Source organism: Ammospiza caudacuta, chromosome 13 (assembly GCF_027887145.1).
Source record: "Ammospiza caudacuta isolate bAmmCau1 chromosome 13, bAmmCau1.pri, whole genome shotgun sequence".
NCBI classification, from domain to species: Eukaryota; Metazoa; Chordata; class Aves; order Passeriformes; family Passerellidae; genus Ammospiza; species Ammospiza caudacuta.
The window spans coordinates 8,259,053-8,331,141 of NC_080605.1; the positions used below are offsets into that span (position 1 = coordinate 8,259,053).

General features: G+C 40.8%; 1 protein-coding gene across 1 annotated transcript; it reads left to right on the forward strand.

Annotated features, from left to right (window-relative positions):
• Positions 1–51,889: 51,889 nt before the first annotated feature.
• LOC131563481 (cytochrome b-c1 complex subunit Rieske, mitochondrial) lies at positions 51,890–54,899 on the forward strand. Its single transcript, XM_058813550.1, has 2 exons — positions 51,890–52,129; positions 54,115–54,899. The coding sequence occupies exons 1-2, from the start codon at positions 51,919–51,921 to the stop codon at positions 54,723–54,725; spliced, it is 822 nt and encodes a 273-aa protein (XP_058669533.1). The 5' UTR covers positions 51,890–51,918; the 3' UTR covers positions 54,726–54,899.
• The last annotated feature ends 17,190 nt before the right edge of the window (positions 54,900–72,089 follow it).

The window sequence follows — 72,089 nt, forward strand, 5'->3', positions numbered from 1 at the left end:
CTGACAAAATGTTCTGTGCATTGGTAGCAAGGAAGAAAAAACTAATACCATGCCAACCAATGTTCTGATTTGAAATCACCAGTCACAGGAAAGACTATCTTGGAATACTAATTATCCAAGAGAAGAGCAGACGTTGTCCTATTCCATCCTATAGTGTATGTTCAGTGCTATACCCTGAACAAATGTGAGCAGAGCTCATTTAGGACTGTGCCAAAGGAGCAGACAACAAAATCCCTTGGGCACTGCTGAAGATTAACGTGGTCAGCAGAGTCAGAAAATGTCCTGAACAGAAATGAAATGGAAGAGAAGGAGAAATAGATAAGTTATTAAAGAACACTGATGAGGAACATGTTGCCCTGGATCCCACAGAAAAACCCCACTAAGCTTCACTTGTAATGAGAATGTTTTTAATCACTTACACAGGTAAATAATCACCAGCTATTCCAGAACATTGGCTAGAGTAAAACATGCTGGAAGCAGGCCAGATGAAGTTCCTGGAAAGCACTGCATAGCTTTTATTGCACACACAATATAAATATTAAATGAAGAAAGGAGAGAGCAGGTCAGACACCATTTGCAAAATCTCCTTTTGAAATTACATTTCACACATGGATTTTAAGGGTTTTACAAAAAATGCCTAATTTCAATTTGAATTCAAAAATAATTAATATACACAGTGTACATATAATAAGGCTGATTGCTGTAGGAAAATTCACTCAAAAAACCTGGCTCTGGAGACCTCCATGATCTACGATTGCACTGCTGTAGTACTCAGATGTTCCCTTTTTCCAATACACAGTGATCCACACTGGATACCTAAAAATCCAGAATACCAACCCTAACAAAGAAGAACAGCCCTTGGCTGAAGGATCTTAACTCCTTTCTTACAAAGGTCAAGGAAATAAAAAATTTAAAGAGCAAATCCCTATGAAATCTGCCCTATTTCCAAACTTGTATTTTGTTTTCAATTATACTGATTTTATGATATTCTGTTATTTATGATATTAAGAAAGCTCAGAAATCCCATTTTCAGGATTTCATCATTTCTTAAACTGTTCTATTTTCCATATCTATATAACACACTGATTTTTTAAAGCTTTGGAACCCCAGAAAACTTGAATAAAACAATACTTCTGCCATTCCAACTAACATCTGGGAACTTCAAGTAATACATCTGATGCCATCAGGAAAAAAAACATCCACCAGATATGACATTCCTGAAGCTAATGTTAAACAAGATAAAATGCTGCAACCTGACAAAGACAAATGAAAACCAAAGCTTGCCCTCCAAGGCAGCAAACAAAAAGGCAAAAGTCTCCTGCAATTGACCTTAACAAAGTTACAGTGCTGGTGTATTAAACCAGACAAATCTATCTGAATAGAGTTTCATGGTTCAGAGTTACATGTGCAAAAGTCATGAAAATAAGAGTTATTCCCACAATTGTTTAGCATGGTTCAGTGGCTTGCTCACACTGGGGGCATCTTTTCCTCTCCTTCAGCCAGGGCTGCATCAGCTGCACCCACACGTGTGGGAGCAATGATAAGCAATTATGGAGACTTTACAGGGAAAACTATTAAATGAGAATTGTGACTGCAGTTCAGCAAAGTAATATGGCTTTGCTAATTAACAGTACAACAGGCTTAGAGATATCTTCTGAAGGGAAGGCTGAGAAATTAAGCACATGCTGTTGTCATTGTAGTATTTAACACTGCTCTTTGTCTTAACCAAGGACATGCAAGTTTATTTTATCTGTGTTAATTACTATAAAGCTAAAAAAATCAACCTGAGACCCTGCAGTTATGCAAGATAGTCTATATTATAAATAGGACATTTACATCAGCCTACATATTTTATGGCCCTTTTCTAACCCCAATTATCTATAACATACTAGTTTGAGAAAATATCAGGACCAAGGGCATTGCACTGTTCCTTAATGATCAGAAATTATGAGAATTTTCCTTAATTATGAAATTTTAGGGTCCACATTTACTACAGAGTTCTCCTATATAATAAGGGCTAGAGCTTTTCTCGTCCATAAATTAAACCATTTCAGCCCAACAATGACTCTTAAAATCCAAACAGCATTTTGATTGGGACTTTCACTAAAACTATAGGATATGTGCAGGCCAACATGTGGAGTGAAAAGAGGACCAAGAATAAACATTTCTACCCCAATGTCTCCCAAAGATCTTCTTAATTTTTCACCTATGAATTTTACACTCACATTGACACAGACTTAAAAGAACCTGAGTCACAAAAACCTGCAGCTACCAACATCCCAAAGCTGAACCAAGCTTTTGAGACACCTCAGGACAAAAAGGCTAAGAAAAAGCAGCAGCAAAACAAGGAATCTCATGCACTTGTCAGCTAATGTAGCATTAAAGCTGTATATTTATTCACCCACAGGAACTGTAGGGATGGGAAAGGCTATTTGCTAATCTCAATTAGGCCAACATGAACCTGGCAGCATAGATATTTGTGATTTACATCAATGAAAGTGCTATCAATAAGTGATAAAAGATATATTACTGGATGTTCAGATAATTCCCCAAATACCAACGAATAAAAATAAATCTATTTGTGAGGCTTCCATTAGCAGTGTTTCACTGTACTTTAAATGTATTAGATTAAAAGACTCCTCCTCAAACCTTTCCTGAGAAAATGCTTTCTTTCCCTCCATCACAAGTAATAGACAAAAAAAATAAAATCCTGAAAGAACTAGACAAAGTTCCCAGAGCCTGTCTGGAGGTACAAAAACAAACAGACAAAAGATCTACCTCACTATTGTATTTACAGTTTCTCTGTAGAGAAACTCTGTATACACTCAATATAGAGTGGTTATAAACTAGAAAACAAACAAACACCCCAAACCCAATATGTTCATTTCACAGATCTATATTCAAGTGTCTTATCTCACACCACGGTCAGAGCTGGCAGAATTTAGAGTGCTTCATGCTCAGGTTTGCTTTGGTGTCCCATCCCTGCAGACACAGGAGCACAAACCCCACTCTGGAGCACTCAGCTCCTTTGGGGAATTCAGTGACACGTGGCTGCCTCTTTAGAATCCTGAGTCTGCCGACTGCAAGCCAGAAAAATTGATTACTTTGATCACAAAAGGTGCATTTGCATGAATGAATTTTTGATTGTAGCAAAAACTGTTAAGTTAGGATCCACGAAGCAAAGCAAGGAAATGGATTTGTCACCACAGCTTCAATTAATGGTTTCAGTTCCCAGTGGCAAATCAATGTCCACCAACTCTGACTTTCTCATCAAACACAGGCAGGCAACGCCATCTATAGCACTTAAATTACAGATCTTGTAAAATCTGGGGAGCAACAGATCAACAGGAACATCAAATTTTACCTCAGTACAACTTCTAAATTGTTCTGCTCTTCTGCTCCATCCTGAAAAGGCTTTGGCTAGAAGGGTAGAATAATTCAGTATTGCTGAATGCAGAAATAGGCTGGGTAATTATTATCTTCAATTATGTTTATGAGCTCCAAAATAAATACACCAGCTTCTGCTTTGATGCTGACAAACATCTACTAAATATTTTCAGTCCAGTAAAATTAGGATACATATGGCCTAAACCAAGGTTTGAATGAAAGAACCCAGGGGCTGCAGAGAGCACTGCCTGCAGAACCTGCAGAGATGGCCACTTGTTTTAAAGAGCTTCTCAAGTAAAAACTACCAGAGAACAAGAGGAAATAAGGCACAAACTCACACATCACATTTTATTTCCACATTGGGAACAGAAGACCAGTGATATAACAAAGGCCAGAGGAAGCTTTAGGGAAAAATGTTAAGAAGTAGATGTGGTGTCATATAATGTAATTGAGCAACTTGTTCCTTGGTAATAGCACTTGGAGTGAGTCATCCTACTCCAGGCTTTTCTGCATAGCAACTCATTTCTGTGCTGTAACAGTGGCCCAGGAACCAGGAAATTATCAAAGACTGATTTCTCTTTGTCTGTTAACTGTAAAAGCACCCAAAGAGCTCACATAAATTTTGTGGAAACAGTAATGGAGCTCAGCACTGAAGAGCAGGTAGTGAACATCCTGAAGGAGACACCTTAAAACTCTGGAGCTTCCCAGATGGGACAATGCACAATTCCCAGCGCTGCAGCTCTCAGTCTAAATGTGCTTCCAAACACTTGAAAAACCCGATCACCTCATCAACATGAGAGAAAAGCAGCTCAGCTTTTAAAGCACGCATGCATTTAGCAAAAGCATCTCCTCAATGGGTGATGCGAGTTTCTGGTTGAAGAAAGATGCCAGGGAAATTTTCTTCAACCAAAAACTGACACACAGTGGGTCTGTCTGCTCCCCAAGGGCACAGTCTGCACAGAGCCCTGCAGGGTGGCTTTGCTGGCTTTGGAAAATCCCTGTTTCCTGAGTAACTTGCTGTGGGAGCTGATCATGCCCATCCACAGCACCCAGCAATTACCCAAGTGCCTAACTGGTGTTCTTGCAGAATGTTTGCTGCTACTTTGACACTTGTTTCCTCTCTTCTGTTTTCACCCATTGCTGTCTGTAGTGTCTGCTCTGTGTACTGCACATAATTTCATTTCACTAATTGCTCTCAGATACGCCCTGGGCTATTGGCACGCTGTGCACTCCCTCATCTCCTGGGCTGTACTAATTCTGTTCCTTTGATAATACAGTGGCACCCATGATTCACTGCTCTCTACCTTCCAATCAAAGCCCCTTCTCACAGCATCTCACTTCAAGCCTCTTTAACAGAGCCACTCCAAACTTGACTATGAAGACATAATAAAATTCTGAAAAAAATCCTATTTGTGCTAGAAAGGCTCACAGGGTACAGGCAGAATTCCTGCAATCCATGGGTGATCTCATTTGGGTTCTCTGTGACAATCAACCCCTTTTTAGTTGTTGAAAACAATGAACTCCGGAAGAGTTGAAAAAAGACTGACAACAAGAAGCTGTTTTGGTACATGACAGTGTCATTATTCAGGCCCTGAGTCTGAAAACTTGACATGACTCCTGCAAAGACCTCAGGACTGGAACATTTATTAAATGTACTTTGAGAATGCTTGTGAAATAAATAAGGAATTAGTAGAGGAATTGTCTTTTGATCTTTGCATATTAAATCAATTGCAATATTTATCTCCATTCTTCAGTGCTTAAATTTGGTTTATAATGTATGTAAGATTTGAGCACATGCTTAAATACCCTGTTAAGTCAGAATTATCATGAATTATTTTTAATTGTATTAGAAATCACCCATTAGTCTGAGGCAGGGTGCATGGTGTTAAGTTTTACAACTGCAGAAAAATGTGCTCCTAGTTCCTTATGCAATAAGAGATAAACAGCTGATTAAAAAAATACATATAAAAGCCCAAGAAAATAATATAAAATTTCATAATTATTGTATCCTATTAAAGTCTCCTAAAAAGGGATAAAATTATCTATTGGGAGGTTTTTATGAACTTTCCTCCTACATAGCCATCAGTAGGGACTGTTCCAATAACTTGTTTCTTAGTCTCTATAGCAAACATTTTCTAATTAAAGAGAAATATATTATCATCAGGATGAAAGCTGCCATTTATCCACAGGTGAAATATGTTAAATATGAAGTGCTCACAAAAAGTTGAAGTTGCCTGTTCACAGAGTTCAAATGATGTGGAAATGCACTTTAGGAAAACCTAAAACAAGGCTTTAGAAAAATTATCTATTCCATCAAAAAAATGAATTAAAGCAATTATTAAACTGTTACATTTGCAAACTTGATCATATATTTCTTAACATGAAACGTTTCCTTCCCAGCAACCTGCACTCTGGTAAATACTCAAAATGTGCTCAGAAAGCAAGAGAATTGCACAAATGGAATAAAGTTGTTAAAGACAGAGAAGAGCCAATATCTCACTGGTGTAAATAAATGGCTCAGTAAGAATGTGTGCCTATCCACAGGAGCACACACAGCACCTCAGGTGGCACGGGAAGATGTGCTGGCTCTTGAATACAAACATGAGTCTGTGGCATCACCAGAAACATGTCTGGCACCAGTATTGATACTGCTAATAAATTAAAGCACATCAAGGTCAGATGAGATAATTGGGATAATCTAACAGGAGACTTTTAACCTAAAAAAAAAAAGTTTGGAAATGTCTTTGAATGTCAGGTTTTTGCATTTAAAACTGAATTGGGGTTGTTTTGCTGCTAGCTTTGTCTCCTCTGCCTCTCTCCCTTTCTGGAGTAGACAGAACAAGCTGAAATGGCAAAAGTACTTTTACACTGTTATAAAAAGAAATACATTCAGGCTGGACTTCTAAGGGAAAAAAAAAACACCAAAAAAACACAAACCAAAAACAACAACAACAAAAAAGCAGTAGAGCCTGACAAACCAGCAAGTGTGGAAAACACCACTTTGGGAGAACTCCCAAACTCATAATGCCATTATTACCAGACGCAATAGCCCCTGTTCTGAGATGTACAACACCTGCTCTATGGCACATAAAATGAATTTCCTGCAATATCCACCCCATTTCTCATTGTGAGATCTTATTACAGCTCGTGGAAGAGTTCTGTTGAACTATTTCAATTTGGTATTATAGCAATCAAAATACAGTAAAAATGAGAGGCTACAGTCTATGGCAGGAACATACAAATAGTCTGACAAAAATCTCCATAAATCATCTGCTCCATCTCCTGTGCTATTGAAAATCAAGAATACCCAAGACAACCCCTGACAGATGTTTTCTTAATAGTTCCTTATGAAAAACTCTCTAAGGATGCCCTACCACACATTCAGGTGCCTGTTTCTCCTGCTCCACTCTTTTTACAGTGGCAAAGTTTGGGATTTTCAAACACCTCTGTTGTATCTTCTTTCCTACAATTAAAGCTGATTACTTGTTCTGGCCTCAGAGAATACAGAAACAAAGAAATCAGTTATTTGTAGCATCTTTTACAGATTAGATATTTGTTACTGTGGTTTTCTTCAGCCTTTTTTTCCTAGAGCCAAATAATCTAATTTCCTCAACCTTCCCCTCAGAGGTTAGATCTGCTGAACTTGTCATTTCTATTTTTTTCCTTCCATATTTCTCTCATGTTTGTATGTCTTTCTTAAAGGGTGAAACTCAGGGTGGCATCCATGCCCCAGCTGAAGGCTCAAAAATCCCAGGAAAAACAAAGCAATGTCCCTTCCTCATGTTAGATGCAAACTTCCATTTACAATATCCCAAACTAAAATTAGCTTATTTTTTCTCATTTTGTTAACAGCACTGCATTTTGTTCACGTTTCCCATATTCAGTTTACAATATGCTACAATCACCAGATCTGGTTTTGCTGTCCAGCTGTCAGGCCAAATATTCTTTATTATCTGAAAGTTTCCTTTGCCTGTCTGATGCTTGAGTCCAGTTCTTTGCTTTGAGATCATGTTGAGCTCAACAGTATAAAAAAATTACTGATGACAGAAGACAATTTAATAGGTTTTGTGATTTCCTGTGGGGAAGGTGATCCAAAAAAATATTAGCAGAGACAACAGCATCTGAAAGTACTTAGGGAAAAACAAATGGCTGATCATGGTGGAAAAGACACAAGGGGAAACTGCATCAACAGGTCTGTCAGTGGAACATGGGTTAAGATGCAGCAGATGTTAAACAAGCTTCTATTTGGGGTAGGATCAGAGCAGAATAAGGAACAAACCTCAAGGAGCTCCTCAGCCTGCTGAACAGGGGGACCAAGTGTGGATCTCAGCAAAAGGGGCAGGCACAGCTCTGGTGAGGAAATGGCAGATCTGAACAGAGAGAAGGTCTCCAAGCAACATATATGAAATGAGGTTGTTGCTGCAGGCAAAAGCCTGCTCACTGGACACCCAGGTAAATAAAAAAGGGATTGAACATGAAGGAGTCACAGGAGCTGAGCTAACACAGCCCAGGAAAGCATCCCAGCTGTGCAGAGGGTGCTGCCCATCCCTCAGCAGGGAGGGCACTGAGCTCGGGGATGAGCAGCTCCCAGACACAGCCTGTCCCAAGCAAGGATATGGCAATTACAAGTTAAACCCATCCCCACTCACTTTTTTGCCTTTACCTGTGTGCTCGCAGCAAGACTGATGCTGTAAAAGCCACCTGCACTCAGATTAATAACTCCTGTACTGAAAGAAGTAAGAACCTCCACATTATTATCTGAGCATCCTTCCAAAGATGACAAACACATGCTTTTGACCTGTAAGGTTTGCTGAGAGTCACTCTGCAGAGCCCCAGCTCTCCACAAACAGGCTTTTCATTGCAGCTGTACTGCAGGACAACTGGAGAGGAGAACATGGAAACAACCAGGGGCTCTTAAGGGCACTGCAACTGTTATGTAAAAGAAAAACTGTAAATGGATTTCCTTGCTGCAGCACATTTTTAGAGGCAGGGATGTGTACTGAGGTATAAAACTATTTGTCTCTGCCTGCAAGAGCTCTGTATTATTTTTCTCCTCTATGCCAGGGTGGTGATCCCTTGGATACAGACTAAAAGAAAGCACTTTCTATAGAAACAGACTGCGTGAGTCTGGAAAATTCTTAGTGTGTTACTCATATTATTGATGTCATAGAGGACAAAGAGAAATTGATTATTGTTTAGAAAGACTCTCAAAGCTTATTCATCAGAAGTGAATGCATATATAGGTGCCTCTCTATAGACACATGCATACTCGTACACAGTGCATGTCATTTTTAAATTAGTCTTACATTTTCCATGTCTCAGCTTCATTTCTCGACACGGGTATTTCATGTTGTGACTATAACTGAAAAGAAAAACATTCTTTTGCACAAGAATTTACATCAAGTAAATTACAAGAATTTACATTCTGGCAAGCAAAAATCCTGTCAAAATCTCTACCATCACTTAAAGTGACATGCAAAGAATTTTCCTCCTTTTTTTCAGAATTGAATTGAATCATCATTATATTATAATACCTTTTTAGGTCTTGGCAATGCCCATGATCTATCTTTAGCCCAAGCCATTGTTCCAGCTCTTTGTAAAAGGAAACTCTCTAAAAGCTCATCCTGGTACTGTAAATGCACTTCACTACACAAATAAAATAGAACTTCATCTCACACAAACACTCTCTTGAGGTCAGATGTCATGCACTCTAACACAAATTTAATACAAGAAATAGATATCACAGTTAAGGTGCAGCCAATTTCCCTGTGCCCCTTTTTCTGCTGGGCATGGCAAGGCAGCAGGACTGGTGGGGTTGGTGTTTTATGGAAGATCTCAAAGGAACTGCTGCCTCTGAGACACGCAGGCCTCAAATACTGAGTGTTCAAGGTTGAATTTTGCCCCTGGGAGAGAGAAGGGTGAACATAACTGGTTTTCATCATCAAGTGCAGTGTAAGAATGATACTAGGCACTTTCTCAGACTCTTCTATTCACTGGAATTTGGTCTAAATTAAATGTTTCTGGTAGCAAACATGCTCCAGCAGCATACTGAAAAGACAACTTCTGGATAGGAACCTGAGCCTAAGCAATCCTCCCTCCCCAGTGCCTGGCACATGATGTTACTGTTCTATCCAAATTCTGTCCTAATTAATTATGTTTTGATTTCCAAACGTTTTCTCCACTGCTCCCTCACTGGACACTGCTCTGCTGCCCATCTCAGAGGGCTCTGTAATGTCACTGCATTTCTGGACAGACCTTGCATTCCTTCCAGAATCAGCCCCCTCAAAAAGTTACTCACACCCTGGGCTACAGTAAAACTAAGAACTACAGAAATGTGAAATACCACTGTTCTGTAGGATTATGAGTTTGGAAGGGAAGTCAGAAAAACCAAAAATCAAAATACCCAATCAGGCACAATTGAGTGGCAAGTCATAGACTAAATAAACCAAGATTAAACACAGACACTGAATCTGCACAATCTCCATGTATCTGTATCTCAGCACAGGATTGCAAAGTTTCCTTTGCTCATTGCACGTGAGAGTCAAATAGTCCCTTAAGAAGTAAATTTGATGCATTAAATTTGGTTATAGTAAAAGGATTCATCTGTGCAACCCCTGCTGATCATTAAATCCAATTTATCACAGCAGATACAAATCTATGAAAGAATTAGTTTTCCAAAGCAAATGTGATTTTTCATAAGAAAAATCCCTGCCCTGTGAGGACAGAGTACATGTTTCTAGACATTACAAAGTTCTCAGATCACTGTGATCAAAGCAGGTCAATAATTGACTCTAACCAGCACTCCTTTGACCTGCTAGGAATTCTTCCTGCATCTAAGTGAGTCTCAAGGTAAATGATTTTTTTCTCACCCCAAGAGGGTTTTTCACTTCATTCAGATGACAACACAACAGGAAAAAAAAAAACCCCAAACCCAGCCAGAACAACTGAAGGAAAAGCCTCATAACTACAAGGCAGCAAGGACTGAGCTGAGTGAGCAGCGAGCAGGGCTGGAGCTGTGATGGAGATGGAAATGGGCAGGGAAAGGCCATGGAGGGAGGGGCTGCTCACACAAACCAGCCCCACTGCCCTGGCACCACAGGAGCTCAGCCCTGGCACAGTGAAGGGAAATGAAGGCAGCTCCTCACATCTCAGCTCAGCAAGAGCCAGTCCTGCTCTCCCTTTCCTCCACTGCCTGGCACTCTGCTATGTGATCAGCCATGATAGTGAAAATCAGGGGAAGGGCTAATTTCACAAAGGCAACTGCTAAATTTAGCTAACTTCTGTTCACATGCCACATGCTCACAGAGATTGACAATATGGTGATGGCAGGTGGAAATAACTACAGCAAAGAGTAAATAAACCCAGCAGCAGGCACAGTCCTCCCCCTTGGCTTCACCTCTAAAATCTGCATCTACAAGGAGGAAAATAAGGCAAAAATGCACCAGTTTTAGAAAACTTAATGATTTATAGCTTAAAAAATGTTGAGAATTATGCAGCACAAATTATTAAAAGGAAGCAATTTCATCATATTGTTTTGCTTCTTTAGCTTAACTTTGCCTGTGGAAGGAGACTCAGTAATTTGATATATTTTTCTCTCTTTCCTGGCCAAGACCCACTCTAAATAATAGAACTCACCTTTAAAAATTAGGGGAGTTAATTTCAGCCTTGATAACTGGCAAGATAAATGTAAAAAAATAAGAGATGTTGGTCCTGGCTGAGCCACCCCTTTAGCATATCTGATGTGTGAATTCCTCTACTCATCTCAAGAGTGAGTTAACTCCAGGCTCTGATGTTCGGACAGTTTCCAAATGCATTTAGCACACATGCAAGTGGATGTCCATTCCACTTTTCTCCCATTTATACAAAAAGTTACTGTAACTGTACAGGCAAATAATCCTCTTAATTAGCAGAACAGCCAAACAAGGGAGGAATGCAAACAGCAGCTCACCAGCTCTGCACTCAGGCACCTTTTCTCTCCCTGCAATGTCTCTTACCCTCAGAGCCCCTGTGATGCAGCTCAAGGGGAAGCCATGCTCCAAGGGGTCCAGCTCATTCCCTTCATAAATCCAGCTGACACTCAGGAGGATAAAATGACAGTTTAAGGCAGTTTTTGTCCCTGTCTGGTGGCTTGCACCCTCCCTGGGGCCCTGGTGGCTCTGACAGTGGGAGAAGTGGGAACCTCTCTGCTCCAAACACAGAGGAATCCTTGCAGGGCCACACTGGACACCAGCCCTTGCCATCAGCAGAAACACATCTGGACCAGGGCTGCAGCCCTGCCTGCAGGTCTCAATGAAAAATGTCATTTTGCCTTCTTGCAGGGATTGCCTGACACCCCAGTGAGAGCCAGAAGCAGAGACCAGCAAAGGAAAATGTGTGGGGGTCTGTGCTATAGCTCCTGCTCTGTATGGATAACAAGGAGGGATCTAAAAATTATGAGATGTGCATGAGATAGATGAGAGGAAGGGAGCCAACATCTGGCACTTATCTAATTAGCAACTGGATGAGGCTGCTGTTTCAGAGATCTATAGCTCAAAATCCCTTTTTATTGGTGCAAGAAATGCCTGCATGTACATTAGGGGAAGCAGTTATGCCATGAAAAATTTTGGAAAAACTAGTACTTTTCTGCTGAAAGCATCTGCACTGTAAGTAAAGGTATCATATATTTGTTTAACTAGCTTGGTAAGAAGGTAATATATAACATCCCTGAGATCATCATGAGAAAATGTAGCATTTCTTGAGGTTCAGATGGCTTTCAGAGCATAAGGGACAGGCACTGGCCACCCCTTCTTGAAGCACTGCATCCTGCCAGCTGCCACAACCAGGGCTCCAAGGCAGCTCCAGCCCAGCACCCAAACCAGGGCAGGTGGGAAGGGCTGTCAGCTGCAAGGATCCTGCAAATAAAGCACTCAGGTCAAAATCATTGCTATCACCATCCAGGGAAACCTTTAAGGGCATTGCAAAAGTCATTTAAATGCTGTGCTTTGAAGGTTCCAACATTATGGAGGATTGGATATGTTGGAAGCAGATCAGAGCCTGTTATTCAAGAATAGGAAGACAGTTTGACCATGCCGACCACTATGCCAAATCTTACCTGCACAGTGACATCCAGTCTGACCCAGCAGCAAACCCAACATCATCACTGAAAAGAACCCTCAAATCCAAAAAGTTAGTGTAGAAAACTTTGGACTCAGCTGCACTTTTGTGTTTCCCTGTAATGATATCCCAGCAGACAATGGCACATTGCAGCACACACTGCACGAGCATTAGGCAGAAAGGTTCTGCCTGTGCCAAGGCCTCTCAGAGGAAAAACAAGGTGGTAAATCTAAGTGGTAGCATGGGAGTCTGTTCCCTTTAATTAGTTAAACAAACAGCTTGAAAAGCTTCAGGGAAATAAACACTTTTTGCTGTTACACTTCAGTGCTGCCTTCGCCGTTATTGTCCAGAGCCCACTGCATCATTCTATTACAGCAATATCCAAATTATTTTAAAAACTCCTAAGAAAATCCACAAGAAACCCATCCTTCTGATCACTTCCTTCCCAGACACATCAATGAATTTCCTGGAAAAAATGGGCAAGCAATTCAATCCAAAGGCCAACAATCCTCATCTAAATGCTACCAGACTTGGCTGCCCCATCAAGATAAAGATAATGCCCCTGGCCTTCCATTAGAATGAGCAAGCAGCTGCCCTCCCCAGCAGAAGCACTGATGTAAGCCAAAAGTGCCCCCTGATCAACCCCCCTGTTGTATCCAATAGGTCTTTTAAACACAACCAGAGCTATAATCCCTAAGCATGATAAAATCATAGATACAAAAACAGCATGTGAAACAAAAAATCCAACATTTAAAGTAATAGGAGGTGACAGAAATGGGAATCACAAAGCATGTGTGAAGCAGATTCCTTACAATTCTTCCACTTAAAAATTCTTGTATGAGCAATTTGGTTTACAATTACTTACATAAAGATTAATACAGAGCTATACATAGAGTACTGAATTGTTTGCTCCAATATTATCTTCAGACACTAAGAGCAACCACAAAAATACTTGCAAGATAAATTGGCATTTGATAGGGGAAAAAATTGCTCTTGAATCTTTACTGAAAAAGAGAGGCTATTATAATGAAAGAATTGCTTACAAGCCTTTTAATTATGACAAAGAAAATACTCCATAGCATTTAATATGCTGGAGGATTTTGGATTCATGACAAACTATGAGGGTGGTCATTTTGCCAAGACAGCTATCTACTGAAATCTGAGACATAATTATGGTCGGTGAAACTTCAAATCTTGAAAGACCTGAGATTGAATTCTTTGCATGCCCAATCTCTCTCTGGATTTCCTCCATGTTAAATTTGGCATGATTAACTCCAAGTGGGGAATAGGTCCACAGAACTCTGTTCCTCCGAACTGGAATGAGGAAGGATTACTCAGTGCCTCCTACTAGAGACACACAGCTAGTGTTGATCTTAACCTCCTGTGTGCTGGGATATGAGGCAGTGGCACAGACAAAAATCCATTTCAGGTGTGTTCCCAGACACAGGAGGCAGGCAGGGAATGGGGCAGGTGCCTGACAGCACTGGCAGTCCCTGGCACACCCCACACTGTTGCCAGTCACTCTCCAGAGGTTCATCAGAGGGAGCAGGACAGGCCCAGCTAGGAAAGAGCAGCTCCCTTACCCTGCCTGTGGAATCCAGACCCTGCAGTGCTGACAGAAAAAGACAAAAATGTCTGGGTGTGACTGGGCCACTGCCAGCAAGGCAGCCTCATCTTCCAGGTAGGTCACATTTTTAAACACAACAAATATAAATGGATTAAAACATTATTTCTGGAGTAGATTGCTGGCAGCAAGGAGTGAACACAAGATCTGAGCTAAATTACCCAGATCTGTTAACTCAAACACTGCAGCAGACTCACAGCCATGTGGCTGGGCACCAGAGGGAGAAAGAACTACCACGTCTTCATGAGTTACTGTCTGTAAACAATAAACTGTGAGAAGCTGGCAGCCAATAAACTATATCCTAAACCCCATGGTTACAAACTAGAAGCCTGAGGCACTCTGGAATGCAGTCATTCCCCATTCCAGATCAATCCATGAAGTCTGCGCTCTGCATCACTCAGAAAGAGAAATGCAGCCTTTTCTGGTAACAATTACTACTCCTCTCAGATTTCAAGATATAAGGGAAGAGAAGATCTTATTGTGATGCTATTTCACCTGGAAAAACATTTCAGCTCTATCTGGACAGCGTGAAGGAAACAGCTTCTTTGGAATTACAGTGTTCCCTAATTAGAGACTGAATTGAAATCTGGTTTTATCACTAAGTGACCCTTGGGAAGGTCCCCGATTTCTGCATCATTTTGGAAAGTGCTGTTATATTGTTTTCAGAGAACCATCCAACACACATTGCACAAATATGACAGGGTGTTCTCATGACAGAGAGTTTGAGATGACAGAGCCTCTTGGAGCATTGAGTATATTCCAAACTGTTGCCATATGGTCCTTTCCCAAAAGCAAGAAAAGGAAGCAGGAGTTTCTCCCTAAGTCACACCCTGCTAAAAGTGGGTTACAGTCCCAGCCAAGCACTTGTGCTTCAAAATGAGCTAAATCTTAAGTGAAAGTAATGGGATTGTGTCCATCCAGCTCTAATGCACATTTAAAAACACTAAAGCTAGAAAGACTGCACAGGGCACTTGGAGCCCCTGATGGAGGCTTTTCATCAGAGCATTGAGAGAGAATAATATAATAATAACTATGCCACTATCCCTCCCACACTATTATTATTATTAGTCTCTGTTCTAGTGGGTCCTATTATTTCTTCTTCTCATAAACACCACAAATTATTACACTTACAAATTTTAAAGGTAATTTTTAAAAGTAAACACATTCTACTCCCTAATTTCAAATACTGTGTAGGTGAGTAGGACAAAGTTTAAGCTTTGCTCCTATTGTAAAGAGTCTACTGGTCTTTTCCCTTTTTTGGGAGTCATAGGATGCCTGCAATTTGCACTGGATTGATTTGATATTGACAAATGCTGAATTATGAAGGCCTATAGGTAAAAAGAGGTTCAAATCAATGACATTTAGTAGTTGCTACAAGTGCCAGTATGAAGATTCTCATTTTGGCAATCATACAGTAAAATAATCAATATTTAATACTTTTACTAAAAAAATACTGGCAGGTTATATCTTTCACCTATTGTATTCATTCAAGTAATTCCCATATTTATTTCTGATAGGAGAGAGAGAAAAAAAAAACTATTTCATTTCAAATGCTCCTTTGAAAAAAATTAATTGCAGAAGAATATAGGGCAGCATGTCTAACATTTTCTCCCAAAAAAGAAGAAATTGAGATATTAGCTACAGTACAGGGTTAACTAGTTTACATCAGAAAAAAAATGCCTAATTTTTAGTAGGAAGGTTATGATCATTAATCTCTGTAAGTATGTAGAAGCTATGTTATATATGCCAACACAGGACTTGTGAGAGGAAAAAAACTCCAAACTTCATATTGCAGTGATCTGGTTATTAATTTTTGAGAGCAACCATCTCCCTCTATTAAACCCCAAACTATCCCCTTTTCTCTCTGTCCCTTCAGTTCATCCAACACGTGATGTCTTTCATGTAAATATTAATAGATTTATTGACAGAAATGCTTTGGACTGCTGGTGAACTCAGTTATTTGCAGTGGGAGACCATTTATTACCTTGCAGGTGCTTCAGAGGAGCTCCATTGTTTGGTGTGAAAGGAGAGCAAATGGAAAGTGTGGTGTTCATTAAAACAGATCACACAGCCAAGAATCAACTTCTCCCTCATTCATGTGGATACTGATTTTTTCCATTTCTGCTACACTGAGCTTATCACAAGAGAGTGCACCAGCAGCTGCATCTATGATATTCAGGTTCCTTACCAGAGCTGATGAAATGTCCCCTTAATTGTGTTTGCTTTTTGCTTCCAAGTGATAAGAATAAAATGTATTGTCTGCACTCACTGTGGCCACTGAAAGCTCATGTTCACAAAGAAAAATTAATTTCTTCTCTTTTCTTGCCCCAAAAATATATTAGCTGTCTTCCCTTTACAATAAATTTAAATTGAATTTAATAGAAATATTGTATTAAGTTTTATTTACTTTTCCTACTTAAATACAAATCCCTAAGTATCGATTCTTTACTGTTTTGAAATGAAAATGTAAAAGCTTTTTTCTTTGGTTTCAAAAACAACTCCAAGTAGGGACTTTGGATGAAAATTTAGTAATTTACTACCTTATTGCTAAGTATTAGATTTGTTTTAGTTCTTGCCTGCATAAGTGTTAAGAAATATCTCAGATTCTAATTTTGAAAAAGAAGTCTCAATGTCTCCAGGCTGAAGCTTAATGCTGAGGTTAGCTCACAAATCAGCCAGCTAAGAGAGTAACAACCCCAACAAAGCAAAAACACTGGATCATCACAAACAAGGCTCAGCTCCAGAAATAAAGGACAAGCTCTGTGAGACTGAAAGCTGAGAACTTCCACAGAAGAGAGGCAGGTTTCCAGAATTCTACAGAATTCCAGTGGCAGCCTGGGTATTCAGCCAAGTGAGAAATCCTTGATAGAGTGCTGAGAGCCCAAGGTAAACACAGCTCTAAACTCTGGACAATGAGGCAAGCATCTGGAATTTTGGTGTCTGAACTGCCTGGCTGGCTGATTTATTTAATATTAATGCAAACCTAAAGGAAACCCTGACATCAGGGCTTCAACAAAGGCTGCAAGGTTTCTGATAGCTGGGCTGTCAACCACAGAGGCAGGAGCTTCAGGAGAGGAGAACTTCAATGCAAACACAGGGGAAGCCAATACCAGGTTCCATCCCTTGAGCTTCAGGGCTTATTTAAAAAAAACAAACCATAAAAACACAACAGTGTTTGAATCTGCTCATTTGTACAGCCCAGAATAAATGTAATGGCAAACCCAGGGAGAGACAAGGAGCAGTGACTGCCTTGTTACTTCATCCCTTGGCCAGACAGACCCAAGGTCATCCTCTCTTGCAATCATTGGGACTGACTTTAGCAAACAAGATTTGACTTTATATTTGCTGGGCTAGTGAGTTAAGACTAGGAATGAGATCATGGCAGGCAGAAGGAAAAGAAAGGAAAAACTTTTCCTTTCCAGTTTTGGTACAGCTGCTAGACCATCTTAAGCTCTGTCATGTAACTTCACTCACCCTCAAATTATGTAAACCCAGACACACTTCAGTATTTTTCCAGTGCTTTCAGCCACTTTCTGAAATGCTTTTTTGCTGCTGAGAGGCTTTTCATCTCTGAATAGAGCTGGTGAAGAAGAAGAAGCGCAGGTGTCCAGCTAGATATGCATAATAAGCAAGTGAGTTAGAGGTAAAATTTGCACCCAGATTTGGCACAGGAACAAGCTCTACATGATTGATCCTGGTGGGAGCAATGCTTCTACTTTCACTTCAAATCATGGCCATATGAAGGGCATTATTCTCAAATCCTTACATTCATCAGTTTGTCTTTAGTTCAGGTTTGATGAATACTCTTGTAAATAGTCACAGATGGTACCAACTATCAGCTCCATTTATGCTTGTGCTGGACACTTCAGAAACTACAAACCACTACCAACAACAAACAAAAAAAGCCAAAAACCATCAGCACCCCCAAAATCCAACCAAAACAAACAACAAACCCAACACCCCAGCCTTTGGTGTTCTTTAAGAAATTAGCCTAATACTGACCCTGACTGTGAGAGAGCAGCTGAGTCCCACCAAGGGAATAAAAGATGACATTTCACTTCGAGGAGGGATGCCAGAATTTGGCTGTTAAAACCTTCTAATCAGTGCAAGGTCTGCTAGAAAGAGTCAAGTCCTGCATCTGCCACCATGTGAGAACAGAGCAGCCAGCAGCTCTCCAGCAGGAGGGTGACATGGACACCAAGCCTGGCAGCTGAAAGCAAGGGCTGAGAGCACTTCTTCCCCGAGAGAGAAATCTGCATCTTGCTCCAGAGCAGGACCCTGCTGAGCTAGGCTGCACCACCCCACTCAGCACAGCTCAGGAGAAGGAGGCCACAGCCCCAGCAATGACTTTGTCACAGCCCCAGCAATGATTTTTGGTCATGGTTCTCTGTGGACTAACCAAGTCCCACCTTTTAAATCATAGCACTAAGAGCACCAGAGTTTATCATATTCATATTAATGACATATTTAGTGCTGCCACCAGCTCTTTCCTACTGAACAAGTGCCTCTAAACTCAGCAGCCTTTTGCCATTTATCTGCCTGACTCTCAGTGAACAGCAAATTAAAAATTGCATCACTAAGGCACCAAGATACCAGAAACTCCCCCACAGGCACATTGTCACAAAACTGCTGAAAGCAGTGCCATGAATAGAGAAAAGTTTCAGTCTCCTGAGTCTACCGAGGAGGTCAGAAGGAAGCAACCAAAGGAGGAACCAGACCTCAGTCCCAAGCTGATCTCATTGCTATCTTGTTGACAAAGCAGAACAAATGGCTGCTGTTCAAAGTAGATTCCTGAGGGAATGGGTAAAATCCCAATTCTCATACCTGGCAGCTGCTATTTCACCAAAGGGTATATTGCCATCTAGCAAAGGTTAGAATCATTTTCAGAATACTCAGCTCTTGCTCATCTGCAAAAGACAGATTAATACTGAGCACATGCTATACATATTCAAAACAAGAATATTACAACATGTCTATTTGCATATTCCAGAAGAAGGCTAAAGTAGAAATTTTCACACTCTTCTCCCTTAAAAAACACATTTTCCAGAGTCCCCTTTGCTACAAGTTCATGTGATTCAGAGAAAAGAGCAATCCCTCACCCCAGCTCTGTGCATGGCCTGGGTGTCACAGAGCATCCCAGCACCTGGCCACAGCTCCAAATCCAGACCCAAATGGACATCCTTCAAACTGGTGCTTTACAAAAAAGGGGTCAGTGCCATCACTGGAGTGGGCCACAATATAAATGCAGAGGTGCAGGCATCACCTCCTGTACTTGAGCCGAGCCATCAGCAGCAGACCATGAACAAGCTGCTACTGCATGACATTCAGTGAGATACAACAAGGATTAAACTACACACTGCTACTGAAAAGTCCGGGACAGTTTTTTAAATTACAAAATGTGACTGTTCATCCAGGAAATCTTAAGTATTACGTTTCCAAGTGTCAATTCAGATTTTATGTTCTGTCATAAATCTTAGCCATTTGTTCAGCTCCATAGCCTCATGCACAGACTTTAAAACATACTCTGATGCAAGTGTCCAGCACACAGACTCCAGCTAGCCTGAAAGACAGGAGTTAACTAACAACTATAATGAGGTCAGGAAGGGTTTATAATTCTTACAGCTACTCCTTCTTTGATTGAAACTATTAATGGAATTATAAAAAATTAAAATTTCAGCATTCTGATCACCAGTTGCTGCAGTCATCCAAGTGACAGCTTAGTATTCATCTATCATCCTTCACAGGTTGCACAAAATTCAGAAGGTAACAGCAGATAGAGATCGAGAAAATGGAGAGGAAAGTGTTTTAACAGCTTCAAGCTATTTCCACATTGCCATGCTGTGTGAAGGCGGTGCTGATAAAAAGAATGCCATATCAGTCTTTCAGCTAATATGAAGTTATACAACTGAATTGAATATAAAAATGAAAGTCTTAGTATCTGTCAGTTAAGTATTAGCCTGAGTTAGTCTCAGAAGAAGATTAAAGTTTAATGGACTGTTTTGATCATGCAGATGTAATGTGAGTCCAATTCACACTTGCTTTGCTATAGGATTTTTTTACATTATTTTTTTAAGCCTATCCTGGGGATTTGTTGTCCTCAAATGAATTGCTCATGGAGGAAACCATGTTCCAGGTCTCAGCTGTAAGACTGAATTGGTCTTACAGAATCTAGGAACAATGTTACACGTTTCTGAACACAATTAATGGCACTTTAGAAGCTTGTTCACAGGCTGACAAAGAAATAATCAAGATTGAGCCTTTTTTCCAAATCAGAAGAAAGTAGGCTTTTTAAATCAATGGCAGCCAAGAAAGCGATGACTAATCCTTCTCAGTTCAGTTGTAATTATTTTACAGTACAAATATTTGATGTATGTAGAACACATAAAATGTAAAGAATGTAAAGAATTGCATAACTGATTAAATATTTCTGTGAGATCTCTCATCCCAAACTGATAGAATATCAGCAAATAAATAGCAATACTAGAAAATGAGGAGATAGCAGAGAATAAATGGTTTCTTTGCCTCAGTGCTGCTCACAGAGCTATCCAGCACAGAAGCCTCATCAGTGGATTTTCTTCATTGAACAAAATTTTGTTTAAATTTTACCTGCAGAGCCACTGGTATATATACTGGTAACTGTGGTGCATCTGCTGATCAAACTGGCTGATTAGCCTTGGTTAACTTCATGTGAAAGAGTTGGTGAAGACATTTAGAGAGGGAATTCAGTCCCAGAACTCAGACCCCTAAGCATGCAAAGCCATGGATGTATTCTGCTTCTTCATCTGGGCTTGCTCCTTTGTCACCCCATTTCAGCACATTGATTACCTGTGTGAGTTGGCTGCTATCACTACATTCATGCTTTCAATTTACTCAAACTTCCAGTGAAACAAATGTCTGAGTGAGATAATGCTGCTCATTGCAGTGTATGGGAAAGCAGGTAGCCAGAAGATTAATTACAGGCTTTTAAAATAGACTAGGAAAAGAAAGAACCAAATACAGGAATAAACCCTCAACGATCTGGTGAAGAAAACACTGTTACAGAACCTCTGTGTATTCCATATTCATCAGTTCTCTGGGAAATGGAACAAACATCAAGATGCCAAAGGCAGATAAACATAAGTCTTTCTTAAACAATAATAAGCATATAAACCCTCAAGAGGAACAGAGGAAAATGAACAGTGAAAGCAACCACTTGGTGAAAACCCACGCTGACAAACTTGCATCATGCACAGAAATACCGTGAGTGTAGACTTAATCTGGATAATTTCTTAAAACTTGGAATCATTCTGAAAAGTGGTGCAGCGTGACCAACAAAAAAAAAAAAAAAACAAAATAAAACTGGCAAATATTTGTCACTTCAGAAAACTCCACTGGCTGGAGAAATCAGTATTTCTGCAGGATTATACAGCAGATTTTGTGTCAAACAAAACAGATTGTTGTACCTGTGAGGGCTTTGAGATACCAGACTGCTGTGTGTGCCCCCTGACACCCTATCAGGAGCAGGCTGATGCAAAGGCTGGCCCTGAACCCTGGGGTTTCTGAAAGTGTGCACTGATAGGTTTTCACAGAATCAGAACCCTGGAGGTGACAGCAGAAATGGATCAGCCTACACCCAGCCAGAGGGACTTTGGCAATACACGTTCCCTGCAGAATGTGCCAAATGTGGCAATCTTAATACCATTTGAAACTATTCTACCAGTAAAATGATGGGATTTTTTTCAGCTGGAGTTAACAAAAGTTCACAGAAAAGTACCCTGGAAGAAAAAGACATTTCAAGATTAATAAGGCAGATAAGCACCTTTAAAAGACTCATGAATATATTAATGAGAGATCCTGAAATGCAATAGCACTGTGTTTATTTCCATGAAACAGAGCATTAGAGCAAAGGGTGATACTCACAAAAGATCTTTTATAGGTGGGAAAGGCCTACTGTATAATTCATACACCACGGGCATCTTTTAGAGTAATTCCAAGTTCATGTACCTTTACAATGTCTTTACACATAAAAATTATATACAAGCCATCTTCACAGTTATAAACAAGGCATTTATGGCAAAACCAGCAAACTTTCTTGGAAGGATTATTCTATTTCAACATATTAAATATACTGCAAAGGTTATCTAATTTGTTCTCTTTCTTTTCAAACACAGCTTCTTTGGCTGAGCCCTAGATAAACAAATATATTTCTGAAGCAGGTAATTTTTAAAAGGGTCAAATATCAATGACATATTAAAAATTCATTAAATTTTTCAAGAGGAAGAAAAAAGCAGTTAAGTGGCTTGTTCATCATCAGCACGGGGAAAAAAATTAGGTAAAGATGCAAGAAAAGAGAATAGCAAAATTTTTTCTTCATTTAGTGATATGGTCTCCTGGTTTATGTATTATTTTCCTATTATTAACCTCAAATTTGGATGCAAAGGGGCAGATTCCAATGCACACCTTCAGCAAGCCACAGGAAAAGTTAACCCCCTCCTTTCCAGAGCTCTGGTTTCCTTGCTCAGCAGCTGCTGTTGGGCAGCAGCACTGCCACAGTGCCCACAGTGCTGCTGGGGCCACCTGGGATCCATCCCTGCTGGGCCCTCTGCCCCCCCCAAACTGAATTATTGCAGCACAGCTCTGGCAAAACACAGGAACTCAATGGGGACCTCAGTGCACCATCAAAGCTCAATGAAGAAATCAATCTCATGCAAATACAACCTGATTAAATGGTAATGATTAATGGTAATTCAGAACTTGCTTATTCATCCAAAAGCTTATGAATTTGGGTTGAACTTTGTATATTACTAAGATCTCAAAAAAGACCTTGGGAAAAGCTCAATTTTTAAGGCACTGCACAATAAGACACTTATTATGAAGTAGTACAGGCATGGCAAACAACTTCATCAGAGAAAAAACTGTTATCCAATTCTGGTATGTTGCTCTCACCAAGCAGTCTGAAAGCACAATATCTTATCAGTAAATGAGAGGAAAACATCACTGGTAATTTATTGACATTTAAGACAACATGTCTGTTCTTATTAACTGAAGTGTAAAAAATATCACTGACATCTTAATGCCATTAATTATTTCAACTAATGCTTAAAACAGGAGCTCTCTACCAACTCCTACACAGCTTTTTCTGAGGGTGCTGAAAATTCACCATAAACAATTCCAGTTCCAACAAATCTGCTGTAACAACTGTGGACTCAGAAGGGACAGGTGACTTTCCTGGCACTCAAGTGTGTTTCCCTTAGTACAGAGCAGTACCCAACACACCACTCTGACAACAACAGAGCTCCAAGTTCCTCAGTGGGACTGTTTGGTCTCTAAAATTCAGGTTCATAAGAGGGCAGTTCTACTACTGCAAATCTCCCCAGGCTGCTTCCAGGGCATCCCACACTACCCAGAGCTGCTGAAGCCAGAATCTCCCTCTGTTCAATGCCGCCCTTTCCATCCTGTGTGTCTGCTGGCAACTACTTATTGAGCACTCCAGAGCCTTGTATGCCACTAATATCAGAAGTAACAGAAAGGTTAAGGCCCCCACTAATGAAATATAAGGAATAATAAAATCTCAAAAGAAAGATTTTTAAGTGGGTACAAAAGTACCCACCACAGAACACTGTCCCTTCTCAATTGCTTGAAGAAAGTATTTCATCACTAGTCACAGAAATGAAAAATATATCTAGCATTGAGCTAAAGCAAATTACATATTGGCATATAAATTAATTTATACGTAATATGGTTTTGCAAAAGATTAAATTGTTTCAAAATTACCAAAATGAGTCTCTTTAATGTTCTTAAATAAGATTGCTTCCATTCCCTTCTCCAGACTATCTTTTTAAAAACATCATCTTGTCTTCTAGTGGCCCAGGAAAAAAAACAGAAGAAGAAGGAGACTGCAAACTCTTCCCACCCACTTGTATCAGATACTGATCTCAGATAGAGCTCTTAAGCATCTTTAATATTATTATTGCACCTGAAATCTCAGCAAACATGCCAGCCATGTCTAAGATATCATCCCAGGACCACACACTAGAGTTAGATTCATCTGTGTAATATTTCTTGCTGCCCTTTGCCAGTGCCAAGAGAACACGAAGCATAATCTGTGTGACAAGAGTGGAATGACTTGGCCTCTCCTCCAGGCCAGGATGTGCCATAGATCCAAGTGGTCTTGGCTGGATCATCCATTCAGACAGGAGTGTTGAACATATCACTGACCTGTCATTCCTTGCTCATGCTTCATGACCTGTCACTGTCATTTTATTGACTCTATCATCTGTTAGCATCTTATTGTAAACGTTCCATACCTTCTTGGCGATTTCTCACGGACAACTCCTCACAGCACAGCCAACAAACTCCAACTCCCTCCTCACCCAGCTGACCCACTCTTTTATAGCACTCATCCTCATTGGACACAGCTGTGGCCTGTTAAGGGCAGGCCTGTTCCTAATCTTCGGTGATTAGCACAGCTGCAACTCCTCACAGGTGAGATTGCCTTCTGCACTATCTTTATTTTCTTACATTCTCTCCCACCACAATCATCTCTTGGGGTTTTTTGTGTTCTGAGTTTTTCTGGGGGGAAAAGTTTTTTTTTTTGTTTTCAAAGATTAATTATAGAAGCATGGTGGAACTGCCCATACATCTATACCAAAAAAATCTCACACACTTGGTGTTTTAATTTGACCACTGTTCATACCCACAATATGAAAATTTCCAAGGAAAAGCCTGTTTATAATGCTGGAGTAAAAAAGAAGTTTAAATTAAAACAACATATGCCCAGATAAGTAAGTTATGGAACAAGAAATCAAAGTCATAGATGATGGCACTGTTTTGACAAGCATACTTAAATTACATTAAATTTTCTTATTCTTATAAAATGTATCAGGGATATTGTGATTAGCATAATGGAAATAAGCTCTGACAGATTTTGGTTTAAAAAAAGATACGGTTTACATTTTATGGGAAAATTAATTTCTCCATATTTTAGCATAGGGATTCTCTGGAAACACACAAATTCAAATGAGAAAAATTTAGTCAATAATAGTAATCCTAGTACTTTTATAATTCTTACTTTAACTGTAATCAGACATCTACACAGGGAGGTAGACACCACAGAACTTTAAAAAAAAAAGCCAAAAAAGAAAGTATTCTAATAAAACCTTTTTGCCTTGCGAGGCTAAGGGACTTTTTTCCTTGGACAGACTCCAAATGCTGTTACAGTTGTGCATCACTGAGATGAATAGTGATGTAAAGGCAGTTGTGAATTTTATTACAAGAATGTACTGATGTATTGTCTAGGGGCAGCAATCAAGCACTGGCAAGTATTTCCATGTCCTAATTCCTGGTAACGAAAATTCCGAGAGTTTGGAACTGGTACCTGGATAGAATATAAAGTTTGATATCATGAACTTATTTGACCTGGAAATCAAGAGCATGGGACACAGTCCTGAGCCCTCAGATGCACAACTGCTCTCCCAATCAGAGTACAGTGAAGTTATTTCTGTGCACTTGAGTTTTACCTTGAAGAGAATCCTGCTGACATTAAAGTTCCTTTGCACAGTTTCACATGCTACTTTCATTTTGAAAACTCATTTTGCTGTCATTTCATCTATTACCCCAAAACTTTTTGGGGGCTTAAGTTCTTTTTGCACAGACCAACCAGCTGGAAAAGGGATTTCTTATCTAGTCACAGCCACACACAAGCCTGCCGTGCCAGATGGCTTTTATAGGGCATAGATATTCCTCATGCTTCTGCAATAACATTTCTCTTTTCTGACATCCACCTCCTCCTTCACTATTATTACAATATCACTAGGCAGGGAAACAGGGAAGGGAAATAAGGACCACTGTCCTCTTTAAATTCACTGCATGTTACTCAGTAAATGAAGCATAAATACACCCTTCACACATGAACTTTTGAGGATTCCTCATGCACATTCCAATGCCATCTGTAAGAATCTGGCTGGTGCTGGGCAGGAGTGAGGAGAGAGCCTGGGACACCAGAGAGCTGCTGCACAAAGCAGAGCTGAGCAGGGCTGCTGTGAGCAGGACAGCTTCTGCGGGGCAGCACACAATAACCAATATTTATTCTGTTTGCTTTGGATCATTAGCAGAGAAGTCAACATCTCCCACACACACCAGCTGTCAGGGCTATCCAGAGATGCTTCACTGACCACACAACCACAGAGCTTGGAGATACAAATGAGCCAGCCCAAGCCTTTGCAGAATGAAATTGTTTCTTACACAGACCCTCCTTATGGCTTCTGCAGTCTAGTTTTAAAACCCTCTGAGAATAACAAACTACCTGATATTCAGCTTACCTTTCCCTTTTTCTTAATTTCCTCTTGATACTCCTAATTATTTTACCATGTACCACACTAATTGGTGTTCACACATGGCCAACTCAGCTACAGCTGGTCAATTCATTGTGTCACACATCTAGCACAATTTCAGATTCCTTAAAATTCCAGTTGTGCTTGTTAAGCATTGCATATAAGTAGGAAAATACAACTGCACTATTTTCAGTTGCCTGGATTTTTTTCCCCAAAGTTTGTTCTGAAGAAAAGGCAGCTTGTCAATTTGCATTTACCTATTTCCACCTCTTCATCCAACATCAATTAACTCAAACTACCACAGATGCATTTACACACTGTCACGACAGAAAATCGCAAAGAGTGGTGAAAAGTCTTCCACTCACATTCCAAACTCCCTTCAGGCATCCAGGATGAATCTTCCAGCACTTTTATGAAACCAGGATCAGATAATGGTGTATTTCATCAAGAAAAGAGCAGTTTGAAAATGTACTCACATAAATATCTGCATGAACACCATGGTAAATGCAATCTAAAATGGGCTACAGTAATTCTATGCTACTATCAACCCTCTCACTAAATAGTGTTTCACAAATTTAAGATTGTGAGCTTGTGTGACATATCTCCAATGCAGGGAATGGCCAGCAACCCATTCTACCAGACAGGAGGGCAGGTAATGTAACCATTGTTATAGGGGCAATCTGTGTGAAAAATAAATCAAACTCATGCTCACACCAAGCCACAGAAAATTTCTTTCTCCAGAAATTAACTTAGAGAATTCTTGTAAATCGTACAAAGTTAGGAAGTTTAAGCAAATGACTGCACAGACTCACACAAACATCTTGCCCCTGCACTATCAAGGCAGCACATCTCTTTCTGCCCCTGAGTGACCAGCAGAACTCAGTGATGCCCATTTCAGGGCCAGAGCACACCTGGGAGGTGCAGCCTGGACTCAGCTCTGCTCACCCACACAGGGCAAGTTCACACACAACAATCTTTGAAGTCTCCAAGCACACTGATGAGAAAATGACTTTGCCTGAAGCAAGCAGGTGCCCTGTGGGTGTCCCCAGCCCCTCCATCTCTCCACATTTCCCTGAGTGTCCCCTCCTCAGGACAGCTGCCCACAACACGACACCGGAGCACAAGTGTGAGGCTTTCCAAAGCAGAGGAGCAGGGCTGAGTTCTGTGTCTATTTTAGCACCATGCAAGTTTGGAAGATAGGTCGTGATCTAACTCAAGTTTCACAGGTTTCTACAGACTAAAATCAGGCAGAGGAATCCCAGGGTAAGGAGCCCAAGGGAGGGAAAGGTGCTGTGAGATGCAGCGATGTGGCCAAGGGAGAGCAGAAGCACCAGAGGACAGATTTTCATCACCACAAGGGTATTGGATCTTTTTGGGTAACCACAGAAGTAAATAAAACTTAATTTTGTTTACCATAAAATGCTTTCCTTGAACCAAAAGCAGAAGAAAATATTTTTCATGATCTCTATTAATGTCCTTTGTGCAGAATTGGCAACAGTGTGGATGTAAAGCTGAAGCGATCAGACCACATAAACTTAATAATGTGGTGCAGAGCAAGAACATTTAATTGATTTAGAGTGCAGTTCAATATATAATCACAGTGCTATGAGTGGAGCTGTAAGGTAGCCCATTAGTTCTTGGTGGGCTTTCTCAAGAGCTTCATTCACAAGCCTATTAATTAGCTGGGGTCCTTCAGTGTCCACCATTCAGATTTAAATCACTTGCTTCCCATTAGTGTGTTCTGTGCACTGCAGGCCCATAAAATCAGACATTAATACTTCCATCAGCAGGGCTTCTGCAAGTCAGCTTTAATTACTCCAGGTAAAACCTTCCCAATCCTTGCAAAAAGTGATTAAAATACAATGAAGTAGAAATTCAGGGATAGTGTTAAACACTGGAGTATGCTATGATCAAATGCCATAAAGTTTATTCCACTTAATAAAAAAAATCAAGATATTTTCTAAAATGTCAGAAAATGCCATGATTTTTCAAGGAAATTCAGAGAGTAAATAGATAAATTTAAGAGCTTTTCAGGTTCTTTAAATGTTGCATTTTTCATCATATCCTTTCTAGACTTTGTATCAAGTTCACATGAAAAATAAGCCAGACCATAGAGCTAAAATTGACAGCAAGATTTGCTGTGTCACATGCACAAAGTAATGATATAAAATTATATTTAATGACTTTTAATATTTAGTTATTCAGCCAAAGTGAATACTTCCAGATAAAATGAATTATTGTATTATTTAATGTCATGTTCCTCACTTATATTTGAGCACAGCTTTGGTTTCATCATAAACTAGGACCTAAAGCTGCTACTTAAATGAAACAGGTTTTTGTATAACTTAACCAAAGACTGGATTTCAGTTGCCGTGAAAACAGCATTTTGTTGGTTCAGCACTGGGGTAAAGTCAGAAAACCTTAGAGATGAAAGGGAGGAAAATGCTTATTGCAATACCTCTGAATCACAGAGTGCCTTGCATTAAAAGACACTGCTGGGTAGCATTCAGGAAATGCTAAGAATAGATAAATTGAAAGAGATAAAAATCCATATCCTGCAAGGAAGTTGAATGCAGAATTCCACAGATGCCAACAGAAAACTATCAGGGTGTGCCAGGCCTGGGGCCAAAGGCAGAACTTTCAAAGATGCTTTGAAGATGACACCAGATTTTGAGAATCCAAAGTTAAAATATTTCACAGTGACTACCGTAAAACATTCATCTCCATTTTGGAAACCAGGTAAAATAAAGCTCTGTAAATTAATGCAGAGAACTACCTTAATCTTTTATCTCCCTTAAAGAGAGGGATGAAAAGCAGATGAGAAAAGCCTGATGGTTTCATTCTTGCTACAGAGTTTTTAAGCACAACACCCAGCAAATGCAGTAAATACAAATCCCAATTTGGCAGCTGACAAACCTCCCTTAGACTCTGTTCTGGTAGCCCAGCTTTGCCCACAGACACATTTTGCTGTGTTCTTTCACTTGCAATCACAGCTGCTGTTCACTAAGAGCTTTGAAAAGCTCCGCAAGCGTTTGGAAGCAGAAGGTACACCTGCCAGGACTGAGACTGAAGGGCAGCTCCATCCTCCACCAGCCGCATCCTAGAGCAGGAGCTGTAGGAGCTCTGCAGTTCCCCATTTCAGTACCTGCCTTGCTCAGGAATGTTGGAGACCATTTGTACTGAACATGCAGTTATTTACAACATGTCAGTCACTGCCTCTCAGTATAGTATCAGTCAGCTCCAGCAACATCCTCACAGGGAAATACTTTTGCAAACACTCCTGGATGGGTTTTGGAGGCTGTTCCTCTTTGCAGGAAAGAGCCAAGGCTACACACACCATCACTGCTCACACTCACAACAAGTAACATCTAGAACAGCAGATATTCTCTTTTAGGTGACAGCATGAGCTCTATCTTTGGGTTTTGAAGTCGAAACCAGAGAGCTCAAATTAATTCACATAATCATTTTGACACTGCTGAAATCTCTAAGACACTGATAAATCATTTCACTTTTCCTGTTCAGGTGAAAGAATCCTGAAGCCTGGAGTAGTTTGTATATAATATCACATGCTTCCCATCATCACCTTCCACCTTCAGCAAAATCATTTACTGTCTTTCACTCAAAAGGTTTATTAATTTGATCAAGGGCAAAGGATAGGTAGTATGTTCCACCAGTTAATAAAGTTTATAAAGCACTAGGGGATCTACTTGGATGAGAATCATCACAGAAATGCAAGACTTAATCAGACCAAAACCCGCTGCTAATGCCAGAGAGATGTAAAACTCATTTAGAAATTAGAAGGGGTGGCTGAGCAAGCAGACAAAATTGAAAAGTTTTATTATGAGACACAGGTGCAAAGACTTTTAACCTAAGTTAAAGTTAGGCTTTTAAGGCTTAAAATAATGCTGTGAAATGCACTTGAGGTGAATAGTTGAAAGGCTACTCAGACATAAAGGATCTGCTGATTGTAAGAATTTACAAATCGGGGGGTAGGAGGTTCTGGCAGAGAAAAAATATATTTGAAAAAATAATTTAAACGCTGAAGCTCTCTCAACATTACATTATCAACTCTGAACTACCATAGCAGTGACAGAACTAGAGGGCTTTGAAAGAGCACTGTACAATGCAATGAGGATTCAAAGTGCAACCTGGAGGCCAGTCTGGGCAGGCCCACCAGAGGTGTGGCTGTGCTCAGAGTGGTTCTGGACACCCAGGCTCACTGACAGCACATCCATGTGTGTAACAGCATTCACTTGCCAGCAAACCAGTGATATTCAAAGGAGCTAAAGAAGGAAAACACTCACTGCTGCACCCCAAGACAACTGCCCTGGCTGGTGTTGTTGTGGGGTTTATTTTGTAAATAAATGGGGTGTGTAACAAGTGTTATTACAGTGCCATCTAGTGCAAACCAGGCCTTGGGATGAAGATGGCAGATGGTGAAATTTCTGCACCCAGAGCACCACCACTGCCTGCCCAGAGGGAGGAAAGCCTCTCCACTGGGGCCATGGCAGGAGAGGCTTGTTAGGAGTTAGGGAGCCTGGCTTAATTAGAAAAACATCTCCAGTCTTGCCTTTGGGTGAATTGTCACTCTGAAATCAGTGTCACACATTTTAAGTGTCACAATATTAAGTACCTGGAGTATGTGCTGGGTTACTTTTCCTCCATCAGTTACTTGCTTCTTCCTCTGACACACAAATGAGAAGAGCTTTGTGCTAACAAACCAAAAATGGTCAGAACATGAGCAAAACAGAACTCAGATTTGCTGGAATGAGCAAAGGCTATGATCAGCTTAACAAGTAACAGTCTGTGAGACACTCACTAGTTCAGACAGATCCAACTTTGTACCTACAACTGCTCACAGAATGGAGGGAGCCCCTTTCTCTCATGATCCCTGACATACTGACAAGGTGCTCAATGCTCCAGCTGACAGGCTGAGAAGAAAAGAGAAGCAGTGGTTAACTGTGCATATTTCTTCTGCTAAACTCCAAAGTGAACATCTCAGTCTTAACCTATGGAGGTTTTGCAAATTCTCTGAGGAGGACATAGAAATTCCAGCTGCTCACAAATCTGCAGAGAGAGCCTGGTTAGTTACTGTGGATGCTGGTGACCTTAGGTCATCTCAATCACATCCTCAGGGGAACTCTATGCAGAAAGAGCCACTGCAAGATGCTGCCTTTATTACAGAACTTTCTATTCCATCTTTTTTAAAGACAGATTTGGGTCCAAAATGAGAATGTCTGTTCATATCTTTGCTATGCAAGTGACAAATACTCATTAAATCTGCAGTAGTTTCCATGTGAGCCCCGGAGACAAAAAAAAAAAAAAAAAAAAAAAAAAAGTTCTAAGGCACAGCTGCCATTCCAGCTTCAGAGCAGTTTTATTCACTTAACTTCCTTCAAAATTATAGTCTTGTATAAATTTTTTAGGCAATACAGAAAAGCATAAAACTTCCTATAAAAATTATGAGAGAAGTGCTTGGTGCCACATGAGCTGTCCCTGTTTCTTCCCAAGGAAGAGCACCCAAAATCCCTGAGTTGAGCAAGGACAGGGTGTGCAGTTCCTCTGGGAGCAGGGGGAGCTCAGCTCCTTCCAGCCCTGCATTGACAAGTTTGACCCTGGCTGCACCCCCTGCCCCTCACTGGTTATGTCTGACCTCTGAGAGGAACAATCAATCCTGCTTGTTTTACACCAAATGAGAACATTCCTCTTGAAATCACAAAGCACAAAGGAGGAGCAGCACACTTCCCTCCTCTCCTGCCTGAGCCCCAATAAGCACCCACATACACAAGTGCACTTCCAAAGAGGAGTCAATGTTACCATTGCTGCCTTCCCAGCAGCCACAATGCATTCAAAAACCATTTTCTGTATTTCTTTATTTCCTTAAGTTCTTCATGCAGTGATTGATAAAGGTAATGTCTGGGCCCACCATGGCTTTGTCAGATGGTCTCAGTGCCCAAAAGCCAAAAAAAGAAGGAGAAGCTGTGTTGGTTTGGACCTCTCTGATCCTGAGCTGGCCAGAGACTTGTTTTATGCTCTGGTCAAGCTGCACTTGTAGCTATCCTTCTTGCATGGAAGAAATCCAGCATTTTGTTCTTCACTAGCTCCTTCTACTTAAATATTCTGTATACAGAAGTCCCATATAAATCCCAACCCCTTTGTTTGGCCATTTATGGCTCCCTAGGGTCATATTACAATAGCTTTGATTAAAATACAAACCAAGTGAGTAATTGCAGGCTTTTTAATTTTACAGTGTCAGTTTGTCATTGTAATGGATATGTTGGAACATGAAAGTCTCTTAATGAATTAAAGGAAATGCATATTTAGAAGAACTTAAAACTGCCCATGACCAGTAACCTCACATACTCACACAAAAATAAGAGAGGGAGAACAACTTTTCTTGTCAGTGATGCAAACCCTAATAAAAATGACAAACTGTATGTCCTCCTGATGGCAACTCTCAAAGTGCCCTGAGGCTTCATTGAATATCATTAAGCAGAAATTTTGTGAACTTATTTTGAACAGGGTCTTCCATCTCTGTATATTCACAATGCTGAAAAAAAGGTTATTTTTACAGCAGAGTTGAACAGAAAATAAAATGGAAAGCACTTAGTTAATATAGTTTATCCTCTCCAATCTGTAACATCTCAAATTAATAATCCTTCCATTTCAGGAATGTTTGTTTCCAGGAAGCAGGTTCTTGTTTTCCCTTCTCTCTGCTGTTCATCACTCAGAGTGAATTTCACAAAAGACACAGTGAAAAGCACATTCTTGTCAAGGTGCTGGAACATCATTTTTATTGTGAAGACCGAACAAGTAAATCTAATCAAACTTGGACTACCCCTCTGATCAGCAGATAAACCCAAGTATCATTAAGGAAACTAATAAATTTGTCCTGAGGCACACACCAAACATGTAGGAAATCCATTCTGACTGCTGCTGCAAATGGCAAAATCCATGGCTGAGTATTTTTTGTTATGTAAAGGGCAGCTGAGTAAAATAATTATTATGGATTTACACACATATAACAAAAATGGAGAGACCTGCTCCCATCCCATCCCTTTGAATCTACCAGTCCATAAAAATAACAATAGGTAACAGCAGATCCAGTGTCACTGCTGCAGTCTTGCCACAGAGTATTTATGCAGCATTGTCAGAACCACTATTATTCATCACAAAACATGGACCAGATTAAACTGAATTTTGTAACAGAACACCTCTTTTTCCTTCCACTTTATGCATGAAATTTACACATTTGTGTGTGCACGCAAATGCAAAAATTAATTCAAATTGTATCCCTTTAAGTGAAGGCATTTCTGGGCATTAGAAAAGGAACAGAGCTTAAAAATAAACATAAAAGAGTAATAATAATTTTTAAAAGACCAGAAACAAAATGTTTTTCTGCATATTTCAGAGCAGAGGGTTTTTCATGGCTCATTGCTTCCCTCCCAGTGTCTCTTGGCACATACACATGACTCGTAAAGATTTCTGGGCTTGGTGGTCTCTGCTTTACATGGCAAAGCAATTTCTGCAGCTGAAAAAGCAGAAGATAACAGAACACTAAGCTGTTTAATGCAGCTGTGACTCTTGCTTAGACATCCTTGGCAATTTGTCAAGTTGCACTGTCAGAATGACTCAATTTTTTTCCTGATTTTAGCTTAAATCCTGAGACGTGCCAAGCACCTGAAATTGCAGTGATTAGAAAGTGGGAAGTATTCAGTGACTTCTCTTGCAGCCCTGAGATCACAAGCTCACTGCACACGCTGAGGATTTTAATAGCTTTTCCCTGGTGTTTCTGCACTGACCTTTTAGGAAAGCACTTCCCATCTCTGAGAGAGGCAGCTCTGCCTGGACCTGGGCAGACACAGTGGCAGAGTGACACTGGATTGGAAAAGGGAAATACACATTTATCTGCTGGAAAAGGGAAATACACATTTTCCTGCTGGAAAAGGGAAATACACATTTATCCACTGCAGCTTCTTCCACAGAGCTCTCCCACAGCCACTGAGCACACCCCAAGGGATCAGTTCTGATTTCTACCTCATCTCATGCCCATCCTTTGGGGCTCTTTAACAGTGTCAACACCACTCCACAGCCCCCCAGGTGTTCCTGGAATTGTTATTTATTCCCAGGGAGGACCACACTGAGTAGAACCCAGCTCAGCAAAGCCCCTTGCAGTGATTGATGGACCCCTGGCTCATGCCAGAGCATCTCACTCCCTGCTGCCTTACTCTGGGCAATTGGTCCTGACTGGGGTTCTGTCCACAGAAGTGTCCCCATCCACACCTCCTACACCAGTTACTGTGAGCAAAAACTGCTCAATGTAGTGCTTGTCAAAATGAACCTGTCACAAGCACTAATTTTATAACACCTGCAAAAATATCTCAGTGCCCCAATCACGTTTATTTGGCAAACGACTTGTAGTATGTAAAGGAAATAAATATACTTTAATAAATTTATCTCACATCACTTAATTTTTTTTTTTTTGCTAAAAATCAGCTCTTTTCCCAAAAGCAGTATGTGTTTGATAAGTGTAAAATTGAGTCTGCTTCCCTTTTTTAGCAGAGGGATGTGTATTAAGAAATAAAAATGCAAACAATTGTTCCTCCTGCTTGCTATTCATTGCTCAAATACTGAAAATCTCTTCATGAATAACATGAATTGATGTTCTTGTCAGTAGCAACAATATTTACAGAACAATGTTGCATTTAGTGTTACATTAAAGATGAAATTGAAAGTAAAGATGTGATTCTACTGAAAGAGACATGGAAACATACTATCTCACCCTTGCAAAGACTGCTCAGCTCTTTTCAAGATGTTTTCCTTAGTATTCATAAACCTTTTGTATTTGATGTTGACTATTTAAATCTGTTATTACCTGTCAAAGTGAGTCTCTGCAAACATTTTTGGTTTCAGAAGAAAAACAGCAAGTTATTACAAAGCACAACAAAAACCTGGGAGGTTTCATAAGCTGTGCAAAGTTCCACCATTCAGTTGAGGATGTTCCTCGTGACAAACACAGAGAAAATGTTCTGAAAGGGAAACACAGAACCACTGGAGCTCCTCTGATTCCCTGGAGCCTTTCAGGGCACCTCCTGAGCTCCTGCAGGCCCCCAGCACAGCAGCTTTGTGACCAAACCTGACACAGCTCTGATCACTGATCACAGAGCAAACTGCAAAGGTCCCACCAAGACCACTGAGCACAAGAGGAAATTTCATCTGGATAAATTTATCTCCACAATTTTCAAGGTGGGAAAACTATGGTGTAAATTCCTTCCAAATATTCTGTTAAAAAAGTAATTCCTTAACTCACAAAAGGAGAAGAGCAATGCACAGTGCACATAGTGGATAGAAAACGATCACGTTTTATTATTCACTTGGAGATCAAAAAATACACCCCCACAGCCATTGAAAGCTCAATCAAAACTCACAACTCATAAAATCCAAATTAAATTTCTTCTTTTTTCCACGCACAGAAGCATAATGCACCGAAATATACCACAAAAAATATACCACAAGAGATGATCCAGATTGGTTTTAGAGGCTCTTTGACCAAGGCAACAAGGGAGAGAGAATTCCAGAGCCAGACACCTCAGAGCAGTGTATTTTATCAGCAGTGCTCTCTCCTCTCTCAAGGAGAAACCAACTCTCTTCCCAAAGGAAGGAGGGAATCAGTTCAGGATATTGTGGAGCAATCTTGCATAAAACCACCAAAGAGAGAAAGAAGGGTAAAATAGACCCTTTAATACAAATATTTTGAAATTATGGACTAGCTGACACAGGCCACTTAACAGAAAAACCCAACAACAAACCCAAACAAAGAAAACAAATCCCATAACAACAACAACAAAAACCCCAAACCAAACAGAAAGAACAAAACAGGACATCTGGACAAAGAGGGAAGGTGTAGGTAATGTTTTACCACACATTTCCTCCAGAAAAAGAGGAAAACTTTTTCAAAAGACTGCTGCAAATTTTAAAAATAAGTAAATAAATAAAATCCTAATAGTGCTGAGTATATGCAGCAGGGACTGTGCATGAATGAAGAGTTGATGCTTTAAACAGGTTTTCCTGTTAGAGGTTCACTCAAAGCAGACAATTTTGGAGATAAAAAGAAGGAGAACTCTGTAGAGAAAAAAACTTTTCTCACAGGAGTGAAAATGAAAACAGTATTAATCATACGCCCCTAGAGAATTTGATATTAAGTGTTATTAGTGAAAAAAGGAAAAAAACCCAGTAATTCAAATGTATTTTAACTATGATATACATGCATTAAGATTCTTATCTCTCAAATTTTACCTCTCTCTTTCCTCAATGAAATCAGAAAACAGCTCTTGAGGAAAAATGGAAGGCTAAAAATGCACATCAAATGGAATTGCAGCAGGTAGGTAAAAATCAAGCCATGCTTGGAGCCAAGACAACTTTTTGAATGGATTTACATTATTGAGTAACGGAAGCACTGTGCCATGATTTTGGACAGATCTGCTGAGGAGTGCATTCCCAAAACCAAGCAGAAGATGCATAGTTACCCAGAAAATAACAAGTGATCCTAATTTGTCCACAGTAATGAAGGTGTCATCCTACAGAATGCAAGCATTTCTATTTTTTGGTGAAAAGACACTTCTTTTTTTTTATTTTAACATGCTTCTAAACGTCATGCTTTTCTGCTGAGTTTACACAACTGGCATCAGCAGACTCACAGCTCATGGCAATATTTGGTTGACCAGGCCTGAGAACTGTTTGGTAAACCAGGCTGCTGCCTAAGAACTCTCCTCTCTGTTTGAGGCAAAGAATGAAATTTTTGTCTAACTGCACAGTAAAATGAGGCACAGCCAATAGTCAGATACCTACAGTCAGTGCAAGGAACAAGAAAGCAACAGGAGCAAAACCATTCCACTTTTTTATAATAAATCTGAAATAGCCAAACTGCCCTTAACCAGAGGGATAGAACTCCACACAGAGCTGAAGGTTCCATCCCGCTTTGGATGAAAAAGTTGATAAAGACATTGCAGTGGCAATGCCATTCTGTTCCTAGCAGCACTGGGGACAATGCTGATGAGGGATTCCCCTTTTCAGCTCCTCCAGGAAGGTGTTGTGTCTCCTAAGCAGTTGTGCTGATCCCTTCCAGCAGCCCTGCTGCTGATCACACCACAGAGCAGCTCTCACCCTGCACTGTGAGCGTGGCCCCTGTTCCCATCTCCCCCTCAATCCTTCCCAGCTCATCCCTTTCTGCAGATCCACAGGGATACCTGCACCTTTCTCTTTCCCAGCCTGTTCTTCAGGTTTTCAGAAGCAAAGGGACACTTTGTTCATGGAAGCCTCAGTTTCTCCATGGAAGCCTCTCCCTTCCAGAGCTGCTCCCTGGGCCCTGTTTCCCACTGAATTTCCCCAGCAGAACCAGCACAACAGCCTTGAAACTCTCCTCCAATTCCCAGTGCAGACACATGTCTTTGGAAAATAGGTTTTCCTGAGTAAATATTGCACATTTGTTGTTCAAAAACCAGTTCTTGCTACAAAGAACACTAATTTAGGGATATGTTTCTGTTTTATCTGCTTTCTAAAACCATGATTCCCCTCCTACCAGGCTGCTGACCAATATATTCTGTTTCTTTTCACTGAAACTCATGATCATGCTGTGTTTTCATGTGGAGATGAAAATTGAAAAATAGGTGTACAGGTTTATTCTGTCATCTTGACAATCTGATTTTGCCTTGTGATGTTTTAATCCACTTTCTATACTTTCAACACTAACAACTTCTGACAAACTTTTCCTCACCCTTGAAGATAACATCCTCATAAATGACCTTACACTTTGTCTGAGGCTTGGAACATGAATTTATTTCCTTTTATCACTTTGTACTAAAAAGGAAGAAAATGAACCATTATTAAAAAGGGCTTTCCTCCCCTCCCTTTTAATTCTCCTTAGGAATAAGTTTCTTTTCCTTTTATCTTTTCCTTCTGAACTACAGGTACAGTCCTATTCTATCTCTTCCTGATGCCTTTAAGCACACTATTTCAGCTCAAATGCATTCCTCAAATCAATGAAAATTAATTAAATTAGTATCTGCAGGCAAAATAAATTAAATAAAATGTACAATAACGTAAGTCTTAAATGTTCTTCTCTGTGCAAAAAATAGTAATATTCAGTGATTGACATTCAAATAAACAATTTTGTGCCAATAAAATGCAATATCCATATCTTCATTTTTTTTTCTTTGTAAAATTTAAGATTTTTTCAGTGTTCCAATAGAAAAAGGTAACAATCTATTTTTCTACAAAGTAAGGTAGAAGACTTTCATATATGTTTGAGAGAATTATACCACTGACAAAAATACTGGTTTTTCTAGGAGATAAAAGTGAATTTCTTTCTTCACCCACAGAAGAAAACAAAATCTGAGGAAAAAGCAATCCATGCTGTTTCCCACCCAAGGTTAAGCTATCAATATGGTGTATTTAGGAGCAAGAATTGAACACTGGAATTGAACACTGGTCTCTGCTTGGAGCACGAGGAAGGATTTCAATTTCTATACAATTATCCTCAAGAAGCAAGGCTGAGCACACACCCAGATTTAAAATGAGATGGTGAATGTTCAGTAACATTGTCACCTGTGATTTTCCTAGATGAAATTAGGATTTATGCCAGCTTTTATTGCTAAGTGTTCAGCACCATCTCCAACATCCTTGCTTACAGAATCTGAACTATGTGTTATAAACCTTTTCCATCTAAAGCACAACCAAATAAACCCACCTTGATTCAAAAATAAGGTTCACTGAGTTAGAAGTTCCTTAAAAAAAGAAAAAAACTGTGGAAATGAACCTTTTGACTAGTACTATTTGCATAGCATTAACAATCTAATCTGTGGTAGCCATAAATCCAAGAGGGAGGAATTATTTCAGGGGGCAACAGGGCTGCATTAGTGCCATGAATGCACGGACTCCCAGCTCTAGATCAGGCTGGAGTCCCAAAGGATATTTCACAGCTCCCTCTCTCTTCTTCCAAATTAAAGTAAAAAGTGTTTACACATCTGCTAGAATTAATTTTTCCTTTGAAAAATAAGGCATTTTAGACTACAGGACAAAAATAAGAGCAAGAAAGCTTTCAGACTTGCCTTCCTGTGCTCCTTTCTGCCTAAAGCCTGCCTGATTACTTTGTTCAGCCACAGCCACTAAGCACCTCATGATTTTTCCTGTATTATAAGGAACATTCCAAATGAGACACAAAGTTATTTACCCAAACTGCCCTCAAGCCCATGGATTTCCCAAACTCCAGCCCACAACCCACAGCCCATCCCTGGCTTTGCAATAGTGAGGACCCAGAGCACACCCCAACAGCTCATCTGGAGTTTGATTTCAGGCCAGCTAGAACTCATCTAGTGAGAGTGTGGGGAGCCCTGGGGCTGCCAGGCTGAGCTGCTGCCACCCCCAGAGCCCCTGGGCAGCCTGGGCAGGGCTGGCAGCTGCCCGTGCCCAGAATCCATCCCTGGTGCTGGTAGGAACCAAACCCACATCCTGCCCAAAGGGACACCTGCTCACAGGCAGCCCCAGATGAAACCTCAGCCTGGAAGGCCCTCCTTTGGAACTGGAAAAGGATGGGTTTTGTGGGCAGCTATTTTTAAATTTTTCCTTTCAAATACCCGTGAAAGCATCTACTAATTTCAGATGATGTCACGCATAGAAAGTGAGTGAGCACACTTTTTTTTTGCCTAAGATTTGAAACAGACTAAAAAGAATAATTATTTCCTCTTATTTTTTAATGAGAATTGCCAGCCCCTCAGCAGGTGGAAGGACATTGCCTGCAGGAGCTTTTTTGTTGGCTAAAAACTTGGTTCATATAATCAGCATGGTAATTAGCGAGCTCTCTGCTATTAAAAGGAACTCATTACTGCTATATTTTGCTGATTGATCCATACTCATGAAGTAATTTAAAAATGTAAAAAGCATTTTGTGAGCCACTTAAAATCTTCAATATGAATATTGAGACAATGTAAGTGACAGTTGTCTTTGACTAAACTTCAATCTGTAATTCTTTAGCCATTCAAGCAAATCCACGGGGAACTGGAAAATGAAAATAATTCCCTAAAGTCATATATTGTTCTCTGCTACTTGTCAAAATTCCCTTGCAAGGGATGGGGCCTTTGTATCAAGTACATGCTCACCTCAGTTTCTGTGATATTTTTAGAGGTGATCTTGCAATCAAAGAGAGGCCAAGTTCCCCCACAGCTCGTTGGAGTCACTGGATTGCCCTGGCTGACTCTGCCCTTGCTGCCCTTTGTCCCCAGGGCTCTGGGCTTGCCCTGCCCATGCAGCCTCAGGAGGACTCTGAGCAGCCATCTGAAGGGGAAATCACCTCTACTCAAAATTCATTATTAGCCTGGATCTCAAACTCCTGTAGGATGAGTTACTTTCAACTCTGGACCCTCTGCCAGGTTTTCTCATGCTTCAAAAGGAACTGATAAATTATCCAACAATTTCTAATATTGAAATGCCAAGAGGAGGGAGAAGAATGAGGGAAAGATGACAAGAGGGTGGACACACGTCAGATGTTCAAAGAATTTCCCTTATTCAGGGAAATCTCAAGTGAAATTCTGCCTCCAATTAAGTCACCACACAGCTCATTGAACTCAACAGTGCCAGGATTTCATCCTTGACCTGCTGCCTTGAACTCCATCCTTTAGTGCTTCCAACAAACAGCCTGTTCCTTTCCTCCTGACCAGCTCAGGTGCCACTTCATTTCCAAGCTGGCTGTGGCTCTGAGGCTGACACTGCTCCTTTAGGCATAAAAAAAGAATTGCCATGGCAATGCAATCTGCTATTTATAGGCTCCACGACAGCCCCAAATTATTTTACAAATTATTTTACAACAAAAGGACACCACTAGTAACTGAGGCAGAGGCATTTTTGACAGGGATCGTATGTAACTATGGCTGCCCCAATTCACTTGCTACTAAAGCAAAAGGCAGACTTCAGTGAGAGCAGGGTCTGGCCCTAAAATCATGCACTGTGGTCACCCAGCAGCTGCAATAGGAAGGGAATACAGATTTCAGATCAGCCATGGGAATCAAGATCTGTCTGCCCCTGTCCTGGAAGGGCACAGGACACCCACACCCTGTTTGTGTGCTGCTGTGTGCATCTGATGGGACCTGGACAAGGAAAAGTGATTTCCACAGCCCAGCTGGGCAGTTTGCATTCCGTGCTCCCACAGGCAGATTTTCCTGCCAGCACCAGCACTGCCAATGTGTTGTTCAGAGCAATTCCTTTAAGATAATGAATTTCAATATTTAAAGATCTATTTCCCTTCTCTATTCCTTCCCATTTCCATATTTTGAAGATGAAAGGATTATGCTATTTCAGCCTTTGCTCTTGTTTTTTTGCTGTATTAAGTATTTTTAGGCTCTTCTTTCTACCCACAAAAATAAGTGCTTATAACATTCATTTTGCTTTAAGAAATTTATTCTTGCTTTCAAGCTGCGGAAACAACTCTTACCAAGTATTATTTTTATCTTTCTTAGAGATGGATGATTTATTTTTAATTGCTTCTTTAGGTCAGGATGCTGCTTACCAGTGTGCCTACATTTACTGTGTTCATTAATTTAAGCTTTTTAAAAAAGTAATATATCAAATCACTTTTTGCCTCCTGGAAAGGGAAGTCATGGTAGATAAGACAGATAAATTATTAATCAGCATTAACAAAAAAAAAAAAAAAACCCAAAAAACAAACTAAGGAGCATCTTAGAGACCTGAGTGCTCTGTAGATGAATTTATACCAGGTCATATTTTTCCAGCAGAAGTTCTCCTAGGAAATTAAATCACAGGGAATGGAAGCCTAAATCCTCCTATTGAGATCCTCTGTTTTAATTTCGACACACAAAACAAAAATACCACTTAAATTTTTTTTAAAAACAAGAAAGAAGGAAAAAAGAGAGAAGTAAACATAAAAGAGAAAGAACTATCCCCAAGGTTACACAAAGATGAACATGAAAACAGAGACCACAGCCTGCTCTCCAAAATACTAAACTTCAGTTAATACCAATTCTGCTGTCCATCCCCTCAGAGTTAATAAATTAATATATTCATAGAAGTACAGGATCCTAAATCCAGCAAATAAATTGATCACCTACAGAATTGCAAGTAAATTCACCCTTTTTTAATCTCCTGCCCTTTAATTTAACAAATATGAAAAAAAAACCCACACATAAAATCTCTTGAAAAAAATATCTGCTTCTCAGTCCTGCATATTTATTACATGGAGCACGGGGGAGAGTCCATAAACATCCATAAAATGATTTATAACCTGTTCTGCTGTGAAGCAGAGTATTGAAAAAAAGCCAGTCCAGAACTGCCTTGAAAATGTGAATCAGTGATCCAGTATTCCCTATGTTTTATATAAAGTGCAAAAATAGCTTTGAACTCTAACATTATTTTTGTCTATTCATTCTCTGGGAAAGTAAATTTGGACATGATAGTGTAACTACTACACTGTGCTGAAGCTTCTGCCGGAGAATAAATTCAGTATAGAGACAGTTCATCTGTTTCTACAAATAAATAAAAGTTATTGTAACAAATAAAAAATGCCTTGTGTCAGACACCCCAGAAAAGAGTCCACAAACCACACAGAAACTTTTCTCAATAATCATCTTTCACTTTGAAGAACAGCATCAACCCTAGAAATGCAGCCACTTTTAATCCTGGGATGTGCTGCTGAGTACAAACACATTCTCATCACTTCCATTTTCCCAGGATCTGCCACAGATCACACCCCTGAAATTCTAAGATTTGGAAGTTCTCACCTGTCCATTATTTCCTGCCTTACTACTCTTTAAAAAATGAAGTAATGGGAGTTTGTTTCTTCAAACAAAGGACAAGGCTGTTATGGAATCAGGGTGATTTTACTGATTTTAACAGTGCAATCAGAATATATTGCTTTATTTTCCTTTCAGTCACTTTGGTGCCATAAGCATTTTCCTATAAAACCTGGTTAGTATGTTCTACAGGATCCCTGGTTTTATTTCAGTTTCTCAGCATCCCTTCTGCTCCACTCAGACTCATGTTCTGCCAGTTTTAACTGTTTATGCCATAACGGGCAAGTCCCTTCCTCAGAAAATGTCACTCATGGGCCCTCATTGCTTTATGAATCAACGCTGACTTTGTGCCAGCAATCTTGTTTTTTAAATAACTAATTTATTCATTACTCCAGGCTAAAGTGGCTTTTATTATCAAACGAGTCTGCTCTGAGAGCTGAACTGACTTCCTCTTTTCACAGAGTTCTTATCTCATAGATGTGACCTTGTGGACAGAAGTCAACCAGCAGCAGCACACTGAGTGTCAGAGCTGTCCCCAGTGTGGCTGACAAATCCACTCTAAGTGATCACTGGGAGCTGTACCTTACTTTGGGGATGCATTCCAGCACTGAGGTCAATCTTCCTGCACAGACAAACCTGAGGAAGGCATTTCAGTGAAGCTTATGTTGTTGTGTTAAAGAACTAAACAGAATCACCCTGTTCATGTTTTTAAAAGCTTTTCTGCTTTATAGTGTCCCTGGAGTGAAATTCTGAAAATACAAAGCAGTATTTTAGAAGCCCAAGTTTTCTTTGCTGTGTCTGGCAACAGATTAAGTGAGCTGAGACAGAGCACATGAAAACTTCTGAGCTCTGGAATATTATGTATTTTAAATTGAGATAACAAATAACTTACTGCTCGGCCTGCTACACCACATTCATGGCTTTCTTTTCATGTTATACTCGATAGTAAAGAAGGTTGTGTTATTTTTGTAAAGATTTTGTATGTGCCCCACTTAAGCTAATGATGGCAAAGGAACCAATCTGCCTGGGATTAGTGGAACTGAGAGCTCTGAGTTTACACTGCTTCCATTCTGGGCTGTAAACTGCCTGCCAACGTTCACCTGGTCCTCTGGCACCTCTTTATGCTCTTTAATTTTAAGGAAAGGCAGCAATATATTTCTTTTAAACATGACACAGAATTTGAGAAGGACACTGGAAACTAGACCTTTTTATAATGTATTTTCTACTGTCTTTTCAGACTTCAGTTAACAAGGGAAAATTTAAAATTCCTTCACAAAATCACAAAATCCATCTTCACCACAATGCCATGACACACTTTGCAACTGTTCAGCATTACTGCAATAACTAAAGTGAAAAAAACAAAGAAAAATGAAGAGCCTGTAGCAGTATACCAAAAAAAATGGACTGATGAATTGAAAGGCAGTACCAGGCCTCCTTATTCTAGCTAATCTAATTATTGTTTAATGATAATAATTTATAGCTTAATAAGACACACAGAGTTACCACTGACAACAATGCAGGGGACAAAACTATAAACATGCATTCACATAAGCACTGCAAAAATCAACCTTAATCATTAAACTAACCCACACACCTGGCCCAAGAAAAGCGCAAACCCTCCGCAATTAGCTATTTCTGAATGAGCTTGGAAGCATAATCTGCATTTTTATTCACATTGACTTCCTTTGCTAAATACACAGGGATGTGTTTCAAGAACTGAAATCAGTGTATTTCTCTCAACTACACTGCTCAGTTCAGATGAGTTGTTTATTTAACTGAACAAGCATTCCATAGCAATTTACAACAACCAAGATTATCATCTGATATCCCTGAGATTGATCCACAGAGAGACATTCTCTGAACTGGTTGGAAAAGTAAGTTGGCCAAATTGAGAAAAACATTTACACATTCAGTGACTCAGGAAGAACTTTCTACTTACATGGGCAGGGGCTTTGTATGATAAAATTACTATTTCCTGTATCTGCTGAAAATCTCAAGGTGAAAATCCCAGTATCCCCCTACCTATTTAACACACACAGTGCACCATTATGCTTTGATCACCCACCACATACCTGGATCTTCTTTTCCTATCACTTCTTCAGGAGAAGGTGGGCAGCCCAGGGGGTGGCTGGGAGCTCACCCAGGGGAGGTTTGGGTTGGAGAGCAGAAGGTGGGCATCACTTCTGATGAAAAATCTGTAATTTGTGGTAGAAACATTTGGTGTGAATCTTTAAAACATTCTTGTATTTCATAATACTCAGTTTCATCCTAACTTTAAAAAAGTTTTCTAATTATTTCCATATTTTATTCTGACTTTTCACTCAGTAAAGAATGTTTTGTAAGTCTGCCTCAGCAGATTTCATTAGTATATGTCTACTTCTTGCACCAAGGGTCACTAAAAGTATGAAAATATGAAATATAACCAATCTAAAACTTGGAGTAACTCCACTGGGAGCCATTAGGAGCAGCCTCAGTAGCATAATTATTCTTGTAACTAAGCAAAAAAGAGAGGAAAAGGCTTTTATTTATTCTTTCTATATAAAGGACAGAAAATTAAGGTACCACACACACACAAAAAAAAAGTAGATTATTAAAAAAAATCTTTTGCATTATAGGGAAGTTTCCACAAGCTACTGTTGAAGCAGGTGCTTAAAACTAGCCCTAAGATGATGTAGGTGATGATGACAGAGGGCAGTTAGCTCAGGGCAGGCACAGGTCACCCTTATCACCAGATAAGATAATATATATTTTACCCAGAGCTCAAGCTGCAGTGGGAGGGCAGGCCCAGCTCTTGGTTGTCAGCAGGGTGGTTTTGAGGTGCTGCTGTTCCCAGACCTGCAGCAATGCAGCTCAGGGATGCAGGAATGCACACTGCAACATGGCACAGGTTCCTGGAGAAGCAGCTCCATTCCACTGCAGCATCCAGCTGGGAAAAGGCTCCAGGCAAAGCCTCTGCACAGCAATTGTGAGGGGAGGAAAGGGACAAAGTTATGACATGGGGACACTTTGACTGCATTAGCTCTTAATGGCGTGGCTCTGGATTGCCAGCAGCTCCAAGCATTACAAAAAGAGCTCTTCCTTTGCCATTATCTGCTTTATGCTGGTTTAAAGGCAGCTTGAAGCCAAGGTTCAGCAACCTTGATCAGGGAAAGGCTTACAGGAGAGCGTAACAATGGTCAAGATCTGTACTGTACACCATAAAATTGAGACAAAGTGATTTCCTTTGTCACTCCTTAAGGGTTGAACCTCCTTATTCTGCCACTTCACTGAGGTTTCATAGGGGCATATCTACATACACAGTAGCAGGTGAGATTTTTTGGGCCTGCATCAAGCAGCAAGTTTAGCTCAGGTGCTACTATTCCCCTCCCTGGTTCTGCTTTGTAGTCCTAGGAAAATGGTTATTCTGAAAAAACAATTTATGGCCCTCTGAAATGTCATAAATATTCTATTTCTGTAAGCTTTGTGCTTAACTGTGTAACTGTGAGAGATCTGCTATCAATCTCTGAAGAGTGAGTTGTTACAGCATGTACAGCTAAAGCTTTAAATAACACCTGAGGTTTCACCAAGCAAAGGCAGGGCAGTGACATTCAGCACACTGGGAAGTGGCACTAACTCCTCAACCCTTCCTGTGCACAGCTCTGGGGAGAATTTCTTGTTCCCAGCCCCACAAACATTGCCAGCTGGGCAGCAGACACAAGATGGAGTTCTTTAAATGCATTAATTGCAAGAAATACATAAGCAAAGCAAAATAAGCCAGGACTCTCCTTTTTTCAGCCTTTCGCATTTTAGTCAAAGATGGTCATGAAGCTGAAAAGTATTGTTTCCATCTTCAGGTGCTATAAAAAGCAAATATATAATAGTGGAAGCCAGATAGGAGTCAAACACATGCCCTTCAAGAAATGTCAGGGATTTTTCATGAAATGTAAGAGAGAAAACAAGAGGAAGGGAGAAAATATTCTCCCTCAAACTGACATTTTGATGATGCTCCAGGCAACTTCATTTAGGCTTTAGCTGCTGCCTTGCTGAGCAGCCTTTGATGCTGCTCCAGGCAGTTCTCATCTAGCCTTTGGCTTCTGCTTGGTCAGACACCTTTTGGTGCCATTTCTGATTTGTGTGAGCAGCTCTTATCCATTTCACATATATATGACTCTTTTTGTCTATGTCACAATTATGTAAATGTTTGATGTAATCTTAGATCTTAGGCTTGGTCTTTTTAACTTAATTTCCTTCAATGTTTTTTTTTCTTTTCTTCTCTACAACTGACTCAGAAAATCCTATTCTTTCTGCTCAATGGAATGCTTCACATGCTTGCTTTGAGATTTTTTTTTTTGGTGCAGACTAGAGAAGTATGCTTTCATTGTATGTATCCCTTATTTTAATATTTTATACACCAAATATTGAGTGCAAGTCTGTCAGAAACAGATATTCCATCCCCTTCTGCTGCAAGCAATTTATCTTGGCCTTATTGAGCAGGGCTGTAAGAGATCTAGAATAAGATGGCTGCTGAGGCTGTAAACACCTGCTGATCACCCCTGCATTAATAGGAAGAGTAGTAAAAAGCTGACAGCACATCTCTTCTTCCCTCATGATACCTGAACTTACTTCTTCCTTGACTGAAAAAGACCTGAATTTAGATTAGACTGTAGCACTGAGATGTCATTATTTCTACTAATTTGAGTAGCAGGAGAGAAATGTTTGACCAATCAAATATTCCTAGATTTTCCCCCCCTCATTTTTCCTGTCCATTTTAATTCCTCACTTTTCATATATATTCCTTTAGATCACACCCTGTGACTTTTCAAAGTGATAGATCAACTTGAAAGAACCTTCAAAGAAAGTCTAACTATTAAAGGGTCCCCATAATATTAACGTTAAACAAAGTGTATTGCATACACAAATCTATCTTCAAATGTGTATGACAGGTTCCCCAGTGCCACACCACGAGACCAAAATCACTGTAAGGGACATTAATTCTGCAAAGGAACCACTGCAGACATTTGGAGCTGCTCTCAGAGTAGGGTGCACTTATCTAAGCACTTGAACAATGACTGCTGTACTAGTAATGCTCCACAGGTAAAGTTTGGTGGTTTTTTGTTTTCTTGGTTTTTTATTTCTGAACAAGCTTATTCAGGGAGAAAAAAAAATTATCAACAATTCAAGAAATAAATGTAAGCCCTGAAGTCTCAAATTTAGTAGCACTGAGTTTTCAGGGCATAAAAATGATGCAAGATGGCAAAGAACTCAAAGATAACTTTCTGGTGAGATCAAATTGCCTGGGGTGACCAACATTTTAGCAAAAAGCCATCCAAGTTCTGCAGTTTATCTCTAAGGAAAACAAACACAAGAATGAATTCTGCATGGAGAAAGGCACTGCACATACCCAAAAGCATTACAACACTTATCATCTACTTCATAATCCTGCAGCCCTGATATCTTATAGCTTTTGTATTGATGCAAATGAACTTTTAACTTTAGGAGGACAGGAACATTAGGCAGCATAAATTTACATGAGGCTAATGCCTGTATGAATGCACAAAAACAATCTCAGAGATCTGTCTGGATGGTTTACACAATGACATGCTGGCATTTTACTTTCATCTTTAGCTGGCAAATGCTCAGCATTGATGCTCAGTTATACAATCTGAACAACAGTTCTCAGAGAAACACCTACACACCAGAATTTGCTCAGTCATTTTAAAATTATAATTATTCTCTTTTTGAAATCTGATAACAGAATTTAGTTCCTTTTTGCTTTAATATTTCAATGTTTTGTGTTCTAACCATACTGGAATTTGAATTCAGATTTAAGTCTTTAAAAAATTTACAACAGTTCTTTCCCAAATAATCATAGAATGAACATTAAGGAATTGGAAAGGACTTTAAAGATCATCTAGTCCCATCTGCCATGCTCAGGGACACCTCCCACTAGACCAGGTTGCTCCAACTCCTTCCAACCTGGCCTTGGACATTTCAAGGCTTGAGGCATGCACTGCCTCCCTGGAGACCTGTTTTGGTGTCTCACCACTCTCACAGTAGGGAATTCCTCCCTAGTATCCAACCTATATTTCCCCTCTTTCAATTTTCCATTTCTTCTTGTCCTATAACTGCTGTTCCATCACAGTACCTCATTTTGTCAAAAAGCTCCACAAGTAGCAAGCAGATTTTGCCAAATATCTCTAAAAACAGCCCCCCCCCCCCCGCCCTCAAGTCAGAATAATACATTGTTTGGGATGAGGCCATATCTGCCAAACAGCTGAGCTGGGTTAGCAAAGTCAAAATTTGCATCATTGCCAAAACTCAGAATCCTTAAAAAAACTCCACCCAAAAAACAACAGAAAACCCCTAAACCCCACACCTGTTAACAAACCCTTCCATAAATATTAGCCCAAATCCTCACTTTCATGTGAACCACCAAATATCTCCTTTAGCTGTACCAGCACCTGTTCAGCTGGGAGCAGGTCTCTGGTGGGAGCTCTCACAGAGAAGAGCAGAAGGGCAGGACCAGCTCTTTTCACTCTCGTGACTCAGGACTTGAGGAATGGCTGGGAGCTGAGCCAGGGGAGGTTTGGGTTGGAACAGGAGAAGGTGGGCAGCCCGGGGGGTGGCTGGGAGCTGAGCCAGGGGAGGTTTGGGTTGGAACAGGAGAAGGTGGGCAGCCCGGGGGGTGGCTGGGAGCTGAGCCAGGGGAGGTTTGGGTTGGAACAGGAGAAGGTGGGCAGCCCGGGGGTGGCTGGGCTCTGGAACAGCTGCTCAGGGCACTGGCACAGCTCCAAGCCTGGCTGAGCCCAACCAGTGCTTGGAGAACCCCCCAGGCACAGAGTGGGACTCTCGGGGCGCCCTGTGCAGGGCCAGGAGCTGGAATCAATGATCTGATGGGTCCCTTCCAATTCAGCACATTCTGACTCTATGATCATAATTCTATAATCTGTTAGGAATTGAAAATATCACATTTCTGTAGCTCTTTTCCTCCTAAATGATGATTATAAAACTTGTGCTGTTAAAAGGGCCTTCCCAGTTTTTTGCCCTCTCAACCTGAACACTGTTTATTCTCACCCATCTATTGAGCGTTAGTCCCCACAGTTTCTATAAATTACCTTTGCTGCAGAATATTATTGTGGTGTCCTTTAATTAGCGCATCACCAGTGACTACAGTTACCAACAGAACAGTGAACTGAGCTGGGTAAATCATTATCTGCTGAGGCTTAGATGTCACAAATGTGCTGGGAAAGAAATAAATTATAGATCAATAGTACTGGGACTGGAATGATCCATCCCACCTAATTAGAACCACTATATTTCAGTACAGTTAACAGTTAAAAAGAAAATGAAAAAGTCAACCCTTTAAATAAATCTTAATAAGGCCAGTCCTTAAACTACCAATCTACAAAGATGGGGGAGGTTTTAATGCACAATCATAAAATAATTTAGTAGCAATATCATTAGGAAGATCTGAATTTCAAAAGAATGGTTCTTCATAGAGCCAGTATGAACCACTAAAGCTTCACAGCCTTGCCTGAATCGACTGGGCTGGGTAGCTGGGAAATTGTGAGATTTCTAGAGGCTGGTTCAGACTAAATGTCTTCAAACACATCTCTCTGTCAAGTTCATCCTGCATTTTGGGAGATTTTCAGGAGCTTGAACTGGTTAAAAGGGTTAACTGGAGCAGGTATGCACCCATCTGTGTGTTCACCTGTACCAACTAAATCTTACCACTGGAAGCTGTAACAAGTCAAACATATAAACTAAAATAAGGCAAAAAAAATCCAAAACTGAAATAAAACAACAACAAAAAAAAAAACACAACAGGTATTTATTTATTTGCTCCAGTCATTAGTGGAAGAGTGGTTCTCTCCTTTAGCCCAGAGTGATATATCTATATGATGTATTTATGTGAAATATTTACTGCTCCCTGGTAATTAACCCCCACCCCAGAACAGCCCCTAGAGTGGATTCCGTTGCTGTCAAACACATTTTGAATTCTCTAACTGTAAGTAAAATCTATCCCTCAACCAATTTATAAGCTGAAAAAAAAAGTTTTTCCCCAACTTGAAACTAGTCCAGGACGACCAAAGACAAAAAGAAGAAAAAAAAAATGCGTAAGCTAAGAGAAAAATAAGAAACTAAAAGGGGCAAAAATCATGCAGTGCACAAAAACCAGAATGATAAAGAGCGTGTATTGTCCTAGAACCGACACAGTTCTCTTCTCAGTATTGCTATTACACAGCTCAAAATCACATCCTAAGAATAGCAATGAAAAACCACGTGAACCCCTCCATGGTGTTTTGTGCCACATCGCTGTGTTCAGAAGGAGCCGTGTCCTCCAGGGGAGGTGCAGGAGCCCGGCCTGTCCCAAAGCGCTCCACAAACCCCGAACTGTCCCACCCTGATTTAACCCCGCAGGGACCGCGGTTCAGGCCTGCAGCACACAGCCTGCCCGTCCCAAGAGCCACAGGGAACAGCCCGAGGGAGAACTGCAGCGCGGAGAACGGGAAGGGGTAAAAGGTGGAGGAAAGGGGGAAAAATTTTTTAAAAATATAAAGGAACAAGGCGAGGCAAAGGAGCCGCATCCCCGCAGCCCTTCACGGCGCCCGCTCCCCTCAGGGCTCCGCGCCTGCGTCACCCCCGCGCGCCGCCGCCTGACGTCACCGCGGCGCCGTGACGCGTGGCTGCGCGCGCCGGCGGGGAAGGTCGCCGCGGGGACGCCGCCATGCTGTCCGTGGCCGCCCGCGCCGGGCCCTTGGCGCCCTTCGTGTCCGCCGCCGCGCACGCCGTGCCCGGCCCGCTCCGCCCGCTCGTCCCGGCCGCCGCGCACCGCGAACACAAGGTGCCGCTGGACGTGAAGCGGCCTCTGCTCTGCCGGGAGTCCCTGAGCGGCCGCGCCGCCCGCGGGGGGCTCGTCGCCAGCGCCAGCCTGAACGGTGCGGGCAGGGGGAGCGGCGGGGCAGGGCCGGGAGAGCGGGGTCCGCCGGGGCTCAACCGGGACTGCCACGGCCGCGGGCTCCGCGGGTGCCCTGCCAGCGCTCCCGGGCACCGCCCGGCCCGGCCCGGCCCAGGGGGGAGAGCCGGGTCCGGTCCGCGGGGGAGGGAGAGGAGGCGGGCGGGCTGCGGGGGTTCGGGCCGGTCGGGGTTTGTAAACGTTTGGTTCCGTTGTCACCGCTGTCATTGTCTCGCACTTACAGCTACAGAGGTTGCTCAAGGGCACCTGAATGGCAGCCTCCTTTCAATGACTCAGAATGGGCAGGCTGGAGGGACACAGGGTGTCTGTCACCTCTGCCCGAGCACAGGATTGTGTCCAGGCGGGTCGGGATGTCTCCGCTGAGAGAAACAGCTCAGTGATTTTTGTTCTACCGCTGAGGAAATGCAGCTAAATTCTGTCATTGGGGAAGGTTTCTGACTGCAGGCACGAGAACAGAGGGGTGCAGCGATAACACACCGAGTGTTTGACCTAGGTCGGGAAAGCATCGGCCAGGGAGTGACAGCGAGGTGTTCTATAGAACCGACCTCTGGCCCGGGGCCGGGCTGTCCCTGCCGAACGGGGCCGGGCTGCCACTGGTGGATCGTGCTGCTGCAGCTGCTATAGAGCGCACACGTTTAATTCTGGGAGGGCAGTGCCGTGCTGAAGATGCTCGGTATCAATTAGAGCTGTGTACTTCACCTGACCCTCAGCTGTAAAGGGTTGGTTCAGGTGAAAATTCTACAAATCTGAAGTGACATAGCTGACATTTACCTGTGCTCTGCATTTCAATTAACATCAAACATGCTTTTCACTGAGCATAGCAAATTTTGTAGAAGTTAGTCATATTACATGTTACTAAATGCTTTAAGTCTTATACTGAAATAACTTAGTATGGAGCACTATTTCAGAATTTCGATTTTCAGTTTAATTTCCTTGCAGTTAGAATCCTATAGCAATTATCTTCTCAATGCTAAGTTACTTGTATATAAATGTAGTTATTATCCTCATTGTACTGCATATAAATCCCTGAGAATTCAAGTACTTTGAGACATCTGTTAACTTTGTGCCAACTGCTAGAAAATATAAAGACTAAGTAATACTCTTCAAGTAACAGGTTGTACTTTGGCGAGTAATGTGTTCTGTCCTTGCCATGCTCTTTTCTTTGGCTTACAGATTTTTCAGTGGAGGAAGCAGATTTCTTGTCCTGGAGAAATTAATGGGAGGCCTTTTAGTTATCCTTATATCCTGTTACTTGAGCACACAGGTTTGATGGGGGAATCCCACTTGAAATTGGATAGTTGTTAGCCTTATCCCTAATTTTTTTTTAAAGTGAGCTTGGGGACTGAAGGTTTGAAATTATTTACTGTGCCTTTTAGCTAAGACAACAATTTAATATGAAAGAGGATGCCTGACATTTTTAATTTTAAAAATGTTTAACCACACGCTTCGTACTACTAAAGGCATAGAAGTCACTTCAGACAAAAAATAACACAAAGTGTTACACTGCATATGTGCAAACCTCACTACATCAGATTTCCTTCTTAGCAGCTCTTTACAAGGAAACATTTGAGTGGAATACAGGTTTGTCTTTTCTGAGCTAGTCATGGTGTCCTACTGGGGTTTTTTCTTGAAATTTATTGAAACAGCTCACTTTTTTTTCCCCAGAAGCCCAGAACTTTTCATAGATTTTCTGCACCTTGATCAGGTTTCTTTTTCAAAGAATAGGGAAAACAGTTTCACAGATCACCTGTTAACCTACCAAAAACTCCCTCTGAAAACCATTTTCATACAACATAAAATCAAAACCCTTAATTAATGGACTCGTACCCAGACTTTGGAATAACCTTTACCTGTTACTCCAGGAACACCACTAAGAAGGTACCATTTGAGATGCATGGCAGTGTGTTGTACCTGCAGTGGTGTCACGTGCTGTCCTTTCCCGTGCAGCCCCCACCAGCGTGCGCTGTGTCCACAACGATGTGGCCGTGCCCGACTTCTCTGCCTACCGCCGCCAGGAGGTGCAGGATGCCAGCGCCTCCTCCCAGGGCAGCAGCGACTCCAGGAAAGGCTTCTCCTACCTGATGACTGCAGCCACAGGTGTAGCAACAGCCTACGTCGCCAAGAATGTCGTCACCCAGTTCATTTCCAGCCTGAGTGCCTCTGCTGACGTGCTGGCCTTGTCCAAGATTGAGATCAAGCTGTCTGACATTCCAGAAGGCAAGAACATGGCTTTCAAGTGGAGAGGGAAGCCCCTGTTTGTGCGTCACAGAACCCAGGCAGAGATCAGTCAGGAGGCTGGAGTGGATCTGTCCCAGCTGAGGGATCCTCAGCACGACCTGGACAGAGTGAAGAAGCCCGAGTGGGTGATCCTGGTGGGGGTGTGCACTCACCTGGGCTGTGTCCCCATCGCCAACTCGGGCGATTTCGGCGGCTACTACTGCCCCTGCCACGGCTCCCACTACGACGCCTCTGGCAGGATCAGGAAAGGCCCCGCGCCCTTAAACCTCGAGGTCCCAACTTACCAGTTCATTGGGGATGACACGGTGGTGGTTGGCTGAGAGAGGAGTGCCTGCTCACTTCATGTTCCTGGGAATGTACACCATACTGTAAAACCAGAAATTAGCTGTCTAGATTCTCAACCAGAGCTGTGCTTGAATACTGGGTTCAATTTCAATAAAAACTTGGAGTGAGCACTTGTTTCTGACTTACAATAAAGTGTATTTCTTTGTGTACGCGTTTCTAGTGTGTCCAGCCAAAGAGATGCTACAGCAGACCCAGAACACAGAGCCCTCCTGAAGGGCTGCTGATTAAAGGCATTGAGCTACAAATCCACAAAGAGATGTTTTAGCCAGCACTGATCCTGCCAATACAGCACAGAGTTGGTGTTTCATTGCATGTAGAACAGGAGGAGAAATAAGATTTACTGTTTCTAGAACAAAGCAAAAAGACACCCATCCCATACTGTGTTTCCTTTTCATTCTTTGCCACTAGTATGAAAGTATTTCTGTCCTGCACTGATGCACTCCCTCAGTTGCAGAATAGAAACCAAAATCCTCAGAAACTACAGAAAAGTCAGAGAATTTTCAAGATGCAAATAATAAAAGCTTATTCACAATAAACTGGTAAAAAACCTGGATTGCTAGAATTAAACATTACTAACCAGAGATTACAATGTGGTCTGACATAATACTGTTCTGTGGATATAGTGAGGAGAGTTCTGTGTGACACCACTTGGACAATACGGGTGTCATTCATTTCAGGGACTGTCACAATCTATGCAAGTAGCAGTCAATTAAAATTGAAAACCATTGTATGCAGCCTGTTTGGTGAACAACTCACATCCTTTGTGCATGCAGATATTAATTCTAAAGTATATTTTTCTTTGTGCCATATGAAAGAAAAGACAAGATTACTTTCTCCCTCTCTTCAAATGGATCCAGAGAGCACATAACTCCTGTAGCTGAAGCAAAGGGACAAGTAAAGAAAGGTTTTGGCAGGTAAAGTTAAAGGCATAAAGAGCCAGATTCTGACTTGTTCCCAAAAAGCCCACCCAGAGGAGCCCTTGACTGCCCAGGAGCCAGGGGTGGGTGGGTGGTTACAGTGGACACTTAAAACTGCAGTGCAACATTCCATTAACTCCCAGTTCTGCCTCTGACTCAGAGGCATCCCCAGAGTCTGGCAGGTTCTAGAGGGGACCATGGCATGAGAAACAAGGGCAATAACTAAGAAATGTCAACCAGCAGCTCTTTAACATTACCCAGCCTTAGGGGTTTGTGTTTTAAAGGGAGATTTTTTTATTTTCCAGCAACTTAGCAAAACAGCAGTAACTGAGAAGTCAGACCAAACTGATAAACTTCAGGCAAGTGGGTAAACTTTCCATCTCCAGCCCCAGCTAATACAGGGCCTTGAGGTGCTCCTCAGTCCAGGCTGGGAGCAGTGGCACAGCCAGGAGCAGTTTGCTCATTCCCACACCCATTGCCATCATTTCTTGGTGGTGTTTGCAATGAGAGCAGGAAAAGGGGATCCTGAGCACTTCAGCAAGGCTCGCTGTGTTCAGGAAATTTGTGTAGGACAGAAGTTGTGATACGTAACATGGTCCCTTAGGTAAACAGCTGCATTAATAGTACATTTTCAAAATTAATGATGCTTCAATTTATTAAAGCCTTCATTTATATTTTGTGCCTATTAAAATACATAATGCTGTAATCCTATTTGTAAGCAGCTAGAATACTAGAAGGTGATAAGTAATAGCCTCCATGGATTTATCAGGAACAAATCAAGTCAATGCAATCACATTTGTTGCTATAGTAGGATAACAGGCCTTGGGAACAGGAAAATTAGCAGTAGCTACCAGAGTTTTAAATAAGATTTTCACACCATCTCACAAAACATTCTCATGTCTATTAAGGAGCCTGGTATAAATGGGAGAATTGTAGAGAACTGCTGTTCCCAAAGCAGCGCTGGTGGATGAACTACCAGCAATTCCCTGTTGGAGCAGTGAGTCCTGCTGTGAGGAGCTCAGTGAGACCCTGTGAGTCCAGCACTGCCCACTGCTTGTTAATCAGGTGGCAGAGAATGAGCTCTGTAAAGACAGATGTGGTGGTGGTTGGATGTGTGTGGGTACAGATGGGAACTTTGGTGCAAAAAGGATTAGAAATAAAAATAACCTGGACTAGTAACACCCTACAAAGTCAGTATGTGCTGTGATAGAAACTAATAGCCAGGGAGCAGGTCTGCAGAAAAGGATTTGGGATACCCAGGAAAATAAGAATGGATGGTTTATAACATTGTCAATGCATCAAATGTTAAAATAACTTTGAAGATTAAAATCTGTGGGGATAAATTATAATGTTGAAATGAATGGAACAGTTGATACAGGAATAGGGGAAGCTGAGGGACTGGACAAATTAATGGAGGAAATAAATTATTACAGAACATTCCTCTTGTCAAAGTTGCAAGAGAGAAAAAAATTGAGGGAAATATCACTAAATGCATGTGTTATGCTGAATTCTTTTTTAAAAAGTGTCAGTTTATAGCCTCAGTCAGAGGTAGGTCTCTGAGCTATCTGGGCTTTTTTTCTGACTCATTAGAGTTGTCCTTGTATTGTTTAACATGCTGCAGCACCAAGAGAAACAACACATTCTAACTTGGTTTGCTCAAAGAGACGCAGAACTGTTGGCATTTATTGTCTTAGCACTACTGGCAACCCCTTTGTGTCACAGCCGTGATAGATTTTCTTCATTAACTATTTAGCATTATAACATTTTAATAACCTCAAGACATAAATTATGACATTGCCTTGTTCTAGCAATGCATAATCAAAATATAATGTACCACATGGTTTACTAAATGCACTTTCCCCCCCCTATGACATTAGAAATTTAAAATGAGCAAATCTGGAATCAAAGCACAATGGAAATGCATATGTTTGTTGGTTTTACCAAACTTCTACAGGGGCTTGGAACATGAGACAAGAGGAGAGTGTCCTTTCTGCCTATAAGCAACAGAGAATTATCAGGAGAAGAAAACTTCCACCTCTAACAACGTAACAGAGTATTGATGGCTCATGTCTTTTATCAGTCAGTCAAAGAATTAGCAGCTGTACAATGACTTCAGCTTCTCCCACACCAAGCAGAAGTTACACTCATGGAGGCAGAGATGGATCAGGAGGTAAACACTACAAATTAAAAAAGAGTCTTGCTTCTGCACTTAGCACCAGCCTGTATTTGAGTTACCTTTAGAATAAATTCTACAGTAAAAATCACCTTTAGCAAAAATTCAACATTAAAAATCACCAACATGCACGTTCTGTGCACAGCTCTCTGCAAGCATCTAATGGTGGTGTTGGACTGAGCTGGTTCACTCCACCACATAACACAGTAAGAGAACCCCAAATACCCCTCAGAGTCATCATATAATCCACAAGTAATTGCAATACACAGAATGAGAATCAGAAAGGTTGGAAAAGACCTCTGAGATAATGCCAGCCTCTAATTCCCATCACAAAGAAAAAGTGCCAGCTTCTTGAAAAACTCGGCTGGTTTGCACAGCCCTAGGATGATTAAAAGAGTTTCTGAGAAATGCATCATTTCCTAGCAGGTCCAGGAAATTTTCTATGTATGGGGATATAATGGTTAAAAGGAGATAATATAAACTGCTTGAATATATATCATGAGAGGCATGCATGATTTGGCATGCACAGAAATTTGCCTTCCTTGCCTACCTTTGTAGAAGTTAAAGAAATAGCAAGAAGCAGCTAAGAGGAAAGTTTTATTTCACAGGTTAACAGCAGCAGGGCTTTCTGTCAGTCAGTGTGGGGACCAGGAGGAGGATGAATTTGTAACCATACTTGTGCACAACTCACACAGACCTGGTGACTGGCTACAGCACCATTTAGGCCACATTGCTATCTGAAAACAAACCACTCCTAAATTAGAGGTTTCCATCAGGCTTGCAACAAGTGTGACACAGCATTTCAGGTGTCAGCCTGAACTGTCCCCTCTACCCAACAGCCTGTCAGTTGTGCCAAGCTCCACCTGGATTTCCCCCATATGTTCAGATCCAACTGAACTGCAATTTTGAATTAAGCAGTAAATATCAGGAGCTGCAGTGACTTTTCGAGCCGTTTGCCTGGGATTGTAGATACCCCAAAGGTCCAAAGTACACTAAGATACTGTGCAAACTAGAATTTAACACACACAGATGTGGCTGAGATTTCCCACTGAAGTACCCAGAGTGGCATGAAACTTCTGGCCTAGCAGGAATTCTTTCACTATGACATCAATTTTAACTGTCTGATTAAAGACTGTATCTATAGGTCAATATGGTTTTCTTTTCACACTTGGATTTAAATGCTTTTCACACTTGGATATGTTTGGATTTAAATGGCTTTACTTGGACTATAATGTTTCCACAAGCAGAAGCCACTGTTTATTCTTGTTTTCAGTTCTTGTAATACCCCTGCTTCAGATTACATTAGAAAATAAAAAGATCTCTTTCCTAGCCACTGTACTTGATACAAACTAGGAAGATAAATAACTGCTTGAAAATATTTGTGTTTTGTCTAACTAAACAAAGCATTGGTATTTTCTCCCAAAGCATATCTGACATTGTGTATCTGATAGAGAAATTCTTGCATTATGGCAACAGAAAAGAAAAAACTTACTTGTATGTTTATATATGTTTATTGTACATGCAAGCAAGTAAATGTTAGGCTGTTCAAAATTTATCATTCAATATTTACAAGGGTATTTTGTATATCAGCTTTCAGAAGGTTGGAATTCATCCAATAATTTTTGGGCCTAATCACAGTGACACTCAGAAGAGTTGTTGGAGATCATTTTTCTCTCCTCACCTTGTGCCAATCATTTTTCAGAAACATTTGTTTTTGAGGACAGCTTTGTATTTTGACAGATAATGTGTCCTTACTTTGAATTCATAGCAATAGATATGCGCCATTCTTACAAGCAGTCTATAAATCATCAGCTTTTCCACCCTGAATTTCTTGCCATCTCTGGGCTGTTTCACTGAGGTCAGTAAAGGTTGGCATTTCCACCACTATTTGTCTTCCAAATTTTATCTCCTCTCTGCCTTTTCCTTCATTTCATTTCCCAGGCAAATACACTTCTACTTATGCCAGCAGGCATCGCATCCATCAGCTTCTCTCAGGCAGGAGGGGCTCCACAGGCTCTGCACTGTGAGCAGTCACTCTGAGCCCTTTTCATGTCAGCTGCACTCACAACCCCCAGGGAAGCACCCAGGGATGGAGCACTTGGGTGGGTAAAGAAAAACCTGGAAGATCTCCAATAAAACATGGAGTCATGGTCTAGCTTGTGGTTATGGATTAGGCAGCCCTCATGTCCAAAGTCCCTAGAAATAGTGTTTGTCTTAATTAATCCAGCATTTTTTCTACAAAGGAAGCATAAATATCTTCAAAGATATCTCAGGTCAGCACGAAATGAAGCTGCTGCAATCGAAGCACAGCACACAGGAGGAGGCAAAACATCCTACAGGTGCAATGGTAGACTAAATATGCCTCATTTAAATACTAAACTGAACAGGGCTGTGAAGCTTCAATCTTTAGAGGCAAAATAAATGCCCCATGAACAGTAATGAATTACAATTTCCCAGTTTCCAAAGCCCCACTGAGCACAGAATGGTCAGAGGCACAGTCTCTACCTTTGGGCAGAGAAGATTCAGCAACCTATGAAAAATCTCTTGGATCTGTGACTGCATTCTTCCCATCATGTTCATGATGTTAAAGTCATTTTCCCTTCCATTTACCTTCCACAAAGCTCAGAGGCAGCAGAAATTGCCTCATTCTGTGATTTTTAGCTGTCTTTCATTCATCAGTAGTCTTATCAGCAGTATGTTTCTCCCAGGTGAGATATAATCTATTAACATTTTTGGCAGCTTCTTGTGTGTAGCTTTTTCACTGTTTCTACCCAAGTGGGCTTCAATGGAATGCTTTTTAGCTAAAATGTGTTTGTTTGGACAATACAAAACCAGTTTTCTTCACTTTCTTTTGTAATTAGCTTTATCGGTACCAGAGGAAAAAAAAAAACACCAAACACTGTATATATTTGGTCCCTATCTTATATGCTTTGGACTTAGTTGCAAAACAAGTCTTCTTTCTGTGCATCTTTTGGAAATATCTACATTTATCTATGCTTTATATTTTGACATAAATTACAACAATTAAATAATACTGAAGTCCCTGATGAAAGTTATCTTTAGCAACTCATTTAATTCTCATCTAAGGATCTCAAAGTGCTATTCCCATTATCTTCTAAGCTGCCTCCCAGTTGCACTGCAGTGTGTATTCTGAATGACACACTGCTTTGAAGTCTAAATGATACAAGAAAGTCTTGGCTTAGGGATGTTTTTGACAACTAATTGTAGTTTTTGATAAAACTCCTCCAACTCTGTGAGAACATACAGCTCAGTGTTTTCATTATTCTTATTTCATATTTTATTTAGAGTGATATTAGCTCATCATTCACTCATCTCCACTCTCTGACTCCCCAGTAATGCCCTTCAGAAACAGAAACCACAGAAACTTCATGTGCAGCACAATTTACTTCTGTTTGAGTTATGTACTAATCTTTGATATATCCAGCTCATTCCACTTGTACACATCCTTCAGATGGTTCAAGTCAGATTTCCCTTCAGCTGAGGAAGGCAATTCAGGTGTGACACAGCTCCTGTCGGGACACAGCTCTAAGTCCTGTCCCCCATGGCCATTTTTAACCCCAGCAGGACACTGATGGCAAGGATCAATCCTTGGAATACAATTCCTTGCAGAACAGCATGGGCAACTTTAGAACAGATTAAGGTTATGTAAGGGCACCTCTGCACAGGTTCTATAAACTCTGTAGATTCCTCACAGACTTGCACCAACACATTTGATTGGTGCCTGACCTGAATTTAAATTCTTTTAAACTCCTGTTTCATGAAGTACAAATCAGAAGAGAACATTTCAGCAAGACAAGTAATTGACAGAAATCTAAAGACATCTGTTTGAGGCAGACTATACCTTCTGCCAGCACAGTATTTAACACCAGCTCCTTTCCCAGCTTGTAAATTGTAAATGGATGAGTCTTCCCTCACAGAGAAGGAGAGTAAGTGGGTGGGAAGATGCTGGGGAAGCATTTTAAAAATCTGTGACTGCACAGGACCCTAACACTCCTCAAAAAAAAAAAAAAAAAAGATATTTTAAAAACATTTGAGGGAGCAGAGGAGAATGTTCTGGTGTCAGGTGAAGGACATTCAGTGGTAGCACTCAGCTATCTTAAGTATCCCCAATGCACCATTTAGATTTCCCAAATCAACAATAAATAAAAGGATAAAGAAGGGATGCAGAAAAATCACCAAACTACAAAAGAAAAGCAGAAGAAAGGAAATGTGGATTCCACATACTATCATTGCTTCAGAATGTGGGGAAGGCATAAAAATACAAGTGCAACAGAAGTTTCACAGAGTAAAGGTCAATCTGTGGATTTTGAACTCAAAGCTTCCTGCTCAGTCTCTGGTTCAAGAGAAGTCCAGAGCAGAAGTGTGCTGGAAACTGGCACTGGAAATCCAGATGAAAGACAACAACTCTAATCTTGCATGTTTCTTTTTCTCTTTCCAACAGTATTTGTTACTGGTTGATGCTGTAGACAGGATGGGCCAGTCATGACCCCTCACAGCCCTCTCAAGGAGCTCAGTGGCACTGGAAATTGTCTCAGTGCCAATAATCTGCCTTTCATTTTGCACTCTCTGTGGTTAAGCATCAGATTGCTGTAGATTTATTGAGGACACCTTAGGTGAAGTACCCTTTGTACAGTGGGTGGCAGTTCCCAGTAATGCTGCTGTTATTATTATTACTGTGGAAAATCTTTCAGTGTATAAAGGTTTATGGAGGCAAGGTTTATGCAGGCTGATTGCACATGCACCTCCTACACTGAATGCACTTCACTGAACAGAAGCCACAATAATTCCATGATAAGCTGCAGCCAGAGGTTTGAATAGCCACTGTAATGCCTCCCTCAGAGCCAAGCCAGCTCCAGAGCAAACAGACATTCCATCTCCCAAATGACACAGGAGAAGGCCACTGAGAACATCCCTCATGAGCAAAAACATTTAAAACTTACAGATAGACTCTTAAAACTGGCATATATTTGAGGTTATTGCTACTTGGATATTCAGTAATAAATGCTGTGGTCAATAAATATATTTGGGCAAGGTAAGGATGATCTTGGATGTGCTCAACAGCTAAGGAGGAAGAGCAGCATAGGAACCTGTTTGGGTTTGTATCAATTTATTTTTCCTGTGCTCTTTGACAAGAAGATAATGCTCTCATTTACTTGAAAACATTTGTTGCTAATGTTACACACCATTTCATTATAGAATTTACTAAGTTGGGTCAATGTTTTAGAGATGTTGCTTACAGAAATGTTAAATAAACTTTGGACCAATCTTGCAGTGCAGCACCAACCTCCAAATCAAGGGGAAGCAAGACTTTATCAGGTAATTCAGATTTGTAGGCACCCATCCTTTGTTTTGAACAAAAAAAATCCTATTTTTTTAACAATTCAATATTTAATCAAGCCTATTTACCTTAGACTGATTATCTACTTATTTCAATCTTGTTAATGCAGTTGTTCAAGCATTTACAGAAATAAATCAAAAACCAGGTAAGCTGGTTTTTTTAAATAATACATTAAATTTTCTTCAAACAAAATAATTAATTCTGAACAGTAACACTGTGTAATAAAAAAAATCCAAATAAAGCATTATCTAATTATAATTCCAAATCTTATACTATTTTTGAAACTTGTGTTGGCTATTTGATAGATAATAAAAGCAAATTACTGAATGTTTTCATAACAGTTGTCAAATAACACCACAATGCCCCACTGATGACTAATCACAATGCATAATTCCCCATAAAAGTTAACTGACAATTGATTTTCTTAAATACTGAAAGAATTCATCATGATGAAAACTGCTATAATAAAATCCCAAGGAATTAGAAAAGATTTATCTCTATATGAGCATTTCTGCAAATGTTAGACCTACTGAAGAGAATAAATAACAAAGGTAAGTTGGAAACACAACATCCTCCTCCTTCACAGACAGAATATGAATTATGAGGATGCAGCTAAGGGGAGCAGCACCTTTTTGTAGGTGCATCATGGTTTATGTGCATGGTTGGTGCATTTGCTCTCAAGCCCTGCCAACATTCTCAGCTCTGGGATCATCACTTCCTCAATGCTTGCAAATATGTGATAGAAATTGGGGAAAAGTATAAAGATATGAAAAAGAAGGCAGTAATTATATGGAACACAAGAAGATGAACCAAACAGTAGCTGTGAGGGTGATTTTTAGAGGTGGTGAGCATGAGCAGGTGGATTTCAGGATGGAGAGGAACCACCAAGGGAGGCCACAGTTCTGGCTAAGAACCCCCTCGAAAATTACAACAAATTTTTCCATACCATATTAATTTCAAAAGAGGAAAGAAAGTAAACATGATTATTATGTATCAGCTTGTCTAAGGATCTTTAGGCAGTAATTAAAATAAAAAGACATTTTCCTGCAGTTCTACAGTGTCGTGGGGATGGGCAATTTGTGTCCTTCACCAAACTTCAGTGGGGTTTTAATGGGAAACTTGAGGCTGTCACAGTGGGATCAGCCAGAAGGTACAAGTGGCACAGAGTGGGACAAAATAAAAGGTGAAAGGCTATTGCTGTATGAGCATGTGACAATTTAAATTTGTTATGCACTCTCAAGAGCACTCTGCCCAGCCCAGAGGAACTGTGCCCAAGTCAGGAGCATACCAGGCAGGCTTTTAAGCTGCTTAAGCTTCTTTCCTGTGCTTTAATACTAGAGGTGCCAGGCACATTTGGACACTGCCTTTTCTATCCAAAATATTCAGATTTTCCCTAGTGTTTGAGTAAAAACCTTTTGGTTTACCTTTTTTACAGCATGCATTGCATTCCCAGCTACTGCAGCAACAACTTTTCTGCAGTACAAGATTTTTGCATTTATTTCATTAAAAGTTTAACTAAATGAGAAAGGATGGTTTTTATATAACTGATAAGAAAAAAAAAAAAAAAAGGCAAACAGCACTGAAATTCTTTCCTGTGAGGGCAATAGAACAGGTTGCCCAGAGAATCTGCCCCAGCCCTGGAAGTGTCCAAGGCCAGGCTGGATGGGGCTTGGAGCACCCTGGGACAGTGAAAGGTGTCCCTGCTCATGGAAGGGGCTGGAGCTGGACAATCTTTAAGGTCCCTTCCAACCCAAACCATTCTATCCCTGTGTGATTGTATGATTGAAATGATCAGCTGAGTCATATAAACTGGAGCAGTTTTGAGATGTGTCCCAGTTCAGTTAAACTATGTGACATTAGAAAGGAAAATCAGGCAACAATCTCTACCTAATTAATCCATTTGGTTTTACCACATGCAAACAACTAAACTACAGTTCTAAAATGCCGTTTATTTTCCTTACATGCAGAAAGAATGATATCAGTTTAAACAGAGCACAGAACTAAGCAAGCTGCTTGGGGCCTAGAAGCCACATTCTACATTGTGATGCGCAAACACATAATTCAATAAATTATGCGCATGAAGCAAACCAAAGAAAGCCTTAGCCAAAACAACAGCAACAAAAACAACCCCAACCAAACATAAACCATACTGGTAAAAATAAACTAAAGCATTCAATTCTTGAATGAAACCATTTGCAGTGGGCAATGTTGAGATAATAGGCTGAAATGTAACAGAAAGCACACCACTGCCTCTAAAGCTCATCTGAAAGGAATCCTAAACTGTCAATAACACAACAAATCATAATCCATTTATCATCCAATATTCCATAACAAACTTAGAATGGCCAGATCCTCTGGGAAAAGATACAGAGTTTGGTATAACACACTAACCATAAACCCATAATCCTGTTTACTGTTTTCCATAAAACAAGAGTATGAAAGCATTTGCTGAAATGGAAAGCCACACATCTCTGAGCTTTGTGTAAGTGGGTAACAGCCAGACTTCTGACTCCTCTCCCTGATCAGGAACTGCCTTCAGTATCAGAGTACTAAATAATCCATGCTAGTTAGCCCTTCTTTGCATGGGCTTTTGCATCTGGCGCCTCAGCTGAGGCAAATCATCCCTGGTTTAAATCTCTTTTATGGCAAATACTGGGAAAGGCTTAAAAATAACACAAACCTAAAGCCTAGCATGATACAGAATTTACTTATGGATGTCCCTGTCAGGAAACAGAAGTGAGAGGAGCCATTCCTTGGGTTCAGTTAAAAGGAAGCCAAACTCTGAAAACTATTTCCAGCCATGTAGAAGAATATTATCTATTTAGTACCACTAGTCCTCATGTTTCAAATTAATTACCAAACTAAATTGGGAGAACAGTCTTTTCCATTAATTGGGAAAAAAATTAAAAATCAGTAAACAGCTTGCTGGGTTGCTTTCCTGCAATTCCCCTATTGGAATCAATTTCCTGATGTTGCTGGAAGTTCAGTGTGATAATCCATGGACAAAACAGCTCCTGGATTTACATGGGGTGATGTTCCAGCTGTAATTTGTGTGTTTGTGTCCACACAGGTAGTGAAGTCAGCTGTTTAATGTAAACATTGCCCATGTTACTCTGGTGCTGAGGGGTGAATGTGTGTGCAAATGGGAATCTCTGTTAGAGGAAATGGTTGCACATTTTCACAGGATGATTTGTACCCTCTTGAACAGAGCCTGACCTGCTCCATCACATGAATCCCCCACGTGAGGTCACACTGCTGCTGCCACACTGCTTTGTGCTTTCACTGTTCCCTCGAGGGTTTTTTCTGGCTATAATTAGAGTTAATCACATTTTAAAGTACCAAGATAATTATCTCCATGTCAAATTAGCTCTTTTCAAATTAAAGACTGTCTCTGCTTAATTTTTCCCATTTTGAAAGAAAAGCAGTGATCCCCAGATCTTTTATGTCATTTCTTTATGAACATGAGGCTATGATAAGCTACTTTCTAAACCACTGCTTGAATGCAATTTATTTTACATAGCTTTGCATAATAAAATAGCATTTTAGATAACTTTTTCAAAGGGCAGATAGTAATTCTCTGAGGATTTCATTAAATCACTCTTTTCATGTTAAATTAATGTGCCAAGTTAATTTTGGAATAAACAAACCAAGATATTTAATTGCTTTGTGATAAATATGTAGTCCTTGCCTAGAATTTTATCATGTAGTTTTGAATTTTTAAACTCCATATATTGGTGTGCATCTCAAAAGCCTTAAACTTATGTATTTACTGGTACACACAATAAGATGTATTTAATAAACTGGTAACTCCATGTTCATATCAAACCAAATTTTATCTTTCGTAGTTATTTTGTATCCTATGTTTTTCTACAGCATGAATGGCAGAGGGGACTTTTTTGGAAGAAGTCAGTTCTAAACAAATTGACAGAGGAAACCTGAAGGATAGTGATAAGCTCTGACAAATGAGAAACAAGCAAAAAATGCAGCTCCACAAGAGCAAGACAGAAAACCTCAGGACTGAAGCCAGATCTGCTTTACACCAGGTTTTACAAGCCCACTCCCCTCTTTTTTCCCCTTCAGTGAACGTCCAGGGTGTGCTCCAAACTGCACCATGCAAAGTGCAGTGCCTGGGAAAGCAGCTTGGTCCCTGGTTTGAGGTTCAGCACGTTGTGCCCTTGGCTGGCGCAGGGTGCCCAGCCCCAGGGAAGCATTCCACAACCCTGCTGAGACACCCCTGAGAGCTGGGGAGGGTCCAGAGTGACACAGGTCCCCAGGCAGGGGCAAAGGAGAGCTGCTTTATTGCAAAATACAGGTCTTTCTAAGCAGTTGGGCCTTTATCAGTTACAGAGCTTTAAATCATAACAAACATAATTCAAGCACACACCAGGATGTTAACATGTGATGTTCCATAACTTGTTTTTCTATCTCTAATTCACCTGAGTCTCTAATTTTCTATCTCTAATTCCCATAGCCCTTTTTACTCCGCCAAAGCAGCAGGCCTGAGCCATGGTGTTCTAAGATGTTCCTTTAGTAAGGTTTTACCTACATGCAACACTGAGACACTCAGACACACCTCTGACCCTGCAAGTGCTCCCTTCAGCCTTAGCACTGGGGGAACAACACCACCACCCTAAATCTGGGGCTAGAAAGACAAGTCTGCACTGCCAAGCAGCAACTAATGCAGCACCTTCAATGAGACAGAGATTTTTATAAGCTTTGTTGATATACAATAAGCTGGCAGTCCAGCAACAACTATTTGCTAATGCTTCTAACAGGGAGAAAGATTTAACCTGAGATTTGAGAGCCAAAAGGTACCTTTGCAGCTATCAGCAATTATTACTATTGCTGTAACAATACAACTGGATGCATATTTCACTTTATTTCTTGGCAATATTTCATGTTACTTTTAAAGGATACAAAATCCATTGCAGTGCTAACATTTCACGCTCATTTATGCAAGCATAATTTTGGAATTAGTGCTCTTGATGTTTTCTTTTGATAAGGTTGTAAAACATTCTTGAAAATTATTTCATTTTTTTTAATCCTTTCAAGAAAAGTATACTCAGCTAGAATCAATTATTGCAGTTCTGCTGCTGCCAGTGAAGAACAATCTTATTTAGGGCAGTTTTTCAGCATGTACTACAAACTGGAGAAGGAGCATCCAAGCTGAACTGTCATACAGACACCATATTTTTATCTAGAAAAATTAGTTCTTTCACAGCTTTGTAGCTGAAAAGTTTCTAGTGAAGCCTCTGTAGAAAATAAAGTGATACTTGATTGTATTTATGAAATTATTTTCACGTAGAAAAAAATGGTTGATGTATTTATTCTTAGTAGTTATAAGGCCTAGGAAAGTTTCCCTTCCTTGTGCATCCATAATTCTCCAGCTGATCTCACTGCAGGCTCTTGTGCCAGGTGGGACACAAGGATCCAATGCCCCCAGTCAGGGGCACAAGGAGCAAGGGAGCCAGACTCTCATCATCCTCCCAAGGTTTGTCACCATTTTTCTCCTACCTTTTAGCAGCTAAACTATCCGTTTTATTTCACTTCTCTGTGTGACAGTATTATGGCAGATAATAATTCCTCCCTCTCAGGAAAAAAATCAAAACATGTTTAATTTGAAGCAAAGGCTTAAGACTCTAAACTCTAGAGTAGTAGAGCTCACCAAATCCAAACTCACAGTAAAGTAACAACTCTACATGACCCAAACTTTATTGACAGTGAAGCAGCTGCCCAAGTTCTTCATTGACTCAAGCTGAAGAAAAGTATACAGGAACTCACAAATTATATTACCTTGGGTTTTGACACATATATTTGTACTTTTACAATAATAAATAAGTATTTCAAAACACCACAGAATGATTTGGACTGGAAGGGACCTTAAAGATCATCCACTTCCAACCCCTCTGCCGTGGGGACACTTTCCACCAGATCAGGTTGTTCAAAGTCGTATCTAAATATCATTTACCAAATATTTCTTCTTTCCAGTGGTAGAAGAATGTGCAAACACATTCAGATTTTGGGGATTGCATGAAAAAGCAAACCCAGTTTCTTCTGCATCCCCCCCACACTACAGCAGAGTGCACTCCAAGTGGAGTACACCTGTGGGAGTAGAGCTGATTCAGGTAAGTGCTCAAAGGGTTAAGGCCTTGGTTCATTTTCAGTGGTTTAAAATTCTCATCTCACTCCTAAAAAGTCATTATTTGTCTGAATGAAGAGGAAGAAGGAAGAGTAGATGGCCCAAGCAGGAGCAGAAAGTGTAAATGCTGATGAGTGCCTGGGTCCTGACCAGCACCCAGTTGTGACCACCCATCCTCAGTGGGGTGAGCATTTGATGATAGGCTGCATGTGCAATTGAGCAACACAAATATCTTCTTCTCAGCTGCACTACAAGCCTAGGCTGCACTTCTGAAAATAATCTCTTTTTTTGAATACATAATTTTGAGGGTCATTGCCCATGGATTGCTGAAAATGCTCTCTCTGGGAATCCAGATTTATTTGTTTGGCCATGAGTTTCTATTTCACAGTGCAAGATAAGGCCTATTTGCTGCTATTGCCCATCACTGTGTAATCAGGTTCTGTTATTATCATCAGTTTATTCATTCTTCTGTAGCACAGTGTGCTGTGCTCAGGTTCAATCAGAAGAGATTTATGGGAGGAATGACTTGTTTGTTGATTTGCTTGCTTCCTCTCCTCTCAGACAGATGCACATGCACATAACTAAGCTACAAAACTTAAAGGCTTCCCAAGCCTAAATTGATGTAGCCTCTGGAAATGTCTTTAAGCTGAGTGTCCAATTCTCAGTTTGCAGGGGAGCATTAATACCCAGCAGCTCCCACCTCTTCACATTACCACAAATTGTTTCAGTGCAGGGTAAACAAAGGGAGAAAATGAGGGCACTGCTGCCTACATTTGGGAAGCACTGCCAAGAGCAGCAGGCCAGGGCCAGAGAGAAACTCAATTCTCCTGCAAACAGCCACCCTATGGAGAAGGCTGGCAGTGGGACAGCCTGGCTAAACACACTGTGATCTTAGCCTAAGTGGCATTTCCTGCTCTAGGTTTTATCAAACTGAAAACCTTCCTTCCTATATTTACAACTACCCAGGTGCTTTTTCCTATTACCAGAAGCACTTCAGGGGTTTGCTAATGCACTGGAAGCACCTTCCTGATAAGCCAACATAAATTGGTACAGCAATAAATCAAGAAGCATTATGCTAGTCCAGGATGTGGAGGGAGATCATTTCATTATGCTTATAAAAATAAAATCAAGAAACAATATACATTATGCTACCATATAAAGGTGCATTTCTGTGTACAGAGAATGCGAAGCTTAATAGGAGAGGAAAATAATTACAGGATATTCTATTCACCAAAAGCCATCAGGATCACATGACAGCTGCCAGGACAGGGTTATTGGAGAGGGTTGCATTAGAAGACAATATGCCTTATGAGGAAGATGGAGGCATTATTAAAACATAATGCACATGCAGAGTGGTGCATGCATTACACACTGACAAGCAAATGCTTCCCAGGAATATAGATTACAGTAAGCAGAGCTTTAATTATTTAATTTCCTTGTTCAAAAATGCAAAGCTCTAGCCAAGAAAGCATCTCCTTCCATATCAATTCAAATAGCACCTTTCTAAGCTGTTGCCACCAGAAAAATAAAGATTAATTAAATGAATTTTTAAAAATTACATTAACAGATGTTTTATTTTTAGATTTCTATAGAAAATTATGCTTGAGAAGTTAGACCAACTAGTCCAGTGCTTCTATTTTGGTTTTTATTTGGCATATTTGTTCAATAAAATCAGCCTCTTTTTAATTAAACACATTTTATCCCTTTATTGACATTGCATAAAGTCCAAAAGTCACAACAGGGAATATTTTATTGAGCCATTCCCCATTTCCTAAAGAACAGAAAGCACTTAGCTTCACCTCAAACACCACAATGCTCTAGAGAAGGAGAATACAATGGTGATTATTAATAACAACAATCAGCCAGTATCTGCTTTCACACTGACAGTGAGTCTCACCGTGGACCAGCTCACCACACCCTGCAGCTCAGGGGGCTCGTCTGAGGGACAGAGTGCCCAGTGCCTGCCCAGGCAGCTCCTCTGAGGGACAGAGTGCCCAGTGCCTGCCCAGGCAGCTCCTCTGAGGGAGAGCAGTGCCCAGTGCCTGCCCAGGCAGCTCCTCAAGGGACAGCAGTGCCCAGGGCCTGCCCAGGCAGCTCCTCTGAGGGACAGAGTGCCCAGTGCCTGCCCAGGCAGCTCCTCAAGGGACAGCAGTGCCCAGTGCCTGCCCAGGCAGCTCCTCAAGGGACAGCAGTGCCCAGGGCCTGCCCAGGCAGCTCCTCTGAGGGACAGAGTGCCCAGGGCCTGCCCAGGCAGCTCCTCTGAGGGACAGAGTGCCCAGGGCCTGCCCAGGCAGCTCCTCGAGGGACAGAGTGCCCAGGGCCTGCCCAGGCAGCTCCTCTGAGGGACAGAGTGCCCAGGGCCTGCCCAGGCAGCTCCTCGAGGGACAGAGTGCCCAGGGCCTGCCCAAGCAGTGCTCCCCAGCCATGGGGACAGCAGCCAGATTTTGGCACGTCCCAGCAGCAAAGTCAGGCCTCAACTCCGCTTCAGAGTCCTTAACCCTGAGCAAATGAAATACTGGGGAAAGATTACTCTAAATTTGAATTAGGCTTTGATTTGACCAAACAGAACCCCAAAACACAGAAACAAACCCAGTGCAAGCAGTGCTTGGCAGCCCCACAGAGGAAACAGGGCCAGAAAGGGTTTCCTGAACTCTGGAAGGCTGTTCCTGACTAACACAGAGGCATGAAAGGAAGCAGGAAAAGAAAGCATGGAAAACATCATCCAGATTTTGAGATACCCAAATCATCCTT

Excerpts from the sequence above, each read along its gene's own strand:
- LOC131563481 (XM_058813550.1), top strand. The coding sequence starts at position 51,919 with ATGCTGTCCGTGGCCGCCCGCGCCGGGCCCTTGGCGCCCTTCGTGTCC. Across the intron at positions 52,130-54,114 it reads CGCCAGCGCCAGCCTGAACG|CCCCCACCAGCGTGCGCTGT; the intron begins GTGCGGGCAGGG and ends TTTCCCGTGCAG.